General features: G+C 41.6%; 3 protein-coding genes across 12 annotated transcripts in view; 2 read left to right on the top strand and 1 right to left on the bottom strand.

Annotated features, from left to right (window-relative positions):
• Caf1-55 (chromatin assembly factor 1 p55 subunit) overlaps positions 1–22,565 on the top strand; it is a 24,957-nt gene extending 2,392 nt beyond the window's left edge. For 3 of the 8 annotated variants that reach the window (XM_069312092.1, XM_069312093.1, XM_045726255.2), the window contains 10 exons: positions 6,507–6,596; positions 7,063–7,210; positions 9,406–9,551; positions 10,336–10,540; positions 11,094–11,271; positions 13,456–13,650; positions 17,312–17,389; positions 19,490–19,624; positions 20,979–21,077; positions 22,174–22,565. In XM_069312092.1, the coding sequence (XP_069168193.1) occupies positions 6,507–6,596; positions 7,063–7,210; positions 9,406–9,551; positions 10,336–10,540; positions 11,094–11,271; positions 13,456–13,650; positions 17,312–17,389; positions 19,490–19,624; positions 20,979–21,077; positions 22,174–22,254 (1,355 nt within the window). In that variant the 3' untranslated portion in view covers positions 22,255–22,565. Of the gene's footprint in view, positions 1–6,506; positions 6,597–7,062; positions 7,211–9,405; positions 9,552–10,335; positions 10,541–11,093; positions 11,272–13,455; positions 13,651–17,311; positions 17,390–17,465; positions 17,544–19,489; positions 19,625–20,978; positions 21,078–22,173 lie in introns of all 8 variants that reach the window. The other 5 variants (XM_045726257.2, XM_045726254.2, XM_069312095.1 and 2 more) reach the window with 3 other exon arrangements.
• Positions 22,566–23,802: 1,237 nt separating this feature from the next.
• On the bottom strand, positions 23,803–57,190 carry LOC123745580 (protein toll). Of its 2 annotated transcripts, none has more exons than XM_069312084.1 (6): positions 56,908–57,190; positions 36,014–38,369; positions 34,892–35,042; positions 33,840–33,976; positions 26,142–26,408; positions 23,803–25,559 (listed from the first exon to the last, which is right to left on the bottom strand). In XM_069312084.1, the coding sequence occupies exons 2-6, from the start codon at positions 38,291–38,293 to the stop codon at positions 25,359–25,361; spliced, it is 3,036 nt and encodes a 1,011-aa protein (XP_069168185.1). In that variant the 5' UTR covers positions 38,294–38,369; positions 56,908–57,190; the 3' UTR covers positions 23,803–25,358. The 2 variants fall into 2 exon arrangements, with proteins under 2 accessions (XP_069168185.1, XP_045582207.2); XM_045726251.2 differs by lacking the exon at positions 56,908–57,190 and adding an exon at positions 56,813–56,835.
• An 11,096-nt stretch (positions 57,191–68,286) lies between these two features.
• Positions 68,287–72,089, top strand: part of LOC123745579 (ergosterol biosynthetic protein 28 homolog) — a 44,309-nt gene continuing 40,506 nt past the window's right edge. The window contains exons 1-2 of one of the 2 annotated variants that reach the window (XM_045726248.2): positions 68,287–68,785; positions 70,573–70,705. In XM_045726248.2, coding sequence (XP_045582204.1) covers positions 68,774–68,785; positions 70,573–70,705 — 145 coding nt within the window. In that variant the 5' untranslated portion in view covers positions 68,287–68,773. The remainder of the gene's footprint in view (positions 68,786–70,572; positions 70,706–72,089) is intronic. The other variant, XM_045726249.2, reaches the window with a different exon arrangement.

Here is a 72,089-nt window from a genome sequence, read left to right as displayed (position 1 = left end):
TATTTTTGACATTTTTAATATTTTCCTTCATATACAGTATTAAATTTAATTTACTTCTGATAGCCTTAAAATCCTCCTCCTACCAATTTATATGGTGTGGGAGGGGGAATGACTAGATCTTCTAGTCATTTTCATTTGGTCATTGAATTGACTGTACCTTCCCTGCTTGGTGTGTTCTTTTGATAATTAGTTGCTTACTTGGTCACTGAATCACAAGACATTTATTATTAAACTATTAATTTTAAATTAGGGTAAATTTGCTTGCCATGAGCTACCTCCACAATACAAATTCTTCAGTGGCTGTATCATTGGATACAGCCACTGTATCCAATGATACTAAAACCCCCAAATAGGGTGTCCTTTCAAACTGTCCCCTTTGGAGTCATTATGGTGCTAAACAAGAGTGAATGTTCTAGCCAGCTTGGATTTATTGCCAGAAAATACATTACAGAAAATCCGGACTCCCTCACAAATACTGCAGTGATACCCTAAGGATTACCAATTGGCATTCTTGCAAACTTGCAGTTGGTTGGCTCTTGTTTACTACCCCTAACCCTCACCATGTGGCAGCATCCTCTGAATATCTACTTCACAATCTGAATAATTGCTCAATTCTTGTGCTGGATTGAGCAAGTGAGGCCGGAACTCGGTGATTGTTCTCTGAGACGTGTTACTGTGCAGAGAGCTTGTTGTATTAGTGGACGTTTCTCGTGTGTGTTCCAATTTTGTCTAGAATTTTTAACCAAATGAGTTATCAGTTATTTTCTGTTCTAGTTTAGTTCATTCATTTACAGCAATGGACATTCTCCCCTTGAGCTATTTCCACTGCATTTGCATTTTCTCTTATTTGGTTCCTCATGCTCCACACACTTTTGAGTACACCCACTTGAATAAGGTTACTGGAATTTTGCAGGATGCGATTCTTCTTTCATCTCTTTGGCTTGTTTCAGGACTGCTTTCTTACCCAACTCTAGGGATCAGTTACTGTTGCTATATACACCTAAGAGGCTCTCCATTGAGCTTTGCATGTGTTTTAGGGTAAATCTATGCTTCTATATTCAGCACAGCTGGACTAAGACAATATCCTAGAGGTTGTCTTGACAGTTCATTGCACTCGGCCAAGAGTCGTCTCTTTTTCTTGTTTCTTGTCACTCCTCCAATGTGTTCGTTTCCAGAACAACCTCTTGTGTGGAACTCTGTCGAAAGCCTTTTTCATGTCCATATAGATGCAATCAACCCAACCATCTCTTTCCTGTAAAATCTCAGTGGCTTGATCATAGAAACTGAGTAAATTCATTATGCAGGATCTTCCAGATCGAAAATCATACCCTGTTACTATATCGTTTTTCTTCAGGTGTTCTACCCATTTAGTTTTAATTATTTTTCCAATATTTTGACTATTACACTAGTCAATGATACAGGTCTATAATTGAGTGGGGTCTTCCCTGTTGCCACTTCTGTAGATTGGAATTATGTTAGCCTTTTTCCACACATCTGCTGGGTTATGGAGATGCTTTGGTCTGTTTTCTTAATTCTTGGTCAAGAATGCTTTTTTTTTTCTTTTCTAAGTAAACCTTAGTTTGGCATGGGCTCTGCATGTCCATTTGCAGCAACACCATACAGTATTTTGAGTTTGGTCGAGTCTCTGTATCATTATCTATATATATTGTTTTTCCTCTTCAAGCATTCCTGTTCTAAGTTTTTTTATTCAGTGGCTGTGGATTTTTACAGTACATGTTTCTCTACTAGTCAGAATGGTAAACGCAGGTCGGCTGCAGGATTTCCATTGTGCCTAGCACCAGTGGGACTCGGCAGGGACAGTTTGAAAAGATTCGACAGCACATGTCGACGACGTTCTTGGTCCAGACAGTTCTTGCCTTAGGCAGCCTCACATTTCAAAATCCAACTCATAAAGTACCCTGTACTATACAGTAATTATAGATTTTGAATTGCTACCCATAAATATGATCTACAGATTACTGTATATACAAATTTAAGAGCATTATTAAGATTGTTGAATTGCTAGTTTACTCGGTTTAATATAATTTCGGTAGAGAACGCAATTTTGTAGTATAAAACAAAGTGTGTGCTGTGTCTGTTAACTTCATTTTAGATTGACATCAAGTTTACTTGTGCACAAGAATAAGATACACTCGGTTATGAGAACACACACACGTATGTAGTACTAGACCACACACTAGGTGAAGGGACGACGACGTTTCGATCCATCCTTTACCATTATCAAGTCAATTGTGACAATCGACTTGAGAATGGTCCAGAACGGACCGAAACGTCGTTGTCCCGTCACCTTCTAGTGTGTGGTCTGGTCAACATACTTCAGCCACATTATTGTGACTCATTGCCTGCATGTAGTACTACCAAATTATATTGATACTGTAGGGATTTTAAGAAAAGCATGCTAAGAGTGATTGTGACACTTGAGTACCGTACAATGAATGTCGAGTGTAGAACTAACAATAACCATCCTAACCTAATTTCAGCTTAACACCTTTTCCATTGTTTTATCTTCAATAACGTGGCCATCCCAACCTGTACTCGGGGATTTGCATACTGTACCAGGAAGCCTAATGATCCATAGTGAGGTTATTCTTTTTAACCTTGTTAATTTAACCCAAAAGAAATGTTACCCATTGTTATTCCCCTGGTTCAGTTAATTGCAAGCTTTCTGCAGGTTTCGGTAATACAGTAAGAAGAATTTAATTGACATTTTCATATGCCTTACGAATCCATAGCCTGTTAATTTTTACAGGGTGTTTAATGATCCTAGAGAAGTACTGTATGTACTAAGTATATCACTTGCCTTTTCCAAAATTAGTGTTTACCGTATTTCATATTCAGAAGATCAAATGTTTGCAAAATGTAAAATATATTTGGATAAAGGAGCTTTGTAATAAATCATTACACATGCTTCTAAACTTCTTTTTATGCTTCATGACATTAACATACTGCAATGTGAAGACAGTACAAGGTTAATATAATAATTTTACATTATTATATAATAATATAATATGGTCTTCTTGCCAATTAATAATAATTGCAAGAGGACAACTCTTGCAATATGAGTGGTCTTCTGTAAACTGTCTTAGCTTTCATGTGCTGTAGTTGTGCTTAATTCTAGATCTTTGGAGTTTACACAAAGTTGGGGGGGGGTACCTTAAGGTGGCTTCCGGTGCTTCCCGGGGGGGGGGGGGGGGGGGTCAGTCTCGTTAGGTATGTTTAGTGTTGCATCACATGCTTCGTAGAAATTGCTTTAAATGTTTTGATATATTTAAGCAAAATGTTTACAGTTAACAAAATTAGGTTTAGCAAAGTGAATGCAGCTAATGCATCTGCTAATTGTTCTTTCCCTTGCAACAGAATTAGATTTTCTTTTACCTGAATGAGAGTGGTGGTTGCCATATAATTCACCACACTAAAGGTTTGTAGTTCATGCATAATTGTGCATTTTGCAAACCTTGGTGCAAAATCTCTCTTATAGTACAGTATCTAACAGCTGTCTTTTAATACTTATAATTTGAAGATTATTATTGATTGAATTTCATATGATGTTAATATTTTACCTGTGTTAGATTTTTATGCAAGCTTTCATTGGTATTTTTGGTTTCTGAAAAAACATTAACCAAATCTTTCCCAACCTTAATGCACCAAAAAAAACGTGTTAACGTGATGTATTGATGAGAAAATCGGTAGGAGGCATGAGGATTCGAACCCATGCTCTGGGTACTCCTAGAGTACCCAGTGTGTTTGTGCACATCACGAGTTTTCCCCATGGTGTGCAAAAAAAAATAATAATTTGCTTACGCCTTTTGACAAAAAGTATTGTGCAGCAGATTTGAGCTATGGTAGGGCAAGCAAACGCTCTTGAATCCACTGAGGTTTAGATTCGTAGATTAAACATCTTTTATATTTTTAAAATTTAACGAATGTTATTTAAAAATATTGATTCGTGTGTGTGTGTGGATTCCAGCTATCACTTGTATGACAGTTTTGGCTTTTATTTATATATATATATGCAAACAAGCCTGAATGGTCCCCAGGACTATATACAACTGAAAACTCACACCCCAGAAGTGACTCGAACCCATACTCCCACAACTGGTATGTACAGGGACGCCTTAATCCGCTTGACCATCACGACCGGACATAAGGAAGTGATAGCCGAGGCTATTTGAACCACTTCCCCGCCGGCACTCGGATGGTAATCTTGGGCATAGCATTTTATCAAATCACCTCATTCTTTGGGGCACACGTGAGGAACACAAATGCAAACAAGCCTGAATGGTCCCCAGGACTATATACAACTGAAAACTCACACCCCAGAAGTGACTCGAACCCATACTCCCACAACTGGTATGTACAGGGACGCCTTAATCCGCTTGACCATCACGACCGGACATAAGGAAGTGATAGCCGAGGCTATTTGAACCACTTCCCCGCCGGCACTCGGATGGTAATCTTGGGCATAGCATTTTATCAAATCACCTCATTCTTTGGGGCACACGTGAGGAACACAAATGCAAACAAGCCTGAATGGTCCCCAGGACTATATACAACTGAAAACTCACACCCCAGAAGTGACTCGAACCCATACTCCCACAACTGGTATGTACAGGGACGCCTTAATCCGCTTGACCATCACGACCGGACATAAGGAAGTGATAGCCGAGGCTATTTGAACCACTTCCCCGCCGGCACTCGGATGGTAATCTTGGGCATAGCATTTTATCAAATCACCTCATTCTTTGGGGCACACGTGAGGAACACAAATGCAAACAAGCCTGAATGGTCCCCAGGACTATATACAACTGAAAACTCACACCCCAGAAGTGACTCGAACCCATACTCCCACAACTGGTATGTACAGGGCTATCACTTCCTTATGTCCGGTCGTGATGGTCAAGCGGATTAAGGCGTCCCTGTACATACCAGTTGTGGGAGTATGGGTTCGAGTCACTTCTGGGGTGTGAGTTTTCAGTTGTATATAGTCCTGGGGACCATTCAGGCTTGTTTGCATTTGTGTTCCTCACGTGTGCCCCAAAGAATGAGGTGATTTGATAAAATGCTATGCCCAAGATTACCATCCGAGTGCCGGCGGGGAAGTGGTTCAAATAGCCTCGGCTATCACTTCCTTATGTCCGGTCGTGATGGTCAAGCGGATTAAGGCGTCCCTGTGCATACCAGTTGTGGGAGTATGGGTTCGAGTCACTTCTGGGGTGTGAGTTTTCAGTTGTATATAGTCCTGGGGACCATTCAGGCTTGTTTGCATTTGTGTTCCTCACGTGTGCCCCAAAGAATGAGGTGATTTGATAAAATGCTATGCCCAAGATTACCATCCGAGTGCCGGCGGGGAAGTGGTTCAAATAGCCTCGGCTATCACTTCCTTATGTCCGGTCGTGATGGTCAAGCGGATTAAGGCGTCCCTGTACATACCAGTTGTGGGAGTATGGGTTCGAGTCACTTCTGGGGTGTGAGTTTTCAGTTGTATATAGTCCTGGGGACCATTCAGGCTTGTTTGCATTTGTGTTCCTCACGTGTGCCCCAAAGAATGAGGTGATTTGATAAAATGCTATGCCCAAGATTACCATCCGAGTGCCGGCGGGGAAGTGGTTCAAATAGCCTCGGCTATCACTTCCTTATGTCCGGTCGTGATGGTCAAGCGGATTAAGGCGTCCCTGTACATACCAGTTGTGGGAGTATGGGTTCGAGTCACTTCTGGGGTGTGAGTTTTCAGTTATATATATATATATATAATTTAACTTCTGTATTGAGCTTTTTACCATTTTGGGTCAGTTTTGGCAAAGATGTACTGCCAAAACCCAAAATCCAAAGGTGTACTGCCTTGGCTGCCAAAACTTGTTATTGCAACTAGTCTTGAGTGTTGTGTGCATTAATATGATGCATGATAGGCATTACTATGACCCAAGCTCTGCATGCTTATATTTTGTGTGGGGGGTCGTCATAGGTCACGGTTATATTGGTGGGGGTCGAAATGAGGTGGCCTTGATTTATCTGTGCTTTGTGCTGCAGTTTTCCTAGGTTTCTTTACTAATTCAAGACCTTGCTACTAATATTTTAATATTAAGAATGAAAAGAAACATTATCACTGGCTGAGGAAATGTTTGTATTTCTGCAGCATTGCTGGTTGACTAATGTGGCAATTTTATTTAAATAATTTTTATTTTGCAGTAAAGGACAATTTTACTGTATTCCTAAGAATGCTATTTTAAATAATTATAAATTAAGATTGTTATAATTAAAGAATTCATTAAATTTATTAAATTGAAATTGCATGATTTCCAATGTTTAATTTTATAATGAAACATATAAAGTATCACCAAATAGTTTGGTGAAGCAAGGATTTTCATACAATTAAGAATTCTGCTTGAAACTTGGTTGTGGAATGCAGTCATTTTTATTATAGCAGTAGTTTTAGTAATTCACCTAAAATTAGGGGAAACTAAAGAGGATATTCTTTTGTTGTGTAGTAGGGGATGGCGGTGGCCCTGTGCGTGCGGCACCAGACCTCCCGACAACCGTGGCTGTGGCAGAGGTAACACCTGTGCAACGTCTGCAAGGTGGGCCACGGCGTCGTTTTCTTAGATAGGTGCCATTTTCGCCTTCTTATCTAAGTGGCACTGCTGTGCTTTCCTTTTCAAGTGACTCAAAGCTGCCCCCACTGTGGTCAAGGATTACACCTGGTCCAAGGCTGTTGTTGTTCACCAAGTTTGTCTCTTAGCCTGGTTTAATGCTCATTAGGAGGGTCCAGTGTAAAACTATTGGTTCAGTGTTTTATAGTTTTGTCATGTGTGGTAGTTTATATGGTGCATAATACTTTTCATTCTAAGCCATAGTGGGTGAATCAGGCACATTTGTAATGGAAAGGGCAACTGGTGAGCAAGTACAGTACTCTAAATTATATACAAGTTATCATACTATTTTGTAATTAAATTTTCATATAAAATGTCTGTGATGGTTGTAGCTATTAAACTTTGTGTCTTTTAGAAGCAGAATGAAAGTAAAGATTTCCCGGTGCCGTTACAGACACCTTCGACGATGCAGTGGAGGAGCGGGTCATTAACGAGGAGTACAAGATATGGAAGAAGAACACTCCTTTTTTGTACGACCTTGTCATGACTCATGCCTTGGAGTGGCCGTCGCTTACAGCACAGTGGCTCCCTGATGTTACAAGGTGAAATGTGAAATGGTTACCTCTGCAGGCCATGAGTCACAATAACGTGGCTGAAGTATGTTGACCAATGCACACACTACAAAATGAAGGGACGACTATGTTTCGGTCCGTCCTGGACTATTCTCAAGTCGCAATCGACTTGAGAATGGTCCAGGACGGACCGAAACAAGTCGATTGCGACTTAAAAATGGTCTAGGACGGAACGAAACGTCGTCATCCCTTCATTTTCTAGTGTGGATTGGTCAACAGAGTTATCTCTGTGAAATAGACCACACACAACCTATAAAATATGTGGAAAGGTATTTAAAGAACTCTAATAAAGAATGCTGTACCTCCGTGATTTTATCAAAGTGTATTGTAGCTGATGTTTATAACTTATGCTCTGGTTAAATGTACAGTACAGTACTGTATTTATGATAAGTTAAAATGCAAATTTACAACAATAGTTCAAAGTTTGCTGTGGTTTATTACCGAAGAGAAACAATGTATACAGTGGAAAGATTTATAGTGATTAAACATATTTACTTGGAAATGTGTTAGGAATTACACCGTAGTTAAAAACTGTATTTTAGAGTAACGAGTTGAAATAGTCCATGAAAATGTCATGGAGAAATATATGAAGTGCAAAAGCCAGTGAACCCAGGAGTGAAGAGAGAGCATGGAGATGGTTTGTGCATTTTGCATGAACGGATGATTAATCAGGAGTTCATATTCAAATTAATTTGTGTGTAGGAGGGAGGTCAGGATGAAGATGGGCAGACATTGAGAGTGTGAAGAGGTAGTAATTGGATATGAATAAAATGTAGGTTATGCATAGGGAGCCGAGCGGACAGCACGCTGAACTTGTGATCCTGTGGTCCTGGGTTTGATCCCAGGCGCCGACGAGAAACAATGGGCAGAGTTTCTTTCACCCTATGCCCGTTACCCTATTTTGCCTGGCAAAATATTGCCGGAACAACCGTGGATATCTTCAAGAGGAAACTAGATATATTCCTCCAAGGAGTGCCGGACCAACCGGGCTGTGGTGGGTATGTGGGCCTGCGGGCCGCTCCAAGCAACAGCCTAGTGGACCAAACTCTCACAAGTCAAGCCTGGCCTCGGGCCGGGCTTGGGGAGTAGAAGAACTCCCAGAACCCCATCAACCAGGTTACCTAGCAGTAAAATAGGTACCTGGGTGTTAGTCAGCTGTCACAGGCTGCTTCCTGGGGGTGGAGGCCTGGTCGAGGACCGGGCCGCGGGGACACTAAAAAGCCCCGAAATCATCTCGAGATAATCTCAAGATATGGCAAGGGACGATGCTGAATGGAAGGTGTTTGAAAGTGAATCCGCTCTGCAGTATTGAAAGCAATCCACTCTGCACTGCACATGTGTGACAATTCTTGAGGAGCATCATATGCCAAGTTATAAGGAGTGGTGGAATACCATCCATTCCTCTCCAGTTGTTACAACATGGCAAAAGTGAACTAAAATGCCTAATTTAACTGAGGACCCCATATGGATAGAAAAGGGGAGTCCGTCAATTTTTGAGAGCCGCTATGATTTGTAGTAACCCTAAATTTTTGCCGTTGGAAATTGATAGGTCAAAATGTCATGCAATATTAGAGAAGACAGATTGGGAATACTTCCGTCGATGACTGCTGGTGGCGATTCTTATTTATTTTATTATTTATTATACAAATTAATAATATAATGAAAAATTATGTTGAATTTTTTTTTTACTTTTGTGCATAGGAAGGTATGATCATTTCTCCATAGTTGCTGTTTAAGGGTTAACATTGATATTCTTGGTAATGTTCATTTACAAATAAAATTCCCTGACTTTGGGAGCCGGTCAGCCGAGCGGACAGCACGCTGGACTCGTGATCCTGTGGTCCTGGGTTCGATCCCAGGCGCCGGCGAGAAACAATGGGCAGAGTTTCTTTCACCCTATGCCCCGGTTACCTAGCAGTAAAATAGGTACCTGGGTGTTAGTCAGCTGTCATGGACTGCTTCCTGGGGGTGGAGGCCTGGTCGAGGACCGGGCCGCGGGGACACTAAAAAGCCCCGAAATCATTTCAAGATAAGATAACCTATTTTATATTCCTTGGCTTTCTGTATGAGCAACTAACACTTCCTCCTATTATATTGCATCTTGCTTAGTCAATTAATATTTCTTTGGCTATTCATATTACATGACAATTTGTTTTAATTTGCAGGCCAGAAGGAAAGGACTACAGCATTCATCGGCTGATCCTTGGAACGCACACTAGCGACGAACAGAACCACCTACTCATTGCCTCGGTTCAGCTTCCAAATGAAGATGCTCAATTTGATGCATCACATTATGATAATGAAAAAGGAGGTATGTAATACACAGAAATTACAATAGCGTGATGCATCAAATGAACAAATCCACAAGGGCCGTGATGAGGGTTCGAAGCTACGTCACGGGCGTCCTGGGCGTAAGTTCGAACCCTCATCAAAGCCCTTGTGGATTTATTCGAGGTATTTAATCCTCCTCCTTCCATCTCATTTTATTAAGACAGCCTCATTTGACTTCACTCCAGCCAAGCTGGAGAGGCAAGCTGGGGGTAATTGAAAAGATGTGGTGGCAGGCGAGTGAGGGCTTGATCGACAGGAAACAGATTTGTAATTGGAAAGTAATAATGGGGGAATGTAGCAAGCAAATTCATCCATCAAGGTTCAGTCCCGAGTCTGTTGCCGTTTTCAAAACGTACTCTATGTGAATGACCTGTCTGTGTCGGTGAGACTTATACATATCAATACTGTATAATATGGCTTGTACATATCAGTATAATATGACTTGTACATATCAATATAAATCCAACAAGTAATTTACAAAGAATATTGATCATATTCACAAGCTGGGCAATTCTATTTTTGAGCTGTAAAAGTTTGTTGATGTAATCTCTGGATGGTCCCCTGATAAGCAATTCATGCACTGTGCTAAGAAAAAAATGATAAAAAATGGTCTTCGATAATTTCGAGATGCATTGTGTATTTTAGCATCATCACAACGTTTACTGTCCGAGTATGGATGATGCCTTTTAGTGTCGTCCGTATGGTAAAGTGTTATAATTAAATTTGTGATTATCTATTAATATAAGGTCTGGTACTACTTTCAGAATTTGGAGGTTTTGGCTCTGTCAGTGGAAAGATTGAAATAGAGATAAAAATTAACCACGAAGGAGAAGTAAATAGAGCTCGATATATGCCTCAAAATCCGTGTGTGATTGCTACGAAGACCCCATCCAGCGACGTCCTTGTCTTTGACTATACTAAGCACCCTTCAAAACCCGATCCATCAGGAGAGTGTCATCCAGATCTTAGGTGAGCAGTGATGTACAGTTCACAGTAATGCAGGAATTACTGTAGTTATTCTGAGTTACTGTGTTCTGAATTAGTAGGATATTATTAGTGTAGGAAAAGTATAAGATTATCTAAGGACATATGGTATTAGAGTAGTTAATTTTAAACGATAAATTCTTATATAGGGACTGCATTTTGGTAGTGGCCAAATCCAGCATGGGTGGAAATGATGAACTTAAATGAAATACAGGGTATAAGACACAATCGGATCAACTCATAAAAGGGAGACATGTTAAAGATCTAAGAAATATATCTGATAACCTGACATTTACCGAATATATCCAAGCAAATATAGTGTCAGCCAAGAAAATGATACTATAATTTTTCTGCTATTATCACTGCTGTTGTTGACAGATTATCAGAAGAAACTAGTGCAAGTTTGATTTCTTCAGGGGCTGAACGGTAGTTTCCATTACGGGTTCACCATAGCCTGTGCTACTTTGAACTTTTTGTTCAGACTTGCTGAATTTAAAACAAATACAAATGATAATTTCCATATTTTTATTCTTCACAGGCTACGTGGTCACCAGAAAGAAGGTTATGGATTGTCATGGAATCCCAACTTGAATGGCTACCTCCTTAGTGCATCTGATGACCACACTATTTGCTTGTGGGATATTAATGCCACACCAAAAGAGAACAGAGTTATCGATGCAAAGACCATTTTCACAGGCCACACAGCAGTTGTTGAGGTTAGTGGACCACTTGTCATGATCAATTTGGTAAATATGACACACATTCCTTACTGTGTGTGCTTGTCCATTTACATCCACAGAATGAATTACTTTTTTCTGTTGCTCGTGCCATTTGCTGTAGCCAAGCGGGTACAGTGTAAAGTATAGTAACACTGCAATTGTAAACACTAAAAAAAACTCAATGTGCTGCTGCATAAACTACCTAAAAATGCCCTGTTCTGATTATCAGCTAGTAACTAGCTCATCAAGCTATGTTCTTGATAAGCTAGTTACAAAATTTTATGCATATTATATCAACAATGAATGGATTAAAAGCCAAACAAATACCATCTCCAAACTAAACAACTTAAACATGTGGTGAGCTAGTTTCATAATAATGTGCTTATCCTGCACACTGCCCCCATCAAGCGATCAGCCGTGGAACCGTTATAATCACTCATTTACTACCTACAATTAGCAAACTGGGGATATTTGGTCAATAATAGTATTATAACTTTGTTAATATACACGTGTACAGATATATGCATATAAATGTATGTACGCCCTGTGTTTATTGATGCCAATATTTGCGCCTAAATCTTTCATTTGCACATAACACAGAACGCCAGGTAGATATGCAGGCGATGAGTCACAATAACGTGGCTAAAGTATGTTGACCAGACCACACACTAGAAGGTGAAGGGACGACGACTTTTCGGTCCGTCCTGGACCATTCTAAAGTAGATTGTGTCGATTCACCGGGTAGATATGGCGCATCATACACAAACACTAACTGGCGTACTTGCACTTGCTTGCACTACGAATACTTATGCTCATCATACTACAAATAGCATAAAAATCCCCTCCCCCACCATAAACAAGATGATCATAGACATATTTTCATCAGAATCACATTTTGTAATGCCAAATGTGCTAGATCTGGCAACTTTGAAAATAAGTGTTTTCAGCATGCCACAGCTTGGTGTCAAGGTCATCATTGCCCCCACACCCTCGCTTCCTCAATCTGACTTTTTATTAGAATTGAAGATTGTTTCATCTACTGATGGATATTATTCAGAATTTTGCAATTGATAAAACCCACAGTAGCATTATTTCCATATATTATATTGTGGCACAACATTTGTCCCACTTGACAAAACTGTACATTTTCTCTACCACAATCAATATATATAATATATATTTATATATACAGATAGCTTGCACAGTGATCAGAACACACAATTGTACAAGGGGCTGGCTGGCTGAGTGGACAGCGCTCTAGACTCGTGGACCTAGGGACCAGGGTTCGATCCCAGCAGCCGGTGGAAAAACAAATGGGCAGAGTTTCCTTCACCCCTGATGCCCCTGTTACCTAGCAGTAAATAAGTACCTGGGAGTTAGACAGCTGCTGTGGGCTGCTTTCTGGAGGTGTGTGTGTGTGTGTGTGTGTGGAAAATAAAAAATTAGTAGTTAGTAACAGTTAATTGACAGTTGAGAGGCGGGCCAAAAGAGCAGAGCTCAACCCCCACAAGCACAACTAGGTGAATACACTCGATCTTCACTAGCACTACAAATCAATACAAATCAGATAGTGTTGTATTCCAATTGACAACAAGTGTGTACACGTCATGAGTGCAGCATCATATCGGTCGCCACACGTAACACTCTCTCATTAGTCTTGCTTCCCTTGCTGTTAGAGCAGCTTATTTTATGTTATTGTTGGGATGATACTCGAGGTGACTCCTTGCAAATATTCCTCATCACTAAGATTTCCAGGTCCTTCAAGAGTCTTATAATTTTCCATGACATTAGTGGATTTTAGCATGGGCACCTTATACAGTATATTCATTTGCTGGATGGTGATACACTGAAATAGTTTTTTATTTCCTAACTGAGGCACTCGGGATCTTTTCCAAAATATGGCAAATGATTGACAAAGATATCGAGTGTTTAATGTCATCCCCCTTGAATCGGTGGGACTTGAATATAATAGCACACCTTGAATCATCTCCAGGCAGTTGGCATAGAGTGGCCAGTCATGGCTTTGAAGGCTTTAAAGAAAGAAAACTTAAGTAAAGGATAAAAGAGCAATGAGAGGCTGTCTTCTGTAGGTGTATAATTTGCTTTAAGCTTCTCTTTGATTACTTTCATTATTTGCTAAGCAACGTTGATTTTTGACTAATGTAAATTATCTTTTTCCAGGATGTTGCGTGGCATCTCCTTCATGAATCGCTGTTTGGTTCGGTGGCGGACGACCAGAAGCTAATGATCTGGGATACTCGCGCCAACAACACAAATAAACCTTCTCACACCGTTGATGCTCACACCGCTGAAGTCAATTGTCTCTCCTTTAATCCCTATTCAGAATTTATTCTAGCTACTGGCAGTGCTGACAAGGTAATCGATTTGCATTGAACATTAGTTCATTGTATCATATACTTTACACAGTCATGTTGATTTGCTCATAGACTTGGATCATTGGTGCTGTTAATATGTTTAAAAAAAAAAATTTACAAGTTAAATGTAAAAAAAATATTGATTTCAATCTAGGAACACAATTTGTCGTTTATTTGCAAGTATTGTTGTGGGGTGTATCATACTAGGAATTGTGTGAATTTGTAAAATATTGAGAATTGTTTATGCATGGAATTTTAATTTTTAAGCCATTATTATATCTGCTCATATAATATATCTGCTCGAGCAGATATATTACTGTATATCTGCTCGAAAAAAATTTTTTTACTTTAAAGCTCCTAAACTATTGGGATTATCTCGGAGATCTCAATATATACTCTCTAGAAAGGAGACGAGAGAGGTATCAAATATACATTACTGGAGGACCAGGTCTCAAATTTCCACAGTAAAATAACATGCTGAACTACAGTGAATGACATGGAAGGAAATGCAGACTAAGGGCCAGTTAAGAGTGGAGGTGCCATAGGCACAATCAGAGGCTCGCAGTTGTTCAGTATCCTCCCAGCAAATATAAAAAATATTACCAAAACAAAAGTCTTTAAGAAAAAACTGGAGACTTCTGCAAGAAGTGCCAGAGCAACTGGGCTATAGTGAATTTGTAGGTCTGTGGGCTGCTTCAAGATTGTGGAGTAGAACTCTCAGAACCCCATCCAGGTACAATATCGATCTCTTGAGGAGCAGTTCAAACTGTTAGACACCAGGCAAAGGAGTGAGGAATGTTGTATTGTCCAGCTGCTCCCAGTGGTGCTGCCACCTGTTGTTGGTCAGCTGTAACAGGTGGGGGGGGGGGGGGACGACTACTGGCTGGACTGTTTATATCCAGTTTTTGTGAAGTCCTTTTTTACTGGTTTCATGGCTCATTTCTGGGCTAGAGTTCTCTTCATGAGCTTCAGCAGGACTGTGAAGTATTTGCAGCTATTGAAGTTATTCTGTCTGTACCTTGGGTGGTATAGCCACTTCTGGTTTCTTCAATATTTATTCACTTTTCTGTGTTTGCTGCTGTTGGCATACATTGAACATTAGGCTCCCTAATGGCGTGTGTAATGTGTGTGTGATATTTGCAAAGCAGTTAGCAGGCACTGCTTGTGATGTTTCTCTGATATAACACTGATCTTCATTCCCTTTCTCTACTGTTGATTACACAAGGTTCACTTAATACACTGGTGTCCCATTGGCAGTGTTCTTTAATTTTTTTTCTCACACGTGCATTATCTTCACATTTTTACTTTTGGAGCACCTTACCTTGGGTTTATATTTGCCCGTACACTAAATCCTGTGTACACTATCTTGAGCCTGGCTCATTGACTGCTGGAAGAATCCAGTGTTTACAATAGTTGTCAATGCTGGAATTAAATGGTTTACTCTATGAAGCAACTGGTATAGCATATGCCAGATTAAAGGGTGGGAGAATTGTGGCACAGAGATCATAATTGTCAGACTTGAACTGCATTTTTGTCTCGTGAATAACCACAAGCTTGATCATTCTCGCAAAACAGTGCAGTGTTTTGCTGCTGTTAATGCTTAAACTAATTTGAAGATGTGTGGGTTGAACAGGGTAAAAGGTCTGTTTTTTTTACCATCTGACTTGAATATTTTGTTTGGTAGGTATTGCAGGTGTAAGATATTGTTTACATGTGCTATAGACTTATGAACTCTTGTCTGTGATGCTATAGACGAACGAACTTTTTGTCTGTGATGTTATAGACGATGAACTGAACTCTTGTTTGTGATGCAATAGACAATGAACTCGTATGTCTATGATATTGGATATGCATATTTGTCTCTTCACATTCAGTGTCTGCATGATTTGATAGTTTATATTTATATAATGGCTAAATGTTCAGTCAGTAGCGTTTATACTCCCCATTCACTTATCCCAGACTGTTTTGTTTTGGTTAGAATGACACACACTATGTATTCATTGCAATTTGTGTTGAGCATATTATTTTAATACTCATTATTACTATGTGTTTATATTTTCATTATTACAGTATTTATTATTATTATTCAGTGATATATAAATGAAAACATTTGAGATTACAGTAGTTCAGTGTGCAATTTATTTTTGAGTTTTAACTAGAATGTCCACTGTTTATGTTAGCATTTAATATGTTGATTTTGTTGTAAGTTGCCTTCTTGATGCATGACTTAGAAATGATTTTCATATTTGCTTCTTCTAAAAATAGCAACTTATTTTTCTGTACTGTGCCAGATGTTTAATTTTGTATTTTCCGGCCATGATCTGACTGAAGTTTGTGCAATTTGCCGACTTAGTATTTCACTAAATTGATTTGCGATTATTGAATATATTAGAATTTTAACCAATTGATTAAATGTCAAAATACTGTACAGAATTTCTTAAACAAAGTTTGTGATTTATAAAGTAAATTTTGGTCAGGCATAAGAAATTCAAAATTTATAAAAAAAAAATTGCAAATAAGTTCTTGTGCAACCTTTACCAAATTGCTTACCAGATTGTGGTGGAAAATTTATAAAAGTTTGTTTTGGCATTTTTTCAAAGTTTTGTATAGTAGAATTTGATTAGTAAGTTTGAAGTAGCTATTTTCTTAACTTTTGGTAATAGTAAGAGAATTTAAGAAGTTACACACAGAAATCACAATTGCGTGATGCATCAAATGAACCAATCCACAAGGGCCGTGACGAGGATTCGAACCTGCGTCCGAGAGCATCCCAGACGCTGCCTGGGATGCTCGCGGACGCAGGTTCGAATCCTCGTCACGGCCCTTGCGGATTTGTTCATTTAATTTAAGAAGTGCTTGTTTGAGATCGGTACTTTTGTTGTTCGTTACTATTTTTACTAAATTTTGAGGTGGATGCAAGAGTTTAGTTGTGCATAATGGCATTGATGCTTAGAGTAAACATTGATTTGAAACTGAAGCTTTACATAATAAAGGATGAAGCTAGACTATTAGCCTTAATTAGCAGGAGAGCCAAAGGTTTGTTAATTTCCAATCCTGTAAAGAATTAGTCAAGTAGTTTGCAGGTTTTGTCTTCTCAATCCAAAATAAATCCTGCCTGAAAACTGACATGAAGTAAACAGTTTTAGGTGTTCGTGCTGTTGGCTTGTTTATAGAAGCTGAAAATAGTGATGAGTTTAGGAGTATTTGTCTTACAAAGTCTTAAATTCAAAGTGATAGGCAGTGCATAGTTGTTTTATTGTGGCTCTTTCTTAATTCAGTCATGGAAACTAAGCTCAAGGCATATACTTTATTTTTTGCCAAAATGAAGATTTTTTTTATATATATATATAAATTTAAAAATTTGCAGCAGGTACCTTTATTCTGTAGGATATTTAAACTAATGTTTTGCGAGACCGTCTATTAATTTCGACTCTTGATTATGCTTTACCCCCCCCCCCCTGTTAAATAATGACACCTTCAGTATTTTAACATTAGGGTCATTAATATAGATTAGTATATTTTGCTCACATGGTGGTAGTATACTCCAAGTACGTATTGGTGATAGTCAGTCTCCATGTCGACATTATCGTTGTGATTTTCGTTTCTTGAGGATTTAGAAAAAATGTGCGTGTGAACAGTTCAACATCCAGCTTCCCTTACAGACGGTCGCTCTGTGGGATTTACGTAATCTGAGCTTGAAGCTTCACTCGTTTGCCATGCACAAGGACGAAATCTTCCAGGTAAGTAGTGCTTGCATGCTCCATGTGTGTGGTGAGTGCATGTGTCCTCAGTTATAATTTTCCACCCACCTTGCAGACAGTTGCCTTGTGGGACCTGCGCAATCTCAAGCTGAAACTCCACTCATTTGAGTCGCACAAAGATGAGGTTTTCCAGGTGAGCTTGACCGAGTTGGAGCAGCTGTGGGTAATTATTGTTAGGACTTGAGGAGAGGGCAAGGACGGTACTGATGTGTTTGGCATCGGTTTACACTGTAGAGCTGCCAGTTTTTTTATTAATTTAGTTAATAGGTAGATTTGTATTATAGTTATTAATTACCCTGTTTTTTCAATTTCATTGGGTGGGGGAGGCATTGACTTAGAAAAGGTAAATAGTGCCGTACTGTGTATTGTGCAACCTTGATTCGGTGAACTATATGTAGACGAGGCCTGATTTATTGCAACCATAGAGGCCTTCAAGAGGCATTTGTGATGCATTTTTTCCTCAACAAAAATACTTTGCTATGTTTTCTTCTGAATGCATCTTCAAATAATTGTTAAAATATGATCAGTCATATTAGAGGAGTTACCTTTCATACTATAACTTTCCCATGTTCTATAGCCAAATTTCATTTAGGTTGAAATTAAAATTTCCATATCATATAATGGACAACAACGAGGAGAACCTGTGTGTAAAATGATATCACCGTAGCAAGCCTATTTTTTGACAGTAGCAGAGCCCTTACCTTGGTGAACATAAACCACACTAACTCAAAATTAAAATGAACCACATAATTAAATTTGTGATTATATATATGTTCAATGACATTTCCAAAGGCTCGGACTGTTTCTGCTAGTGTTGTCCATCTATGAAAATCGTTAAAGTTACGATCAAAGCCATATTAACCTTCGAAATGTTAATGCCCCCCTGCAGAGATGCTTGACCAATGGTCTAACTATCTTTTTCTACCTTTTTGCTAGTTATGGGGATCAGTGGCCCGATGGCCTGGTCTCTGACCAGGCTGCCTGGTTGGTGGCCTGGTCAACCAGGCTGTTGGATGCAGCTGCTTACAGTCTGATGTACGAATCGGCCCATAAGGTGTTTTATCAGGTTCTTGTGAACATTGTGAGAGGCTGTATTCCTTGTGCAGTGTATGGGCTAAAGTTATTATTCATGCCCTAATATTTTCCATGCGCACTGGATGAATTTCAATGAGTGAAAATTTTAATTTTGGCCTGTCTTACGATGGACAACATCCAGGAGAATCTTCAAGTTGAGAAATTTGATGCTGCTGATATTTCTTGGGATCCAGCCCCTTGAATCTTATTTTTTTAAAGGTAGGAGCATGACCCCAAAATGGTGTTCACTCAGGATTGTGAACCCTGGACTCTTATCAAATCTGCACATCTCCCACTTTGTCAAACACTTGTTCAGCAAAGCAGGTGTGAAAATCTAATCCTTCAAAGTGAGTGTTGCAATCAGGGGATGAGCCGAATCGTGGTTGTAATGGGGTGAAAGAAAGTTAGATACTAAACACTGTAGAGGAGGGTGGGTAATGAAGCACGGCCAGAGTCCAGCAGCCCTCTACGTCGGCACCCCGCTGCTTTATAAGACCAGGTGTACCACCTTCCTGGTGAATTGTCATTATACAATGCTGGTTCTTTACAAACAGATAACTCAGTTTTTCTTGCAGAAAGTTCAATTATTCATAAGTTTTATTTTGAATCCCAAACTAGGTCTCGGATATCTTGACAAGAATGGTGTGTACTAAACGTGTTTTGATGTTATCTGATTTTTGTATATTCTCTTACATAGTGGCATTCAATTATTCAGCATTAAAATGAAAGATTTATATAGATTGTCATAAGCCTGTACTATGTAAGGATGTGACATCCAGTTGTTTTCGTAGGTTTTTGCTTTGGCTGTTGAATATCATTGCCATAATGTGTGTGCTTCATATACTGGTTACTTACTTTTGAAATAAAGTTTCTTAAACCTTTAAGCTATATTTGGTTTAATAAAGTACAGTTGCAATACTGGTACTTTTTTTTTAAATTGAATAGTTAGACGACTAAGATTGTGAAGCAGTCTTAACAGCTTTTTGACCTCTTCTGGTGGCACAGGTTCAGTGGTCACCTCATAACGAGACAATCCTGGCAAGTTCGGGCACCGACCGTCGCCTGCACGTGTGGGACCTCAGCAAGATTGGTGAAGAGCAGAGTGCTGAGGACGCTGAAGATGGTCCCCCGGAACTTCTGGTAATTTTGTTTATTTTTGTTTTTGTTATGGGTAATGATCCACTTTTCTAAAAGAGGTTTAATTACAATTGTCTGATTCCTTGTTTGCTCTTGGATATCAAAGCCTCCAGCTAAACAGGATCTGGCCCTGTTCTCTAACCCTTATAATTAAGGCCAGCTGTACATTAATTCTTTAGTTATTTCCATTAGTAAATTGTGCACTAATCGCACTAGCACCTGCACCTCGTTCCTGCATGTTTTGTGTTCTCGCCGTAAGTCATTCTTCGATACCCCATCTCTTCTAGCTCGCATGTTCCATACACATCTCGTACTTGTTGTGCTGCCCCTACCTACCTTTTTCAGCTCTTATTGTTTCTACTGCTTGAATAATTGATGTCATTCCATGTTTCACTCTGAAGGTGAAGGTTGGAAGAGGTCCATAAATGCTGTCTGTTATCCACATCCATATTATTGCTACCTAATGTAATTTTTCCTAGTAATGACTTTCCCTTGTTTTCCTCCGTATAATATTATGTGCTTCCACAGTACTTGTCCTAAATACTTAATTCCTTGACCTCTTCCAATACTTTAATATGCATTTCTGATTTTCATTCCATCATATCTTGTCTGATTACTCTGTAAGGTTTACATAACAATAAAAACCAGTTACTATCTGCAGCTTCAACCATGCTGAATAGGATGTGTGTTCTATGGAGGAACTGTGAGAGGCAAAGTTTGTATTATATATAAGCAAGTAATGCTTGCATGGAAACGGTTTAGGTGTCAGAAGTAGTGACTTTGTTCTCTCTACCAATCCTTTGCATGTTACCTTGAGGTGGTTTCGGGGCTTAGCGTCCCCGCGGCATGTTCCTCGACCAAGCCTCTTCGAGGCCTTCCTCGATGTTCTCCCCCATTGTTGTCCAAAAAATGGATTGCAATATATTTGAAGAACAGGATATGGGAAAAAAAGAATAATTGCCCATATCTATGCACCTTCTTGAATTCAATACAAGTAACGTATTAAGAATGTTCATTAAATACATAACAGATTTATAATTACCCTCTTAAAGTTGTATATATTACTTTCAGTTCTGCCTCACAGAGTACAGCAAGAGGATATTATTTAGTGAATGATGCAGCCTACAGTAGATAATATTATTTCTCTACTGTAGTCTGCATCATTACTTCTACAGCACTCATTTTTAAGTCTCAAAATCATTCCAGGCAACTCTTACAATTAAATAATAAAATATTAAAATAATGTATGTTAATAAAATAGAGGTCTGGATACATTGTCTCTAAAATAGGTTTTATTTTGTTATAAATTTTTTTTATCAATGTTATATTTAATAATTTTATCCGTTTCGTTTTTCAGTTCATTCACGGAGGCCATACTGCTAAGATCTCCGATTTCTCCTGGAACCCTAATGAGCCTTGGGTGATCTGCTCGGTCAGTGAAGATAACATCATGCAGGTGTGTACATTTAGTAGATAATAGGTTGTGTGTATTTTTATTTGTGTTATTGTGGCAGGCTGAGTATGTTGAGCCAGGCAGTCCAGTGGTGTTGAGTTGAAGCATTTTATATTGTTAGGTTATGGGAGTAGGAAGGAATGTTATTAGGAAGTATGGGAGCCGGTCGGCCGAGCGGACAGCACACTGGACTTGTGATCCTGTGGACCCGGGTTCAATCCCGGGCGCTGGCGAGACACAATGGGCAGAGTTTTTTTCACCCTATGCCCCTGTTACCTAGCAGTAAAATAGGTACCTGGGTGTTAGTCAGCTGTCACGGGCTGCTTCCTGGGGGTGGAGGCCTGGTCGAGGACCGGGCCGCGGGGACACTAAAAACCCCGAAATCATCTCAAGATAACCTCAAGATATAACCTCAGGTTTGAGTAATTTAATACTGTGTCTAAATATACTGGAGATAATTGGCATGCAGTCTTTCACATTTCTTTTATTATATTATATAAGGAATGCAGTCGAGTTTCGTTTCTTATTGTTGGTACTGATGGCTTGTATTGCCATCTAATTAGCATTAAACCAAATGCTTATGTCTCTGGTTTTGTTGCATACACATGAATCACTGTAGGTAAAGCTATATGTATTGGTGTCCCAGTGTTTTGGGGCTTTCTCCTCATTGTTCCCTTCCCTACATCTTATCTCACTGTTACGAGACAAGACCTAAGCCTCGCGAAAAATATGAACAAGACAATGAAAGAAATATACACGGAGAAGAGTTTGAGGTGCACATGCTTATCTTGAGGTTATCTTGAGATGATTTCGGGGCTTTAGTGTCCCCGTGGCCCGGTCCTCGACCAGGCCTCCACCCCCAGGAAGCAGCCCGTGACAGCTGACTAACACCCAGGTACCTATTTACTGCTAGGTAACAGGGGCATAGGGTGAAAGAAACTCTGCCCATTGTTTCTCGCCGGTGCCCGGGATCACAGGATCACAAGTCCAGAGTGCTGTCCGCTCGGCTGACCGGCTTCCTTGTGTATACGCATGCAGTTGTTATATCCAGTGGGCATGTGTAATGTACACTGATTTTTTATATTTTTTTTTATTGCAGGTTTGGCAGATGGCAGAAAATATCTACAATGATGAGGAACCAGAGACCCCAGCTTCAGAACTTGAATCAGGTGCATCTTAAATTTTGTACGGCTCCTTTCAGGCATTGTCATGGTCAGATTTGGCAATATTCATAAAATGAAGTGAGCATTATATGGTTTGCACTGTAACACTTACAGGAAGCGCTCTTATTATTCAAAAAGGGAAATAATATATATAATGAATATTATATACATCAAATTACATAAGTAATTTGTTAATTTTTGTGGATGTTTGGTTATTGCTATAAAGTCATTCCATATAATGCACAAAACTTCATTCAGATTTATACCAATTGTTGCAAGAGTTTCATTAGAATTAATATCATTTTTGTAATAAAACATGTATGTTAAAGCTTATTTATTGACCTAGAGTAGAGTTCTTGATTAGTTCTATTTACAGTGAACGTAATGCAGAACACGTTACATTTTGAGTTATTGGTTTATGACCCGTGAGAACGGTGTCGGGTAGAAGATAGGTCGTGTAGTGGTGTGTCCAGTTTTGTGTTAACGGTGTTGTTCTGCTGAACCGGAAATTATTTGGTATCTCAATGTTACGTGATTGGCCAAATTTATCTTACAGCCACTATCCTTAGTGGCTGTTGACAAGCCAGCACCTTGTCAACAAATTTCTCAATCTTGAAGATTTTTTCCAGCTGGGGTTTGAAATGAAGTACAGTAATATTATCTTGGAATTTATACCAGCATTATCCTCACTTCATTAAGACTTAATTGAAATCCTCAGATTAGACAAAATTGTAATTAATTTTCAGTAAAGATGTTAATAATAGAGGCATTTGCAGCTTTGTTAGGCTGCCAATTCCATGGTTTTATAATTCCATTGGTGAAAAAAAACTAATTTTGTCCTAAAATAATCTGAGACACGAGCTGAATAATCCAACCACTTACGGTGCCTGGTCTTGAAGTTCCTAAACATTATGCATCAATTATTATCCTGTTCCACATAAATGGAGTAGAGAATTTGTAACCTATAGAAAAAATAAAAATGTCATTCATACATTCATTATATCATTTGTATAACATTGCATTAGGGATAAACAAGTCAAAATTATTCTAGTAGTCAACCACAGCCTCATCCCATCATTGAATAAGAATAATGTAAAATAAATACAAATTAATTTACTTCTTACAAAATGAACAACCGAACCTTCTTTTGGCCTATCCTGTGCATAGTTCAGTCAATCCTCACTTCCACACACACTTGCTAGGTCTTCCTAGACTTTCTCTTCTACTTTTAAATTGACTTTAATTTGCATTACTCTTAAGTACTATCGTTCATTCCTTCAACGTGCAGAAACCATTTCAGAACTCCTCAGTATTTCCACGTCATAAACTTTTGCACTACACATCTCGCCTTTTCATTTCTTAATATATTTTCCTAATACAGTACTGTGCTGCACATATCTCTGTTCCTATACTGTACACCACATGCCTGTTCCTATACTCCTATATGCAAATTCTTCTGAATACAATTTTTAAATGTTATACCAACATGAATTTTTTTTTTTTAATATGAAGTAACCTGGGAATTGTTAAATTAATAGAAAAATAATGATTAAATAAAAAATGGCTAAACATTTTCCAACATTTATTTACTACACAACATTTGTACATTTGTAAACATTCACCGTCGTCATATTTTGAAGAAAAATATTAAAGTATTCTTCGAATGTTATTGGAAAGAATGTTGGTTTTTCATAATATCCAGAGTACTGTAACTTCCTCCATTTCCTATAGCCTCTTGCCTGCTTTTATCTTTTAAACTTTAAAATTGCACATTGTGTAGCACTCGATCATTTTTTGGTACTCGATATTGATCCATTTAAGAATACTGACAAACGCACATCTTTGCATCCAGCTCCAATTCTGTGAACATCGCAACCCATTTGGTAATTTCTTTTACCAGTATTCCACACACAAAGGAATCCTCGGAACTAAAGTGGGTTAAATAACATCGTTTGCTAACTTCCTGTATGCTGCTATGCTGCTGCCTGTTCACATGAGCTTCTGGTGTTAAGTGTATGTCTACTCCCAGATCTTTCTCATTATTTCTTGTAATTGGTATAGTTGTAATTTCTCTATATGGTATAGTTAAATACAGGTCTCCAATCTTCCTTACCCATTTTGATTACTTTACACTTTGTAAATATATGATTGTAAATTTTTTTTGCATTGCTGAGTGACTGGGGGACCCAGAATGTAATAACAACAGTTGATTGGGAAGTTTTCATGCTTGTAAACTGTTTAATAAATGTAACCAAAGCCGTCAGAGATTGAGGAAAGATGTACACGTTCGTAAGTGCTTTCGTGAATCTGGCCCCAGATGGCTAAAGTGTTAAGACGCCTAAAGTATGGAGCTTCCAGTAAAGCACAAGAAGAAAACTTAACTCCACAGATTTACCACAAAGCCAGTAAGGTACCAGAGGTGAAATAAATGAGTTAATAAGGACATAGTTCATAAAACTAAAACCTTGAAGCAAGACAGCATTTTTGTTAGCATTCTCTTGAACAATATGAAGTACCAAAATGACATTTTGACTAGGAAGATTTGAGTACTGTCAGCAGGCAAGCTGTAGCAGCCATTCAGTCATACATCATTATCTACTGTTTTTAAATGGCAGTAAACAATGGGCTAAAATATATATATACAGAACTCTTATATAAAGGAAATGTTTCACTGAGGATAATCTATAATAATAATGTGACAATATACTGTCATCAGAAGTCAACACGAAAGATTCGATACATTAATATTATCCTTTACCTTCCATTCACCCGGGCTGTAGGAGTCGAACCCTGGACCCCATGCGTATGAGGCCGTAGCTCTCACGCTTCGGCCTTTGTTTTTTCCCCATTTGTTATTAGCCTTTACTTAGGTAACACTTGAATCCTTGAAGGATTTCAGTTCTACTGCAGACTCCCTGAAAGACACTTCTGCATTCCAACACACATTGTCTCCAGCAATGACTTTGAAATATAAAGTGTCAATATTGATAAGTGTATATTTCACTAAACACTATGAGAATGCAGAAATGACCTAAGTTTTAGATAATAATATACTTCCGTTTAGCTACTCAATGGAGTACTGTATTTTCTGCTACTCATATCTGCACACGATAAAACAAATTCAGGTGTTTTGTTTTGAATTTGAATGAACAAGTTCCAACTTTAAATTTTCTTTTCTTTTATGTTGCTTTGTAATGAATTGTTGAGGATGTGGCATGACGTACCGCAGCTTCTCCCAGAACTTGGGATCACGCCACTGGAGGTATGTCCTTGTTGACAAATAGAGCCTAAGTTCGTCGTCAAGTTCGGAGTCTGGTGGCACCTATGTATTAGATATGTAATTAATTATGTATCAATTAAAAATAATTACATTAATTAAATATGTAATTATTGACTTTACCACTATAACAAAATTTACAACTTTAAGATGCACATTACATTGGTGATCGAACATATAAATAGCATATTTACTATCATATGCAGCATGCATTCACAACTTGTAAAGTGAGATGGGGCAGAACTGCTCAATGGAAACTGATTTGGGCCATAGGGGGTAAAACAGCTTTTCTTATTATCCAATGATGATAATACTGATTTAATATTAATGCAATCAGATTTGAAATCAATGTTATTGATGATGACAATTTATATTTTCACATTACAGTACAGTATATTTCTAATTTGAAACAGAACTGAAAGGATTCACAGCAAATGATGCTTTGAAATTACCAAATAACTCTGGGTATGATTTAAACAGAACAAGACATTCGCTCAAACTAGCTTGAAACTCATTAGTACTGACTGCCACTTCCTGGCATTCCAAAACCGCCTGCCTCTAAAGAGGCAGTTAGTTACTCTCAAAGAACATGATAATATTCTTACTGGATTACTAAAATCTACTTACCTCTCCAAAAACAATAACAATGATCTTGTTAGTTTTATCTTTTAGGGCTTTGGAATGAGCAGTTTTAAACTCCAATTGCCCCCAGACGTTTTCAATAAAATTGGACGACAGTATCACAATGGTTCGGCTGCTGGCCTCAATACTCTGGTCAATTTGGTTCTGGATGTACTCTCCAGGGATCCAGTCACGGTAATGGAGACACACTTTGTACTTAGGATCACCAGATTCAAGACCAGGTACCAACACTGAATTCACAAATTCTTCATCCTGGAAATGTGCACCAAGCATTAAAAAGTAAAATAACATGCTTAATGCAACCGTGTATATATATATATATACTGTATATATATTTATTTTGTATCAATCCATGTACATCTTGTAATCATTAAATACATAATAAAGCACAAAAAAAAGAAGGAAGGGGTGGTAGGAGAAAAGCACACAGAAACTTTATTGGAGGGGACCTAAACATTCCCTTTAATGCATTATGTGTGGTTTCCTCTGAGGCTAAGGGTCCCCCTTCTTCCAGCCAGAGGTGGTATTTCCAATATTTCCATGATTCAGTGCTTAGCTCTTATGAAAATCATGAAGTTATTATTTAGTCAAATTTAATTTATTTTTTGTATTAAGGGCAGTTATTTTCTCTCCCAATTCCATGTATAACTAACCGTCCTGTGAGATAGTAATATTAGATGAACTTATAGCTAGTTTTTTTTATCTACACTATATCTATACCGGTCTGCGGTCGATATTACCGACGGTCGGTTTAGTCTCCGTGGTGTAGTGGTAAGACACTCGCCTGGCGTTCCGCGAGCGCTATGTCATGGGTTCGTATCCTGGCCGGGGAGGATTTACTGGGCGCAATTCCTTAACTGTAGCCTCTGTTTAACGCAACAGTAAAATGTGTACTTGGATGAAAAAACGATTCTTCGCGGCAGGGGATTGTATTCCAGGGACCATAGGATTAAGGACTTGCCCGAAACGCTACGCGTACTAGTGGCTGTACAAGAATGTAACAACTCTTGTATATATCTCAAAAAATCAGCGTCCCCTCACATGGCGACCAGGCCGCCACCGACCTGAGGACCTAGATTCAGGAAGCTCTGTGTATTTCTTCGTAAGTGGGTTTGCTACGAAGGTTCCTAAGTGCGCCCTAAGAAGATGCTTAGGTGCTATTCAATAAGGTATACTTAGGAAGAAAAATTGTTGGTTCACCTGCGTGCCGATAGAGGTCACTACTGTGTTTCGTTTGGCCAATCAGAGAGCAGCAACATTCTTCATATTGAAGATTTAGCGCTGGCTTATCGCAGCTCTACTGCCTCCTATTTACGTCGAATTTTCTTATAAAATTAGTATATTTCGAAGTAAAACAATGTTTTTTCAACTTCTACAGCCAGCACCGACATTGTAGTAAACAAATATGTTACATTTGTTGTTTACCTACGTAATTCTAAGAGATACTGTGTAGCTGTCCTTGTTGCTCGGAAGATGCGCTGACAATTATTGTATATATTTACTGAATTTACCCAAGGGCCACTAACTATCTAGTGACCTCGAAGAGGACAGAAAGCCGGCGGCTTGTTGAAGGGCCCGCCAATTGTCTTAATTACATTTTTTAGCTGGAATTTGGCATTTACGGCTTCAGCGGGTAGGCGGTTCCATGGGTTTATAGCCCTCTTGGTGGAAAAAACATCTGTTTTCAGTCCTACTTGAGAGAACATACTCTCCAACACTATATCTGTGATTGTCCTGTTATCAGTGACTTCATACCAAATGGTATGAGGTATTTTGAGCTCTGTAATTACTTCATACACTCAGGAATATTGGAAGATATTCTTGTGCTGCACCCAGATTTTGCCAGTGGAGGCTAATAGATCAGCATTAAGTATTTTGTTCTCTCCTAATTCCATGTATGACTGGCCATCCTGTGAGGTGAGCTTGTAGCTGGTTTTTGATCTACACTGTGTGGTCCTTTAGACAGAATAGGGAAGCAGCACATTGCTGTGTATACCTAAACATGTTTAAAAATACATTGTTTGAGAGGAGTTTTGTAGAAACTGGTAAGAGTAATTATAATATAATGTTTCCATGATTCAGTGCTTACCTCTTGTGAAAATTGCTTAGAGTTGTTTAGTCAGAGTTGATTTGTTTTTTGTATTGAGGCTGGTATTTTCTAAATTGATTCCATGTACAGTATGTCTAACCATCCTGTGAGATGGGAGTATTAGATAAACTTATAGCTAGTTTTTTATCTACACTGTGTAATATTCCATATAGAATAGGGTAGCAGCACATTGCTGTGTATACCTAATCTTCTTAATAAAAAAAATCAGTAATAAAGATTTTAAATTATAGTTTGTATTATTACAAATACAGTACTGTATTATCCTTATTAAATCATGTTGACCATGGATCATTAAGATCTCATGTTGATATGTAATACAAGTCATATTTCTTTTGAACTGCTAATCCATGCTAATCATTCATTAAATTGTGTATTATGTCTCAATTTTTCACTTCCTTGGATATACTGTACAGTACAAAAAGATAGGATAAAAATAAACCAGTAATATTTCTTTCATTATATTTTTCATTTAAATAACTGCATCAATATTTTTACAGCTGACAGGATTTGTTTTACCATACAGGTGCATTATTTGTTAAAAAGAATTTGGTTTATTGTTACACACAATGGTGCTACATAGCCTTCCCAGCTTGGTGCCTTCTTTTAATACTTACTGATTAAAAAATAAATAATAAATACATTTTATTCAGGAAAAGTACATACAGTTGATTTACAAACATAATGTTGGATTTATAGACAGAGCTAGTACATACAATACCTAAAGCCACTAATACTCATAGCATTTCGGGCAAGGTGTGGGGGAAAAAACACAGACTAAAACTTAGTAATCGGGATTAGGTATAAATTGTGTTGAAAGAAGGAATAAAAAATACAAAAAGGGGGGTTAGCATAGCATAACTCAGCAATTGCACATGTTGGTGAACAGCGTTGTTTAAAAAATAGCAAGACATGGGTTGACATTTAGGAGGTAAGTTAGGTTACATGGAGTTAATTAGGCAGTACTTGGTTTAACTCTTAAACTGGTTGAGAGAGGTACAGCCTTTGACATGATTCGGGAGGTCATTCCACATTCTGGGTCCCTTGATTTGTAGAGCACTTCTAGTTTGGTTACACACAGCCAAATTGAGTAACAGGAAGAGGTCTTGGACACAAATTTGTTCCATGCTAAATGTAGAGGAATCAGCTGAGTATTCCTCAAATAAAATAAGTTGCCTCAGCTTATAAGGTAAATAAAATAAGCATTTCTCAAGTAAGTAGCTGCCTCACCTCACTGCCTTACTGCTACATAGCCTTCCCGGCATGGTGCCTTCTTTTGATAATTACTTGTTCCACACCCAAATTGTATAACAGGAAGAGGTTTTGGACCCCTACTTCCCTCTCTCTTTTTTAATAATCTACAGTATATAGTCATAATTATAGCTTTAAGTATTCAATGAATAAAGTTTGTGACATTTTTACCCTTCTCCTTACCTAACATCATTTGTGCAGCATATTTTTATTTTATGTCTCACCCAGATTTAATTTCAAAATAAAACCAAACTAAATAAATTAGAAATGGGTATGTATAGCTAAGGTACACTCTTACTACTAGGTGAACAGGGGCATTTGGTGATAGTAAATGATCCCATCAGGCAGGGCTCATCACCTCTCATATTTCATGTTCACCAGTGTTTATTTACTTAATAACTACTGGTATAATATCTTGCTATTATAAAACTAATTCTACTATCATCAAACACATATTTACTTCAAGTTTCAAGCAGAGAATGCATATATAACTAACACGAAGGATTCCTCTTCACTAGATTCACCAGCTATAATATTTTGGTCATGTTCCAATATCATAAATCGATCCCAGTGTTATGTAGTAGAGAAAAAATGACTTATATCCAGTTTACGTAAAGCTACGAGTGGTCGAAACCACACTTAAATCCCGGAATGAACTTACGAAGGTTTTTCCACTTAGGGTACCTACTTGAATACGGACCTAGCCGCCACGAAGGCGCTAAGAAGGAATTCGCTCTTAGCTAAGAGGAAAAACCTTCGTAAGTACCTTCCTGAATCCGGCCCCTGGATCGTCCAGAGTCATATATTACATCTTAATTTTCTTTTAAAATGATTCACTTTAATGAAGAAAATTGTAAATTATTATTAATAAAATATTTTGAAACAGTTTTTATTAAGCAAAAGTCTTTGTTTTCTTATTAAATACCTTTTATAGTATAGGCACTAGGTATTTTTTTTCCCACGGACCTAGAATGTACTCCGCCGGGCCATGTGTTCCCATTGTTTACCGTGAGCTCGCGCGGCTAGCTTCAAGTGTGAAGGATATTACTGTACTGTAATTGTGATCTTTTTAATTTACAAAATGCCAAAAGTTACCCAAAGGAAGCGCCTAACGGTTGCACAGAAGCTGGAGTTAATTAAGAAACTTGATAAAGGATATTCTCATGCACGAGCAGCAGCAGAGTTTAACATCGGGAAAAGTACAGTAAGTGACATCAAGAAACAGAAGGATACTCTATTAAAATATGTGAGCACAACAGAGTGTGCTACTTCTGGTGCTGCATGTTCGAGAAAAACAGTAAAGTCTGGTCAGTATCCACAACTGGGTGCTGCAGTGTATAAGTGGTTTATTCAGCACCGCACAATTAGCAAGGCAATAAGATTTGAAGAGCTTAAAGTTGCAGCAAGTAAACTTGCCATTCAATTAGGTATAAAAGATTTCAATGCAAGTGATGGGTGGGTTGGAAGATTTAAGGCTCGGCATAACATTTCAAACACCAAAAAAATTTCTGGTGAGGCATCAAGTGCTGATCCCACTAATGTTGATTCATTCAAGGCTAAATTAAACGAGTACATTGTCAGTAATAATTTAAGCAAATATCAAGTATATAATGCTGACGAGACTGGGTTTATGTGGCGAGCTGTACCAAGTACATCCTTAACCAGTAGGATGCAGGAAAATATTCCTGGACAAAAGATAAGCAAGGAACGGCTCTCAGTCTTGCTCTGTGCTGATGCCTCTCACAGGACAAAATGTGCCGTGGTAGGTAAGTCTAAAAATCCTCGAACCTTAAAAAATATAATGCAGGCATTACCTGTAATATATTACAATTCTAAGAAATCATGGTTTAATCAAACAATATTTACGGACTGGTTTGAAAACCACTTTTGCAAAGAAGTCAGAGAATTCCAGATCAACAAATGTGGAATAAAGGCCAATGAGGTTAAGGCATTGTTGCTGCTAGATAATGCCCCTGCTCATCCCATTAGCAAGTTAATTTCAAGGGATGGCAGAATAAAATGCATGGCACTTCCACCAAACACAACATCCTTGATCCAGCCCATGGACCAAGGTGTTATCCTTGCTGCTAAACGTATGTACCAAACAGCAATGCTTGAAGATGTTTTAGTTGTTTTACCTAGCGAGGAAGATGAATTGACAGGAAAGGATACAAGGGCTCAAAGAACACTAGAAAATCTAAAAAAGTACACAATCAGGGAAGCAATATTCCACTGGGCTAGGCTTTGTAATAAAGTGAAAGAAACCACACTAACAAATTCATGGAAGAAACTGTTAACAGAGAGGCCTAGATGTGAAGCAGCAGTATCTGATAGTGAATTCGAAGGTTTTGAAAATGAAGCCAATGATTTTGAAGGGTTTGAAGAAACGATCCGAACAATGTTGCTCCAAGCTGGTCAGGGTGTACAAGTGAATGATATCAATGAATGGTTAGAAAATGATTACGATCCTGGTTATGAATTGTTAACTGAAGAACAGATTGCGCAAAGTGTTCTCGGAAATGACTGTGATGACTCTGATGATGACTCGGACGATGTTGGTGAGGCTCTGCCTAGAGGTGTCGGATATCAGAAAAGATTGGAACAAGTTGAGGAACTCATTGAATATTCAATAAAAAGTAAACATGAAGTTATTGGAAATTTTTATGTACACCTTACAGCCTTAAAGCAATGTCTCAAAACGTTAGCCAGAGAAAATCAGATTCAGACAAAAATAGATAAATTCATGATTTCAACGGTTCGTGAAAAATCTTCGTCGACAAGCGATGCTGCACCCGTCGATGCTGAATTACCATCGACAAGTCGTGGAACATCCGCCAGCAATGAATGCTCTACAAGCCATGCTGCACCCGCCGATGCTGAATTCCCACCAACAAGTCGTGACAAGTCATCCACTAACGATATAAAATATGATTGAAAGGCATATAAATTAGTGTAAAAAGTGTTGATAAAGTACAGTATTGTAAGTGTTAATGATTAATTAAGCCTAGACAAAAAGATACTGTACAGTGTAAATATACAGTAGAAATAATTGTCAATAGTGAAGTAGAATTAGAACTCATGTGAATTAGTAGTAAGGCTAGCTGTTGTGTGAAGTGAGTGCCTGAAAATAAGTATACATACAGTATGTACCCTGTATACAATATAAACAATATAGAACAAGCGCTGCAGAGGATGACGTAATCATCACAGCTTCGTAATCTTCAGCTTCATTAAAAGTAAGTCAATTTACCAATTTTATTATAGTATTACAAGATATTAATTGTTTTTTTTCAACAAAAGCTACATATTAGTCTCTGCAAATGTATATTCTATCGTCAGCAGAGAAAAGGTGAGCTCAAAATATTTCGTCTTGGCTAGCTCTCAGTGACAAGGCTCGATCGCCATTGTTATGGCATGGCCGCCACAGCCTGTGTCGTAACATTAAAAATACATTACCTGCACTTATCAGGGTAAATCAAAACACATCTCTAAAATATTATTGAGAAAATATTAACTCACTGATTGATACATGAAATATTTTGCAATACAAAGGAATGAATCAATTTTTTCCCACCCATCTGGACTTGATCAGAGCGTTATCTTGAGATTATCTTGAGATGATTTCGGGGCTTTTTAGTGTCCCCGCGGCCCGGTCCTCGACCAGGCCTCCACCCCCAGGAAGCAGCCTGTGACAGCTGACTAACTCCCAGGTACCTATTTACTGCTAGGTAACAGGGGCGTTCAGGGTGAAAGAAACTTTTGCCCATTTGTTTCTGCCTCGTGCGGGAATCGAACCCGCGCCACAGAATTAAGAGTCCTGCGCGCTATCCACCAGGCTACGGGGTCCCCCCTGTGTGTTCACACATCATCCATGCAGCAGCCAGCAACTGGCTTAATCTTCGGTGTGGCACTAAATTGGAATGCAATTACACAATGAACTTTATTTAATTTTAGTTATACAGTATAAACTATAACCTACCTGAATGTTACTTGAAAAATTACCCGACCCGACTTAACTTCGGAAATAACGGAGCTCCGGAAATAACGACTAGGGTACAGCCCCATATAGGCCGTTAAATTGAGTGGATACTGCACTGTGTAATCTTTCATATAGCATTGGGTAGCAGCACATCGCTGTGTATATATAAGCTTGTTAATATAAAAAAAAATTACAAATGCTGTACAGTACAGTATATACCATACAGTGTACAGTATCATAATACAATAGAGTCAAAATAAGATTATAAAAGTAAATAATATTCCATTGTGATAGGTGTATTATAAGCAGCAATTCATATACAGTATATTTGTTTTAAAAGACTTACTTTGTTTGAATAGCTGATAAAAGCATCATACTTCTTGTCAGCGTCTTGTTCCTCTTGTGCGACGGCCCACAGGCACAAGCGATGGGTAAATAACCACACTTTAATATCCTGCTGATATTTATAAACACTTACGGTTCCTGTAAAAATTAAATCGTTAGAAAATCATGCGGTCTGCTGAGTGTGAAATTAAAATAACATATTTTATGATGGTTGAAAGAAATTAAAGCATGTAATATTGTCCCAATACTGTATACATGAACTTAGTCATTGAAGATTCGGACTTAATATTTTATGTGGTACTGAACAATATTTGGAAATACTTATTTATTACAGTATACAATGTTATTTTTGTTTAATACTGTATACAGTACCATGTGTCTGGTAGTAAAATTCATTTATATGCAATTTCTAAACATACATTAAACCCTTTGGCAACACTGGATGTAATTACTACATTATACTGCAGTGTATATCTATATACATTATATATATATATCTATATACTGTATATAACTTGTATCATCTGATTTGTTGAAAATACTGTTAAACAAATATGGTATAACTTGAATAAATGATGAGATTTTGTTTGATGAAATCTGATTTCCAAGAGGAAGGTTTTCAATTTACTGGCAGATGAAATAAGTAATTACCTAAGTGTAGTTACAGAACGATGTAACGGGGGGTGGGGGAAATAGCTCTCTCTTGTCCATTATTCCACCCTCCAGTTAACTAACGAGGCCCGGGGGAAACAGCTCTCTCTAGTCCGTTATCCCATCCTCAGTTAGCTAACTATTCTAGAGCACTCCCAGAGTTCCTAAGGCAGCCTCTCTCGTTCAACACCTTGTAACCTAGGTATTTGACTACCTAGGTGCTAAGAATACAAGGCGCCGTAACTGGATCAGCTACCCGAAACTCTAGAGAGAACTCCAGAACACATTTTCACTGCCACTACGCTCGTGGTGTCCTGTCTTCCAAGCACTCTTTGTCATATAACTCTTTGAAATTGTCCATACTATTCTGTACACGAGATACCAAGGAAGATTAATACTCACCAAGTACAAAAAACAGGAAGAGGAAGATGGTTATAGAGGTGATGCTGGCTATAATCATAGGCTGCTGGATAATGGGGCACAGGTCTTCTTTTTTCACTTGAATTAAAGGCTCGTCTATGTTGAGGCAGATTATGTTATGGGAGTCAGTCACCTGTATACATCAATCAGTGTTACTGTCATAGTTGAATCATTTTTTTGTTCAGAAACTGAATTATACACTTTCTATTTTTTGTTCAGATTCATTATTATTTATTTTGTAAAACACAATAATACTTAAATAATACATACTTTTTATTCATTTTATTTACATAAATTCCCACATATTGGCCTCTCTTACTTAAATTTCTACTTGTCCCCCTTACTTTAATCTTTGAGTACCTTAGATATTAAGTCACTGCACATCCTCTCAAGTGTACTTTATACTGTATATATAAAACTCTGAACTGCAATGCCAATCCTGACCTTAAACGCTTCCAAGAAGGTTGTAACAGAACCCATGAGCACCACACTAGAAACAAATATCTATTTGATATTCCAAGAGCGCGACTTAACCAAACTAGAAATGCTCAGCAAATCAAGGAATTTGCAGAGCATTTCCCTTGATTCCATAAATGTGGAAGGACCTTCCCAATCATGTTAAAAACTGCCCTTCTCTCAACCACAAGTATAAGAGGAAAACTAAATAGTGGCAACTAAATGTTAACCCATGTGTTGCTATTATAGAACATTAATGAATGAACTTGTAAAATTGCTAATATATTTGCCGTGTAAAAATTAAAAAGAATTCCGTGCCTTCTGTTTATTTAGTGAAAATTACTATCTGCTGTCTGTTCAAATTTCTGCTGTAACAGTCACCATGTAATTAATGTCATTTATTTTATTTTTCTAATTCGGTTAATTTTAGCTTGTATCTCAATTAGTTTTAAGTCTTAGTTTTTATGTTTAGTTTTACCACATCATGGCCAAAATGCTGTGTATTAGTGGCTTTAGGTTTAGCATACACTCGGCCTACCTAGATATCTAACATTCTTCTTGTATTCCATTTTGTATGTATGTACTTTTTCCTAAATATTATTATTATTATTATTATTATTATTATTATTATTATTATAAATGTCTTACCTTTCTGTTGGGCTCCCGAAGGAAATTGTGTAAGTCGTCAAGATCACAGTTGCACCTCCAGGGATTGTCTCCCAGACTAAGAATAACAGATGAAGAGTTAAAAAGCTCTAATATTGACTTTGGAAGAGATGTGAAGTTATTACCACGGATGTCGAGAACTTGCAAATGTTGAGGTAAAACTGAATCATTAATAAATGATAGCTTATTATTTGGTATTGTCAGATTCACAAGACTTGAATATTCCGGGTCTTGAAGACCACTCAAGTCTGTAATAGAGTTGTTTCTCAAATTTAAAGTTATTGAGAGGTTTCCTTCAGGCAAGTAGTTATCCTTTAGTTTTGGTATGGCTTTGAGACCTTGATATGAGCAGTTAATGATGAACATTGTATCATGGGGTCGTGTAAAGCAAGTACACATGGCAGGACAGCTCTTAAGTCTGCACACTAGACTCTCAGTGTTAACCGCCTTAACAGGAAACTCTATGTTCTGCTTCTCTGGATATGAACATTTTACTTTATCTTGATCTATAACATTAAGCTGGAACATGTTTTCAGTCTCTTCAGCTCTTCCTTGTAACAGTCTTGCAAGCTGGTAGATATCACAGTTGCAAATCAATGGGTTGCCTTGAAAATACACATTAACAGTCTTTTGGGAATGAATATATTCCATTTCTTGTAGGGATATACCTTTGATTTTGTTATAGCTAAGATCAACAATCACATCATTTGACATGAATGAAAGATCATTGCTCTCCAAATATTCAATATTATTTCCTTTTAAATTTAGTTTTGCTAGCTCTTTTAACTCTGTACTAAATGCCTGTGGTACAGCATTTATGCTGTTGCTGCTTAGGCTCAAATCATGTAGTTTTATTTGTTCAGAAAGAGGAAAATGCTCTTCAACTGTGATCTCTTGAGAAGCTATTGATGTACTATTTCTGATTGAAGAAAAAGATATATTGTTGTTGCTCAGATCTAAAACTTGAAGGGTTGAAGTTGGATGTGGGAATGAAGAGCTGTGGAGGACATTGATCTTGTTGTGGCTCACATGGAGATTGTTGAGGTTTTCACAGTTCTTAAAAATATTATCAGGTAGTTCACTTAGGCTATTGTTTTTCAGAACTAATGTGTTCAGTTTCCTCAAGTTATCAAAGGAGCCATGTGGAAGATATTCCAGCAGGTTTGACTGCAGGTCCAGTGTCTCAAGACTTGTCAGGTCTGCAAACACATTAGGAAACAAACTTTTTAAACTGTTTCTGTTTAATTTCAGTTTGACCATGTTATTTAGTCCTTGAAATGTGTTCTCTGGGATGTTGGCAATTTGGTTATTGCCGAATTCCAGTGTATCAATTTTTTTTGAATTCTTGAATAGCTCTGAAGGCAATGCAGGAATCTTATTGTATTCGGCATTGAGAATTTCCAAACTTGGACAGTTATGAAAAATATCCACAGGGAGAGATTCAAGTGAGTTTGTATTTAGCAAAATCTTTCTAAGGTTTGGAAGATTGGAAAACACTTTTGAATCTAGGTGTAATATATTGTTATGTGAAAGTTCAAGAGACTGCAGATTTGGAATTGTTGATAATAATTCTGGACGAATTTCAGTCAAGTTATTCTTCCATAAGCTCAAATTTGTCAATTTGGGAAGATTTGCAAACAAATTATCTGGCAAACTAGTAAACTCATTTGTATGCAAATAAACTTCTGTGAGGTTTGGTGTACTTGCAAATAAAGATTGTGGGAGAGTTTCCAATTTATTGATAGAAAACCTAAAATGTTTCAACTCTGGAGTTGCTTTTAATAGATTTTGTGGTATGGAAGAAAATTGATTGCCATCAAACAACAAATTCTTAAGATTGCCGAGACCTTGAAGGTGCCACTCCTGTAAGTCATATTGATCTCTCTGACCAACATCAACAAATAAGAGAGAAGTCACATTCTCTGGATGTATACCAATTTGTTGAAAGAACTCGCTGAAAGACACATTAAACAAAGGACACCGTTCAAAACGTACATACTTCACAGAAGAAAACTGACAGTCCTCAATTAGTGATATATTGATATTTTCCGCTTTATGATGGCACTTGAGAGTTAAAGCACTCTGTGGGTAATCTTTGAGGTCACTTAATGTGACTGTGAATTTCTGCGCGTGAAATGAATCTGGGCAGGTAATCTGATTAGAGCTTCGGTTCCTCTCGCATTTGCTGCATGCAATGTTGGCATAACTTGTGCGCGTCCACAGGTATAAGAGGTGGAGGCCCAGTATCATCCATGATGCCATGATGATGATGATGGATCATTTGAACAATCTTTCTGTTCTGGGATGTTGTTGAACAGTTGCTATTGATGGTGATCACCTAGAAAGAAAGAAAACGACATTGTATAATATATTCTTAGATGCCTTGTTCATTCCTAAAAATATATTCTTGAGAAACACTATGACTTGAAAATCTTTAAAAGTGGTTGAAACGTCTGCTTAGAAGTTCTACGGTAGTTTATCCAAAAGTGCTGTAAGCTAATTGTCACTTAAACTCCATGAGAAACAAATGTCAATACATAAAAGTGACAAACTAAGAAACAAAAGCAGGTTTAGTTTTTATAAACAAAGGTATACACAGCAATGTGCTGCTATCCTAGGTTGTAAAGCCATTGGCACATCGCGTTCATGGGAAAAGTATTAGGGTTAAGGCTCAAGATGAGCTAAGGCAGGCAGAGCTCTAAGCTTGATAATACGAAGAGGAATTATTAGGGGAAAAGCGCCAAGCCAATTCGACTATATAGCACTTGGAAGGGATCAGGATAAGGATTTGGGATGGGACGGTGGGAAAGGAATAGTGCCCAACCACTTGGACAGTCGGGGATTAAACGTCGACCTGCATGAAGCGAGACCGTCCAGCCCAAGTGGATAGGACTTTACGAGCTTTAGGAAGAGCGAGCTCTAAGCCTACTACATGAGGTGTTATGAGCTGCACCCTCCTGTGAGACGGGAGGACCACCTCACACGCGCCGAATGAATTTCCCACAATGTGTGTGACGTCGAGTTTCTGAGAGTCGCCGGTTCCGGCCCCTTGCAATATGACGTCAGTTCAAGGTTGAAGAAGAATGCTTGTGCATGTTGCTGCATCAGTGTTGGCGCTCAAGAGCTGCACTTCAACTACAAATAATATAATACAAAACAACGAGTATTTTGGAGGAAAGCGTCCGGTTATGCGTGAGAACCCGATGGCTTATGGCAGAACTGGACACATCATTTCCCATGCAATTTACACAGTGGAGGATCTTAGTCTACGGGGCCAGTGTCGGTTGTTAATCACCTAGATAATTGGGTACTGGTATGTGACCAGTGTTTAATATAGGACGTATCCATACCCCTTAGGGGTATCCAGAGCCTTCGGGGGGTATCCATTTCCCTGTGGGGGTATCTATTTCTCTGGGGGTTCCCAGAGCCCTTTGGGGGTATCCAATTCCCTCTGGGGGCATCCAGAGCTCTCGGGGGGTATCCATCCTCCTGTGGGGGGCATCCAGAGCTCTCGGGGGGCATCCATCCTCCTGTGGGGGGTATCCAGAGCCCTCAGGGCAGGGGGGGGGGGTACGACAACCAAATAATGGGGTATGGGACTCAGTCTCTTAAACAGATTGAAAACAAAGTTGTTGTTAGATTAGAATTAACTCTGACCGTCAGTAAGTGTAGCTTGATGCCATGTTTTGAGTGCACCAAACACGTTAAGAATCTCACTAGTCATAGTTATTTGGAATATATATATATATATGTTTTGTCGTTTATTTTACCTAGAAAGAAATGATAACATCCTTATTCTTTACAGCTGTTCTGTTCCAACTCTTCATATGTAAAGTGTAACCAAGTTACTGATATATTTTTGAAGTTCAAGTTGAAGTTCAAGTATGGTTTATTGAGACAATACATCTCAAAGGGATAGATTAGTTTAGGCTATTTCTACCCCCTCCCTATATTTTTGAAGTTCAAGTTGAAGTTCAAGTATGGTTTATTGAGACAATACATCTCAAAGGGATAGATTAGTTTAGGCTATTTCTACCCCCCTTCCTATATTTTTGAAGTTCAAGTTGAAGTTCAAGTATGGTTTATTGAGACAATACATCTCAAAGGGATAGATTAGTTTAGGCTATTTCTACCCCCCTCCCTATATTTTTGAAGTTCAAGTTGAAGTTCAAGTATGGTTTATTGAGACAATACATCTCAAAGGGATAGATTAGTTTAGGCTATTTCTACCCCCATCCCTATATTTTTGAAGTCGTGTTGGCATGATAATGTAGACATATTGGGTAATAATCTATAATCGTTAAAATCGCTAATAATCTATACTCGTTGGGTCTATAATCGTTAAAAGGTTAAGATTCTTGTAAGACCAGTGTATATAGTAGGTTACTGGTACACGAGTTAATAATGGTTCAAGGGCGGATTAATAGGTCGTCACGACTATGTTGTGCTGGCCATGATAAAATTATGAGAAGTATTATGACAAGAAGACAGCAAAATGACCGCTGGACAACAAGATGGAACACACCAACAAATTGCTTCAAGAATATGATACCAACATCGAACCATATATAAGATGTCACCCTAACCCCAATGGACTTTGAAGCTGCCATAGACAGCACGCACGCACGCACGCACGCACGCACACACACACACACACACACACACACACACACACACACACACACACACACACACACAATCCCATCCCTAATCCTTATCCTGACCCATTCCCAGTGCTATATAGTCGTAATGGCTTGGCGCTTTCCCCCTGATAGTTCCCCCTTCACCAGGCAGATTAAAATGAAGATGTGTCGCCAATCTCTAATGACCTAGTGATATGTTGTACGTCAAGAACATGATACCACAACCCGTAGAGGCCCGATAATGCAGGAGACAGCAGGCCTCCATCCACCCAACACCTGCGTGCATACGTGTGTGTGTAGCCTACGCTTGAAACAACACCAGTGATATGATAACCCCCGGGTGGAGACAGGGGCGAGGGAGCAATACTGCCGGTCATCATTACGGAGGAAGACAGCGCCAGCCGTGGGCGAGGCGGTGACGGCCAGTACTACCAAGGTCAATACGACCTTCCTGTATACTCGCCTAGTTGTGCTTGCGGGGGTTGAGCTCTGGCTCTTTGGTCCCGCCTCTCAACTGTCAATCATCTGGTGTACAGGTTCCTGAGCCTATTGGGCTCTATCATATCTACACTTATGATTTCAAAGCGTTATATGACAAAGTGTGCTGGGAAGACGGGACACCACGAGCGTAGCTCTCATCCTGTAACTACACTTAGGTAATTACTTGAAACTGTGTATGGAGTCAGCCTCCACCACATCACTTCCTAATGCATTCCATGTGTATGGCTCAGACGGGGTTCCCAAGCCTAACAATCGTCCTAATTTATGATTGTGTTTTGTTTAAATACATTTTTTTGAAAATTAAAAGTTTTTTAACGTAAATTTGTACAGGTGGTAAATTATGAACATAAATAACATCAGGAAACATCACTTTCCTGTTCCCAGTGAATGGGTCAGTCCCTGTTTGTTGTTTTTGTTGCAACCCAAACAAATATGGCGTCGTGTTTTTAAACAAAAAACACCATTTAAGTGAATTGCTGTACTTTATATCCATACTCAGCCTCTGTATCATAGAGTATATGAACTTTTCACCACTGATAATTCCCATACATTACCCGCCTCGCAGATTGTACTCGAGTATCCACGTTACACTCGGTAACAAATCCTTTTGTTCCAGAGGCAGTAAAATATGACGTTCCTCTGTGACCTTTGCCTCTGTCAGCTGTAGATAAGTCAGCAGCCTCCTTAAGCCTTAAAGATGTCTACCCAAGCTGTCAGAATATACATACTCAGACACAGCAACGTCTGATAGGGGAATAATGGACATGTTCCATCCTTTGGAGACTTGAATAGTTGGAAAGTAACATTTACTTCCCCCAGGGAACATATAATTGACTTCCTGGTTGATGGGGTTCTGGGAGTTCTTCTACTCCCCAAGCCCGGCCCGAGGCCAGGCTTGACTTGTAAGAGTTTGGTCCACTAGGCTGTTGCTTGGAGCGGCCCGCAGGCCTCATCTCTCTTCCTGTCTCTCCTCGGGGTGTAGTATATTGTTGATTAAGATTTAGCTACTCAGAACGAAATGTCTATGTAACACGGGTTATAGTGAGCCCGTAATTGAGTTCGGTTATTCGCGTTAACCTTGTTACTCTGATATTTGGGTCGAAGTATTAAATGGAGGTGGGGTTTCCTCCTTTTTCCCTGTTTCTTTTTTGCTTCTGTTTTAGTGCACGGGTTTTAGTCGGATGTAGTAGAAATACCAGGTGGACACCACACCAGGCAGAGAGGCCAGGTGTGGTGACAACACCAGGTATATACACCAGACAACACCACACACCAGGTGTGTGGCGGCAAGCCTGCAGAGTGCGTGTCTTCACCACAGGTTGTCAAGGGCCTGCGGGCTGTAGCAGCAGACCCAGACACACCTGAGCCACACCAGGTGTGCTTTGTTTACTCCCTATAAGCCTACAGACCTGTCTCACCCCTCCACACACCTGCCTCACCCCTCCACACACCTGCCATACCCCTCCACACACCGAGCCTCGAGGTACAGTGAAGAAACAAGTGATCCCGGCAACACACCGAAGCCAAGCCAGTGTTGAAGAGAATCCACAACTGGCTTTTAGGAAGGGAGAGTGGATAAACGTTGCTATACCCGGGTGGGTCGGGGGTAGCTGCATGGAATAGAGGTGGAGGGGGGCCGGGTATGCAGGATAGTCGGGTATGAGGATAGTTGAGCCTCCGAGGGCGTCAGGACGGGTTTGGGCGGTTACTTTGCTGTGACATCCAGTCCAGTATCAATGATGTAGCAACCCATTCTCCAGTCTGGAGACAGTCCGGGGTTCGAGCGAGACTAAACTCGTATCGTCGCCATTGTCTAGACCTTCTACAGGACCGTTGGGCACGGTAGATCATCTACAGGACCGTTGGGGGTACGGTAATTTCGGGGCTTAGCGTCCCTGCGGCCCGGTCCTCGACCAGGCCTCCTTTTTGTTACACCCCTCCCAGGAAGCAGCCCATAGCAGCTGTCTAATTCCCAGGTACCTATTTACTGCTAGGTGAACAGGGGGGGCATCAGGGTGAAAGAAACTCTGCCCATTTGTTTCCGCCTCCGCCGGGGATCGAACCCGGAATTTAGGACTACGGCTGAAGCCAGCGGTCTCCTTGATGGCTTGTGGATACTTGATGGGGTCCTCAGCCTCCTGTGGCTTGATGATGCTGCTTCAGTATCTCTCACTGCAATGTCTCTCACTGCAATATCTCTCACTGTTATACACTGAGCAATTCCCCGGCAGTGAAGACAGTGTTGCCAGAGCTGCCGTGCCCCGAGTAGGCTAATTTTAAATAATTAGGCCTTACCATGCACGCTATTCTTGCAACCTTAACAGGCGGTAACTACCATGCCTAATTGGTCGTAACTCCTTAAGACACGACTGTAATATACTCAGGTCTACCGCCACGCACTGTATAGCTGAAGAGGACGCTGCAAAGGTTTGATAAAAACTCAACTTTAGTGTTTCCCAACATCTAATACTTCTCATTGATAGAATGAGAACCCATTTCGCATCCTTCTGGCGCGTGGGAAGACACGATACGAGGGAGATTATCCCATGCATAGCCCTCGCGGAGGCCTTCAACAGTCAGGGAGATCAACACAGCCAGTCAAACACCTTTTCTAATCGTGTCATCATGAAAAGAAGCGCTGAATACCGGTTTGGTCCGTCGGAATCTGCTTCAGTGCTTCCTAACCTGTTAGTGTACACCCCCCCCCTGTTGGTGTACACCCCCCCCCCTGTAGGTGTACACCCCCCCCTGTAGGTGTACACCCCCCCCTGTTGGTGTACACCCCCCCCCTGTTGGTGTACACCCCCCCCTGTTAGTGTACACCCCCCCCTGTTGGTGTACACCCCCCCCCTGTTGGTGTACACCCCCCCCTGTTGGTGTACACCCCCCCCCTGTTGGTGTACACCACCCTCCCTGTTGGTGTACACCCCCCTGTTGGTGTACACCCCCCCCTGTTGGTGTACACCCCCCCCCTGTAGGTGTACACCCCCCCCCCTGTTGGTGTACACCCCCCCCCCTGTAGGTGTACACCCCCCCCCTGTTGGTGTACACCCCCCCCTGTAGGTGTACACCCCCCCCCCTGTTGGTGTACACCCCCCCCTGTAGGTGTACACCCCCCCCTGTTGGTGTACACCCCCCCTGTAGGTGTACACCCCCCCCTGTTGGTGTACACCCCCCCCTGTTGGTGTACACCCCCCCCCTGTTGGTGTACACCCCCCCCCTGTTGGTGTACACCCCCCCCTGTTGGTGTACACCCCCCCCTGTTGGTGTACACCCCCGCCTGTTGGTGTACACCCCACCCCTGTTGGTGTACACCCCCCCCCTGTTGGTGTACACCCCCCCCCCTGTTGGTGTACACCCCCCCCCTGTTGGTGTACACCCCCCCCCTGTTGGTGTACACCCCCCCCTGTTGGTGTACACCCCCCCCCCTGTTGGTGTACACCCCCCCCCTGTTGGTGTACACCCCCCCCCTGTTGGTGTACACCCCCCCTGTTAGTGTACACCCCCCCCTGTTGGTGTACACCCCCCCCTGTTGGTGTACACCACCCCCCCTGTTGGTGTACACCCCCCCTGTTAGTGTACACCCCCCCCTGTTGGTGTACACCCCCCCCCCCCCTGTTGGTGTACACCCCCCTCCTGTTGGTGTACACCCCCCTCCTCCCCTCACCTGTACACTCTCATTACAATTACTATCACCTCTTCCATCGCCACATGTACTTCAGTCTCCAACACGTGCAAGAATTCTACCACAGCTATTCAATCTATTTGCATGAAGTCTATTTTGTCGCAGTTTCCGGTATATTACTGCCCCTCAGGCTGCTCTAAGACAGTGTAAGTAATCTCTTCGTAATCATTTTTATCAGTTCTATCTCATCATTTTTTATCTCATCAGTTCTATCATGCATTCGGTGCCCAATATGGGAAGGACTCCACATGAGCCCAACTCTGACTCATTGATTATTTCATTATATCTGTGTGTAACTTCAGACACAAACACGTCACTGTTGTTCCTTAGGGAGTTGAGGGCAGTCAAGGAGGTGACAGGGTTTAGGTGACAAGGCGTCACCTAAAGCTAAGGTGTCGATTTTGTGGATATTTATACTCGTTCGAGTGCAAGGATTATGACAAACAATTCTGTTTGAAGAGTGGAGGCCCAGGTATCTACACGTGGTCCATACTCGTGGGGATATGAGCCACCTCCCACTGTCACAACACCTGCACTTCCAGCTGCACCATGGGAGAGGAGCAAGGGAAAGGGAGCCATCAGTGAACATAATATGGGAGAGGAAGCGCGCTCAGAGCCACCATTTGGTCACCATTTGGTCCGGGAGACATCTCCCGTCACGTAGGGTGCAGTCGCACCTCCACAGATCTCCAGTATCAGCTCTTGATACTGGTAATGGCTCAAAAGGGCCACCACTTACGGGCTATTCATGCCCGTGCCACCTTTTGGTTGGTTTAATCTTCATCAATCAATCAGCGCTCAGAGCATCAATTTGGGTTAAGGCCGTGTACTGTCCTACCCGTCCCAGCACGGGTTACTGTTTAATCACCCACACACGCAGAAAAATGGAACAGTAATCTGAAAAGGGATTTAAAAGGTGCCATAAACTTGAGATTATTAATCCCCAGCCTTTCATTATCTTAAAACAAATAATACTAATGCCTGCAAGAAGGTTAATTTATATTGCTGATCTTTAGCCGGCACAAACGCTTACGTTGAATAGAATTAATCAAGCTGGTAACAGTATGGTAATGATCGCCCTCTCCCCCCCCCACATGGCCGCCTGCGACCATGTTAACGCATCAGATGCGTCTTGGTTTCTACCACAGACGTGGCCACTTGTGTACAAGACTAACCAGCACACACCCATCTGACCCCGACCTCCAAGGCCACAGTGGTGCAGCGAGGCCTCTGCTCCTCTACTCTCCCTTCCCCCTCCATTCCCCTCTCCCTCATCACTCCCTCTTCCTCCTTTTTCCCATTTTTCTCTCTTCCTTCCTCTCTTCCGCATCCTCCAGCTTCAAACACACATTTTCATTTATTTACCAAACAATCTAGGGACTCAGTCAGCCACACTTCACTGATTACATGGGGAGGGGGGGAGGGGAGAGCGGGGTCACTATTAGGCACGACTCCCTCTTAATAGAATCAAAGTGGGACCTACCCCCTACCAACCTATGTCCGTCCCCAACCCCAGACCATTTACCCTGCAAAGTTGGTTGAGGCTACCTGCAAGTTTCTGGTTTCCACCAACCCCACACACAGGTGGCAACGGCGAGGGGCCAGGCCATCACCATCAGGCCCCTCCACCAGCAGGCGACAACTCAACGATTGCAATAAATTTGCAAAGTTGAAATTCTGTGCATGCGGCGAGGGGGGGGGGGGTGAAGGGGGGGGCGAGGTGATGAAGCACAGATAAGCGGAGAGCTGACGCCATGATGGACTGCATCTGTCCCTTCCTGTGACATTTGTGTTTCCTCTTGAGCCAGACCGCGTCCTCCCTCCTCCCACTCTCTTGAAGGCCACCGAGGGGGGGGGGGGGGACAAGTGCCACTTGCTGGGGTCACCCACTCAGCCAGGCACCTGTCATACACTCAGCCAGACACTTTCACCCACTCAGCAAGACACTCTCACCCACTCAGCCAGACACTCTCACCCACTCAGCCAGACACCTGTCACCCACTCAGCCAGGCATTTTCTTGGACTGTCAGAAAGCCTTTGACACAGTACCCCATAAAAGGCTGTTACAAAAGTTGGAGCAACAGGCAGGAGTAAAAGATAAGATGCTGCAGTGGATAAGGGAGTATCTAAGTAACAGGAAACAGCGAGTAACTGTGACGGGGGGGGGGGGGGGGGAGGCATCAGGGTGGCGAGATGTCACCAGCGGAGTCCCACAGGGACTTGGACCCAACCTGTTTCTAAAAAATGTAAACGATCTTCCAGAGGGACCTTGTATACCACTTATGTCAGACCAATCCAGGAATATGCAGCTCCAGCCTGGAGCCCATACCAAGTTAAACACAAGACAAAGTTAGTGAAGATTCAGAGGTATGCCACCAGACTAGTCCCGGAACTGAGAGGTATGAGCTACGAGGGAAGGCTAAGGGAGCCTTACCTCACGTCTCTGGAAAAGAAAAGAGCAAGAGGAGACATGATAACCACCTACAAAATTCTTAGGGGAATTGACATGGTGGATAAAGACAAACTCTACAGCACGGATGGAACAAGAACAAGTTGACACAGGTGGAAACTTAGTACCCAAATGAACCACAGAGACATTAGAAAGAACTTTTCGTGTCAGAGTAATTAGTAAATGGAATGCAATAGGCAGTGATGTGGTGGAGGCTGACTCCATACACAGTTTCAAGTGTAGATATGATAGAGCCCAGTAGGCTCAGGAATCTGTACACCAGGTGATTGACAGTTGAGAGGCGGGACCAAAGGGCCAAAGCCCAACCCCAGGAAGCACAACTAAGTGAGCACAACCAGGTGAGTACACAGCCACCACCACCACACACAGGTGGAAACTGAGTGCCCAAATGAGCTACAGAGATATTAGAAAGAACTTTTTTAGTGTCAAAGTGGTTGACAAATGGAATGCATTAGGAAGCGATGTGGTGGAGGCTGACTCCATACACAGTTTCAAATGTAGATATGATAGAGCCCAGTAGACTCAGGAACCTGTACACCAGGTGATTGACAGTTGAGAGGCGGGACCAAAGAGACAAAGCCCAACCCCCGGAAGCACAACTAAGCGAGCACAAGCAGGAGAGTACACACCCACCACCACCGCACAAGGCCGGGCGCCAGAGGGACAACAATGGCGCGCAGTCTTGCTATAGTGACCGCTGACTGTCGCGGTAAATAGTCTAAAGAAACCCGCCTTTGTTCCCACTCCACTCTGTTTCGCAGAGCGACCTTCACCTGTTCACGGACACCAAACACCGCCATTCAACCGCCATACGCAAGTCCCCTCGCACTAAATATATCTCTATTGACACACTAGGAATTCAGGTGTACACGAGAAATACCGTTTTTGTGTCAATTCAAGTATTTACAACATCATTGTGACACACTGAACTCTTCAAACTTCCCGCGCTCTTAATATTGTGCCACAACATTTTAATGTTTTATAACACGTGTCCCTCAGCATATAATGTAACCAGGGACAGCATTACGTAATACTGGAGAGAAGAACAGCCTGGAGCGCAGGGAGGATGGTGAGTGGAGGAGCTCAGTAGTGGTCAGTGCTAATGTAAACAACTCGCCTCCACTCCTCAACACTCCATGCCACTCCTCCGCATTCCCACACCTCCACAACCAACAATATATATATATATAAATATATATATATATATATATATATATATATATATATATATATATATATATATATATATACATATATATATATATATATATATATATATATATATATATATATATATATATATATATATATATATAATATCCCGGGAGCGATTCCAAGAAGCAATGAAGCAGCTTGGTGACCAAGGTTGGAAGATGGAAGTTCAGAGGTCAGACTACAAGATATAAAGTCATTGGAGATGAGGTTAACAAGCACCTGGAGGAACTACAGCGACAAAATAACTAGTACCAGACTAACTGTCACCACAGCCGTTGAAGGCTGCACAGGTACTTCCTCACCCACTGACTACCTGGAACATACCTGGAGAGGGTTTCAGGAGTTCTTCTACTCCCCGGGCCTGAGGCCAGGGAGCCGGTCGGCCGAGCGGACAGCACACTGGACTTGTGATCCTGTGGTCCCGGGTTCGATCCCAGGCGCCGGCGAGAAACAATGGTCAGAGTTTCTTTCACCCTATGCCCCTGTTACCTAGCAGTAAAATAGGTACCTGGGTGTTAGTCAGCTGTCACGGGCTGCTTCCTGGGGGTGGAGGCCTGGTCGAGGACCGGGCCGCAGGGACACTAAAGCCCCGAAATCATCTCAAGATAACCTCAAGAAGAGCTTCGACTTGTGATAACTTGGTCCAACAGGCTGTTGCTTGGAGCAGCCTGCAGATCCACATATCCACTACAGCCTGGTTGGTCCGGCACTTCTTGCAAGAACTTATTAAAGTGCATATAAAACTATATGCTGAACTCATTTTCTTTGAAACAGTCTGAAGGATTTGGTTTTCTGTAAATATAATTCTAGGGGATGCTCAAATAGTTTTTGAAGTTCATATTTCACATGTTTGAGAATAATACACCATATTAACATAACCAAAACGTAATGAAACCTAACCATAGATAGGAAGTAGATAATAACATTTGTAACACAAAATCAAATAAAAACAATCACTACGCCTCTGACTTCAGGAAGTTATAAAGTAAACTATAATCAGACCAAGTGATTGGTGCGTGAGACGCGTGTGTGACCATGTTATGGAGGAGACAATGATGGGACGAGGCAGAAGGGCAGCTGAAGGTCGAGTTGCGTGCTTGTGTGGTTCGCTGGTAAGCCTGCGTCTTGTCCACCCCCATATATACCACCCATTGTTAACTGCCACCTATACCACCCACTCTTCCTCCCCCACAATGGCCGCCACTTCCGGCACCCTCCCACACACACATCAACAACAGGTGCGTGGACTCCCTCAATGCATCAACGACGGTAATTCCTCCCTGTGTTGAAATAGCTTTCCAGGAATTCTCACGGAACTACCCCAGGAACTCCCCTGGAACTGATCTGGAACTTTAAGGAACTCCTCTGGAACTGATCTGGAACTTTAAGGAACTCCTCTGGAACTGATCTGGAACTTTAAGGAACTCCCCTGGAACTGATCTGGAACTTTAAGGAACTCCCCTGGAACTGATCTGGAACTTTAAGGAACTCCCCTGGAACTGATCTGGAACTTTAAGGAACTCCCCTGGAACTGATCTGGAACTTTAAGGAACTCCCCTGGAACTGATCTGGAACTTTAAGGAACTCCCCTGGAACTGATCTGGAACTTTAAGGAACTCCCCTGGAACTGATCTGGAACTTTAAGGAACTCCTCTGGAACTAGGAGAGCTAGGAGACGGGCACTAGCAGACTCGAAACACGAACCCTCACGAGTGAGAGACTATCCACTGTACTATGCGCAGCCCTAATAAGAAAAGATCCCAGAAGCAACTAACCGCTGCCCAGCTGAGATTTTAGACTTTCCCTAACTACTGAACCACGGTGGAATTGGTGGTCCACGCCTGTCAACCACACTACCGTTATCTTGAGATGATTTCGGGGCTTTTTAGTGTCCCCGCGGCCCGGTCTTCGACCAGGCCTCCACCCCCCAAGAAGCATCCCGTGACAGCTGACTAACTCCCAGGTACCTATTTACTGCTAGGTAACAGGGGTATCAGGATGAAAGAAACTGCCCATTGTTTCTCGCCGGCGCCCGGGATCGAACCCGGGACCACAGGATCACGCGTACAGTGTTCTGTCCGCTCAGCCACCGGCTGGAGCGAAAGATACGGAAGGAAATGCAGAATAGAACCAGTGAAGAGTGTTGACCAGACCACACACTAGAAGGTGAAGGGACGACGACGTTTCGGTCCGTCCTGGACCATTCTCAAGTCGAGTAGAGGTGCCAGAGGCACAATTAGAGAACACTGAACTTCAGAGGTCCACAACTGTTCAACACCCTCCCAGCAAGCATTAAAAACATTGCTGGAACAAAGGGTGGACGTCTTCAAGAGGCACTTGTACAGGTTCTTGCAAGAAGTGCCGGACTACTCACCCCCGTGACCACCACTCACACCCAAATAATGAATTTCCTTCTCGCCATTTTGCTCCGAGCCTCACCTTAGTAGCGTCATGGTGGGTCTCCGCACCCTCCCCCTGCCCTCAGCACCACTCTGCGTCTGCCTGCGGGCCTGTCTGCGTATCTGAGACCCGTGTCTCTGCCTGTCTGCGTGTATCTGTGTCTGTGTGTCCCAGACTTACAGGGGTCTCTGACCTCTCAGCCACCATCAATCATTAACCACAACTGCACCACAAACAAACAGCCACACTGGCGGGTGTTTATCGAAAGTTAGAACAACGCCGGACTGTTCTACAATAGTTCGCTAGAACACATTGTGGTATAGAGATCTCTCTCTCTCCATCTTGCCCTAGTTCCTTCCTTTATCTCTCTCTCTCTCTCTCTCTCTCTCTCTCTCTCTCTCTCTCTCTCTCTCTCTCTCTCTCTCTCTCTCTCTCTCTCTCTCTCTCTCTCTCTCGTTATTGATTACAGTCCAACTACACCAGTCAGGTGTGTAAGGCAGGTGTACAACTACACCAATCAGGTGTATAATGTAAACATTAGAGGCACTCAAAAATAGAGTGCACTTGTGCACTATTTCCACCAAACCCTCAAGAGGAACTGGACTTAACCAAGCATCAAGTCTAAGTTGACGCAGGGCCAAACTTGAAGCTCAGTACGGCGCTCATTCAGGCTGTGAGAACAAAATATAACTTGGAATATACCATATATGTACTTATTAATATGCCAAATATTGACTATAAGCAATAAGTCATATATATACTGTCTTATGCGAGAACGGGTTGCTGAGGGACAGCGGCGGCGTAAGTGTGTATGTCTTGCGTTTACTTCTTCAGTATGGTTAGTTAGTGTATACTCTAACAGCCTTGTTACAGACTTGTTCAGGCGTCTTATAGGCAAGTGGAGGCCAGGCGGGCACAATGGTTTCTAGGTTATGAACACGGCAGGCTCCTGACTCATCGGAGTAGACAGTAGCAGTGACTCATCAAAGTACACAGCAATAGTGACTCATCAGAGTAGACAGTACCAGTGACTCATCAAAGTACACAGCAATAGTGACTCATCAAAGTAGACAGTACCAGTGACTCATCAAAGTAGACAGTACCAGTGACTCATCACAGCCAGGCGGCCACCCAAGAAACCTTCCACCAGCACATGGAGCATCAACCCCCCACCCCACACCCCCACCCTCGGTCACTTTCTCCTACAAGAGGCAGCAGGAGTCCCCCATTAACCTGGGAGCGCACAGCCACCTTCACTTGGAGTTCCCAAGTACCTTAACCTTGGCCAATATCACCTTTCCCTCTGGAAGATCCGGCTCGGATCTGCTACGAGGTGCTGTACTGCTGGTCCGAATGCTTTACAAGGGCCGTGACGAGGATTCGAAACTACGTCTGAGAGCATCCCAGACGCTGCCTTTAATCACCTCCTGACTGGTTAACCATACGTTTAAGGATGGGACAATTAACCGGATGCATTAAGAAGCAAGTGAAGGTGGAGCCGGGTATGGTGGCTGGACAAAGCGACTGCTATGGTTGCTTGCACAAGATCCTGGACCTTCCTCGTTTAGCATATTAAACGCGCTGAAATTGCTTTCAAGGTCAATATTTATATATATAGGACTTGAATTTCAACATTGTATTGTATATTGGGATATACAACATTGTATATTACAACATTGTATTGTATATTGGGATAATTTAGCACTGTTAATCTTGGATGTTAGGCTATAACGCAATTGTTTACAAACTAATTTTTATCCACTGCATCCATAGACGATTTATTTTTGGTTTACCTATAGCCCCTCCCCCCTATCCCCCCAAAAGTATATAAATATGGGGGGTTGCAAGTGTGATCTTAGCGTGTAACATCAAAATAACGCAGTTCAAAATGCCATCAATCATAGGAAAATCACATTCAATATTCCGTCCCGCCAACAGTATTTGGTGGAGGCGGCGCCAGCTGACGTTATTGTTCTGCCTCTGATCTAATACCAAGACGAGGCTTTGTGTTATATTGGCCATGTTAAGCCCTGTTGTGTTGCTGGCCATGTTGAGCACTGCTGTGTTGCTGGCCATGTTGAGCACTGCTGTGTGGCTGGCCATGTTGAGTCCTGCTGTGTGGCTGGCCATGTTGAGTCCTGTTGTGTTGCTGGCCATGTTGAGCACTGCTATGTTGCTGGCCATGTTGAGCACTGCTGTGTTGCTGGCCATGTTGAGCACTGCTATGTTGCTGGCCATGTTGAGCACTGCTATGTTGCTGGCCATGTTGAGTCCTGCTGTGTGGCTGGCCATGTTGAGCACTGCTGTGTGGCTGGCCATGTTGAGCACTGCTATGTTGCTGGCCATGTTGAGCACTGCTGTGTGGCTGGCCATGTTGAGCACTGCTATGTGGCTGGCCATGTTGAGCACTGCTGTGTTGCTGGCCATGTTGAGCCCTGCTATGTTGCTGGCCATGTTGAGTCCTGCTATGTTGCTGGCCATGTTGAGTCCTGCTATGTTGCTGGCCATGTTGAGTCCTGCTATGTTGCTGGCCATGTTGAGCACTGCTGTGTGGCTGGCCATGTTGAGCACTGCTGTGTGGCTGGCCATGTTGAGCACTGCTGTGTGGCTGGCCATGTTGAGCACTGCTGTGTTGCTGGCCATGTTGAGCACTGCTGTGTTGCTAGCCATATTGAGCACTGCTATGTTGCTGGCCATGTCTACCGGTTATCAATCTTACCGGTAACATTTTATCTAATACCGATCATAATACTATCCTTCTATATTACATATCGCTGTTACTGATTACAATTACTACAATAATGTTGAAATGTCTCTCCAAACTGGCCGAATAATTTATCAGGAGTGAGCTAAGTTTCAGTACATGTGTGACCGTGTAGCCTCGTGCATGCCTATTGGTATGAATAGTCGACGATAGTAGTCATTATTTCTCCTATATTAAGGGGCAGATGGTGGAAATTCTTACATTACGGGAGACATTGTTCGTTACTAAGATGTTCTTAGAAGATCTGCGATTGAATGTCTGCAAGGTAGGCTATCCCAGCACTCTGGCTCTATTAAGCAATGTCAATTATATAAAATATGTATAAATGTAGTATTTTCCCTTGTGAATTGATGTAAATATAACCTTTATATTGTATATTATTTAATAAAGAAAAACATTAAACAATGCCTCACTGGATTCATATATCGAGGCCGCCGACTACAGTACACACTTGTACCTTAAAAACAAAATATAACTTGACATATACCACATATGTACTTATTAATCAGCCAAATAGTGACTACAAGCAATAAGTTATATATGTACTGTCTTGTGCGGGAGCGGGTTGCAACCCACACACACCGAGGAGTAGTGTGAGTATGTAGTAAGGGGACTAGAGACATGATCATGCCGTGCAAGATACTAAAATGGATAAAAAGTGATGATCTGGAAGCGTCATTTCTAGACAACGTACAAATAGAGCGAGGAAGCACAAGTGAGAGGTGGAGACACACATAAGTGAGAAAGGCAAGAGACTGTGAATTACGAGGCAGTGGTAGGCTGTAAGTGTAGAGATGTCCGCTTGTAGTAGTAATGTATTCTCTACTTCATCCATACTCTATAAACAAACCTATCCCAACCTATCTCAGGCTATCCCACCCCAACGTATCTCAACCTGTGACCAAGTGATCACATGTGTAATATTACAGTTTTAGCATGAACTTTACAGTGAAATCTCGTACACGTAATCTCCTCCTGGCCTGCGTTACTTTCACTGCATCGACGGTGTTGGCGGTGGAGGGGAGACCACTGTGAACCCTCTCTGACCTCATGTTTACAACCACTTGATCCGGGTGACCAAATGCCATGATAATATCCGTTTCCTATGCATCGGACTCAATAGATTTGGTGGTAAGGTTATTATAAGGAGAAAGCGCTAAGGCATTATGACTATATAACACTGGGAAGGGGTCAGGATAAGGATTTGGGATGGGACAGAGGGGGTAGGGGGAACGGAATGCTGCCCAACCGCTTGTGGACGGTCGGGGATTGAACACCGACCTGCATGAAGCGAGACCGTCGCTCTACCGTCCACTCCTGTGTACACACACACGTGGTCCTGTGTACTGGACACTACACCCCCACAGAGAAGGGTGAACCAGGGACGTGTAACAACAATTTGTCAGTGTAAACAGGATACGCATGACGAGTTGTGTTATATTATTCACCACCAGGACCCGTTGGCTGACTCACCTCCCACCACTGCCATGATAACACTACACTGACGCCTCCTCCACTACACCCACAGCCCTCAACACTACACTGACGCCTCCTCCACTACACCCACAGTCTTCAACACTACACTGACGCCTCCTCCACTACACCCACAGCCCTCAACACTACACTGACGCCTCCTCCACTACACTGACGCCTCCTCCACTACACCCACAGCCCTCAACACTACACTGACGCCTCCTCCACTACACCCACAGCCCTCAACACTACACTGACGCCTCCTCCACTACACCCACAGCCCTCAACACTACACTGACGCCTCCTCCACTACACCCACAGCCCTCAACACTACACTGACGCCTCCTCCACTACACCCACAGCCTTCAACACAACACTGACGCCTCAGAAAATAACTACGAGGGACCTGGTTCGATGCCTGTACAAGATCAACCAGCCTCTGGAGGGTTATTAAGACCACCACAACAGCTTATACTGACCACTCAGCAAGTATACTTTACCCCTCAGCATACCCCATCATTCAACTATGTATATACAACAAGCGGGTAACCCTCTCGCTGTATATATTTCCAGAAGGACTAAACATGCTTAAAGCTAACAGATAACATATATATACCTCAGATCGTCACAGATAACAGGAAAATAATATATTCTCAGAAATGTACACCACACCATTTCAAAACACAAGCTTCATGTTCCTACAACACCACATTCTGAATGTCGAGTGAAGAACTGAGTGAATGTAGAATGAAGAACAGAGTGTAATGTCGAGTGAAGAACTGAATTGCTGCAAGAATTGTCAGTGAATGCTTGGCCAACGAGGCATTGAATACATATCTTTTGTAATATGTATGTATGCCAGAGGTTCCCAATAGGCTACAGCTTATACTTTTGTAATATATATGTATTCCAGAGGTGGCCATAGACTAGAGGCTATTTTTTTTATCTTTATTTAATAAAATAAATTATAAATCATATATACATAAATTTTACGAGGCAATACTACATTACATATACAGAAGTATAATTCTCATTTAACAAGTATTTCCTATTATCACAGAGCATGAATTTAAACCCGTCACTTATATTTATTTTTCTTTAAATGATTTACAATTTTAGAGATTATATTTACATTATTTTACAGGGTAAATTATTAGTTATATATTTTTTTACGGCCTATTGGCTTACTTGACTACAGTAAGGCTGGATAATTTACCCTAATAACCAATAGCTTTTTGTTTTGTAGGCAAATTAGTTTACCTAATGAGTACGAAATGTTAATTATAGTATAGTTTTATGTAATGAGGCATCACCTCATGATGAGTAAATGAGCATTGGAGACAAGCACTCACCTCATGATGAAGCAGAATGAGATACAGGCACTCATCTCATGATGAATCAGTATGAGATACAGGCACTCATCTCATGATGAATCAGTATGAGATACAGGCACTCATCTCATGATGAATCAGTATGAGATACAGGCACTCATCTCATGATGAATCAGTATGAGATACAGGCACTCATCTCATGATGAATCAGTATGAGATACAGGCACTCACCTCATCATGAATCAGCATGAGATACAGGCACTCACCTCATGATGAATCAGTATGATACAGGCACTCACCTCATGATGAATGAAGACATGAGACACTCACCTCATGATGAATCAGTATGATACAGGCACTCACCTCATGATGAATGAAGACATGAGACACTCACCTCATGATGAATGAAGCAGCATGGAAGACATAGCAGGGAATCCCTTACACACACTCCTGGTCGTAGTGGATATCAAGGCTAGCCAGTCCTCACACACTCACAACCCCTCATGGGTCCAATTACAACAATTTCTCCCTAAACTGGTCAACTGACAATCACAACAACTCCTCACGTGAATGGTTATTGACGTCAAAGTAAAAAGATAATATGTTATATCAACACGACACTGGTATGGAAGCGTCCGCTCCCACTGGCTTTACAAGCAGCACTCAACCGCACTGGCTGGCATGGACCTGCCTCCTATGTTCAGTTGCCTAGTTCACTATTATCTACCAATATCCACCTCCCTCCACCGCCACCAGTTGCCTAGTTCACTATTATCTACCAATATCCACCTCCCTCCACCGCCACCAGTTGCCTAGTTCACTATTATCTACCAATATCCAGGTCCCTTCACTGCTACCAGTTGTCTAGTTCACTATTATCTATCGATATCCAGCCCCCCTCCACCGCTACCAGTTGTCTAGTTCACTATTATCTACCAATATCCAGCTCCCACCACCGCTACCAGTTGTCTAGTTCACTATTATCTACCAATATCCACCTCCCTCCACCGCCACCAGTTCTCTAGTTCACTATTATCTACCAATATCCAGCTCCCACCACCGCTACCAGTTGCCTAGTTCACTATTATCTACCAATATCCAGCTCCCACCACCGCTACCAGTTGCCTAGTTCACTATTATCTACCAATATCCAGCCCCCCTCCACCGCTACCAGTTGTCTAGTTCACTATTATCTACCAATATCCAGCTCCCACCACCGCTACCAGTTGCCTAGTTCACTATTATCTACCAATATCCAGCTCCCCAACCGCCACCAGTTGTCTAGCTCACTATTATCTACCAGCATCCAGTCCCCTACCACCAATAATAATTTTACAAATCCTGTTTAGATAGCACCTATTGTGGCGATCTTTCAATTGTCAGAATTCGTATTTAGCTTTTAGATAGTCGTATACCGACTAGTCGGGAATTCTTTTAAAATAAATGAAGCAAAAACACAAACTTAAATATTCCTAGACCTAGTATAGCATATATATGTTAGGCCTCATATGTCGTGTATTAGGCCTAGGGAGGTTAGGATAGGTTGTTCGGTTTGAGAAACTCAATAGTTCAGATTTCTACGTTCTAAGTTTGTTGTAGGTGGGTATATACACTATATATAGTGTATATATACTATATATAGTGTATATATCGTCCTCATCATTACTATAATTACTTCCACAACAGGAGTATGGGAAGGGAATTATCGGGAGAGAGCGCCAAGCCATTACGACTATATAGCACTTGGAAGGGGTCAGGATAAGGATTTGAGAAGAGGAGGATGGGCTGAATATGAAAGGCAGCCTAGCGGATGGCCATCCTGCCTCGTGGCTCGGACAAACTACTGAAATACGCATTTAACAACTGTTGTGGCAGCTGCATGAACTTATCTCTTTATTTCTTCCTGTTATGACAACAGCTTGTGTCTATTTTGGAACCCATCCTACAAAAATGGTAGTACTTAAAGCAAGTATTGGTGATACGTACTAAAAGTGACTTTTGTTTACCCACAGAAGACTCACTTTTGTGCTACTGATATAGCACACAGAGTATGTCAAAAGCTCCACCAGTAACTGTACTGTTATCATTGTCTATCTATAGCTATGTATGCAACTATAAGCCTATTCTCCTCGATCTTAAACCTACTTTAGTACACGTTAGGCGTTGACTTCGCTCTGATGCTCTCTGCAAAATTAATGGGATAAATTGGTTATTTTTGTGTGTGTGTCTATTTTTGTACCTTCAACCCATGGTTGTTATAAATATCATTGATTTTGGGTGATAGATTGTTATTATATCGTATAATCTATGTGCTTATCATGCCTCGCATTCCGTCAACTCGTCCTCCTACTAGAGCGTTGCATTTTTTACGTTTACTTCACATAAGGCCAAAAAAATCGTCGTACTAGAAAATGGAAGCGGCTGGCGAAATTGACGTACTGTCCCGTTTTCTGTTTTTGGTCCTCTGGTAGGTTGATAAATGGGTACTTTAGTACGACATTTTCTTGATGTTGGGAAAACCTTCGTAGGATAGGCTGGATATAAGCCTAGCTTGTATAAATACACTCTGCCTGCCTGTCCCCGACACCATTAATTATGAGGGGGAGGGAGGGGGTGATATTATTCAGGACCCAGATTCACGAAGCAGTTACGCAAGTAATTACGAACGTGTACATCTTTCCTCAATCTTTGACGGCTTTGTTTACATTTATTAAACAGTTTACAAGCATGAAAACTTGCCAATCAACTGTTGTTATTGTTATAAACAGCCTCCTGGTGCTTCGGAGCTCATTAACTGTTTTATAATTGTAAACAAAGCCGCCAAAGATTGAGAAAAGATGTACAAGCTCGTAAGTGCTTGTGTAACTGCTTCGTGAATCTGGCCCCAGGTTCCTTGCTAATCGATATCCTCGCTTGGGCAGCTATTTTGTTTTTCTTTCTTAAATAACATGCAATATAAAGATCATTGTGTGACTATTGCCCCTCCACAGGATACAATCCAACATAGTTCTCTAACACCTGTATACTGTCGGGTAGACAGGGATACTTGAGGTACAGATACGTGCTTCACTATCTCGCTTTGCATTGTAATTCTTACAATTTCAATTGTAATTGTATTTGTCACTATCTCGTCTTGGATTGTAAGTCAGGTGATTAACAGAGAAATTTGAGATGGTGTGGTAGTGGGTGTGGTGTGAGCATAGTATGAGGGGTGTGGTAGTGGGTGTGGTGTGAGCATAGTATGAGGGGTGTGGTAGTGGGTGTGGTGTGAGCATAGTATGAGGGGTGTGGTAGTGGGTGTGGTGTGAGCATAGTATGAAGGGTGTGGTGGTGGGTGTGGTGTGAGCATAGTATGAGGAGTGTGGTAGTGGGTGTGGTGTGAGCACAGTATGAGGGGTGTGGTGTGAGCACAGTATGAAGGGTGTGGTAGTGGGTGTGGTGTGAGCACAGTATGAGGGGTGTGGTAGTGGGTGTGGTGTGAGCACAGTATGAAGGGTGTGGTAGTGGGTGTGGTGTGAGCACAGTATGAGGGGTGTGGTAGTGGGTGTGGTGTGAGCATAGTATGAGGGGTGTGGTAGTGGGTGTGGTGTGAGCATAGTATGAGGGGTGTGGTAGTGGGTGTGGTGTGAGCATAGTATGAGGGGTGTGGTAGTGGGTGTGGTGTGAGCATAGTATGAGGGGTGTGGTAGTGGGTGTGGTGTGAGCACAGTATGAAGGGTGTGGTAGTGGGTGTGGTGTGAGCACAGTATGAAGGGTGTGGTAGTGGGTGTGGTGTGAGCATAGTATGAGGGGTGTGGTAGTGGGTGTGGTGTGAGCATAGTATGAGGGGTGTGGTAGTGGGTGTGGTGTGAGCATAGTATGAGGGGTGTGGTAGTGGGTGTGGTGTGAGCATAGTATGAGGGGTGTGGTAGTGGGTGTGGTGTGAGCATAGTATGAGGAGTGTGGTAGTGGGTGTGGTGTGAGCATAGTATGAGGAGTGTGGTAGTGGGTGTGGTGTGAGCATAGTATGAGGAGTGTGGTAGTGGGTGTGGTGTGAGCACAGTATGAAGGGTGTGGTGGTGGGTGTGGTGTGAGCACAGTATGAGGAGTGTGGTAGTGGGTGTGGTGTGAGCACAGTATGAAGGGTGTGGTGGTGGGTGTGGTGTGAGCACAGTATGAAGGGTGTGGTAGTGGGTGTGGTGTGAGCACAGTATGAAGGGTGTGGTGGTGGGTGTGGTGTGAGCACAGTATGAGGAGTGTGGTAGTGGGTGTGGTGTGAGCACAGTATGAAGGGTGTGGTAGTGGGTGTGGTGTGAGCACAGTATGAGGAGTGTGGTAGTGGGTGTGGTGTGAGCACAGTATGAAGGGTGTGGTAGTGGGTGTGGTGTGAGCACAGTATGAGGAGTGTGGTAGTGGGTGTGGTGTGAGCACAGTATGAAGGGTGTGGTAGTGGGTGTGGTGTGAGCACAGTATGAGGAGTGTGGTAGTGGGTGTGGTGTGAGCACAGTATGAAGGGTGTGGTAGTGGGTGTGGTGTGAGCACAGTATGAGGAGTGTGGTAGTGGGTGTGGTGTGAGCACAGTATGAGGAGTGTGGTAGTGGGTGTGGTGTGAGCACAGTATGAGGGGTGTGGTAGTGGGTGTGGTGTGAGCACAGTATGAGGAGTGTGGTAGTGGGTGTGGTGTGAGCACAGTATGAGGAGTGTGGTAGTGGGTGTGGTGTGAGCACAGTATGAGGAGTGTGGTAGTGGGTGTGGTGTGAGCACAGTATGAGGAGTGTGGTAGTGGGTGTGGTGTGAGCACAGTATGAGGAGTGTGGTAGTGGGTGTGGTGTGAGCACAGTATGAGGAGTGTGGTAGTGGGTGTGGTGTGAGCACAGTATGAGGAGTGTGGTAGTGGGTGTGGTGTGAGCACAGTATGAGGAGTGTGGTAGTGGGTGTGGTGTGAGCACAGTATGAGGAGTGTGGTAGTGGGTGTGGTGTGAGCACAGTATGAGGAGTGTGGTAGTGGGTGTGGTGTGAGCACAGTATGAGGAGTGTGGTAGTGGGTGTGGTGTGAGCACAGTATGAGGAGTGTGGTAGTGGGTGTGGTGTGAGCACAGTATGAGGAGTGTGGTAGTGGGTGTGGTGTGAGCACAGTATGAGGAGTGTGGTAGTGGGTATGGTGTGAGCACAGTATGAGGAGTGTGGTAGTGGGTATGGTGTGAGCACAGTATGAGGAGTGTGGTAGTGGGTGTGGTGTGAGCACAGTATGAGGAGTGTGGTAGTGGGTGTGGTGTGAGCACAGTATGAGGGGTGTGGTGGTGGGTGTGGTGTGAGCACAGTATGAGGAGTGTGGTAGTGGGTGTGGTGTGAGCATAGTATGAAGGGTGTGGTAGTGGGTGTGGTGTGAGCACAGTATGAGGAGTGTGGTAGTGGGTGTGGTGTGAGCACAGTATGAGGGGTGTGGTAGTGGGTGTGGTGTGAGCATAGTATGAGGGGTGTGGTAGTGGGTGTGGTGTGAGCACAGTATGAAGGGTGTGGTAGTGGGTGTGGTGTGAGCACAGTATGAAGGGTGTGGTAGTGGGTGTGGTGTGAGCACAGTATGAAGGGTGTGGTAGTGGGTGTGGTGTGAGCACAGTATGAAGGGTGTGGTAGTGGGTGTGGTGTGAGCACAGTATGAAGGGTGTGGTAGTGGGTGTGGTGTGAGCATAGTATGAGGAGTGTGGTAGTGGGTGTGGTGTGAGCATAGTATGAGGAGTGTGGTAGTGGGTGTGGTGTGAGCACAGTATGAAGGGTGTGGTAGTGGGTGTGGTGTAGACGTTCACACACCCCACACACAGGTTCCAATACCCTGTGTGAAGGGTTTATGTCACTTATTTATCACATGGTACTGACCTCTTAGTGATTTATTGTTTCTCGTATTTCAAAAAAACTATATTTTATGCTCTCGGTTTTACTATTAAATGTGTTAAATTGCTAATAATTTTCAGTTGTTTCGTCCACAAGGATAATATATATATATATATATATATATATATATATATATATATATATATATATATATATATATATATATATATATATATATACAAAAAAATGTCAGTAGGCTCTTGTGTATTACATAATCCCCAGGTCACATCTTTCTTCCCCGATAAGAACTGCCATTTCTCGAGGTGAAGGGCCTGAAGGAGGCATATATATATATATATATATATAGGCTGTGAAGGTGCCAGAGGGGAACCAGTTGACTGAGACACGTGGTGAGAGGAGCACTGCGGCAGCCGGCTCCTGGAATTACCGCCACACACACCAGACACCGTGACAGTGAGTATAGTGATGGTCTCTGATCCACGTGTTGTGTGACCAGGTGTGTGTGTGTGTGTGTGGAAGACAGGTGTTTGAGGAACGGGTGTTGTCACGTGATCCAACACCGGCTGCTATAGGCCTTGCCAACTGTCAGCAAAGCAAGTAACTTACTTCTTCCTCAACGTGTCTGTTGATCCACTGCTTACAAGTTTAAGTCTCATCAAAACACTGACTTCAACAGAGTGTTCACAAGCTGTGAAATATTATTATTGTTCCTTATTATGAACGTTTTACTTGCAGTCTTTCCGGTAGCAAATTGTCAATGATCGATTAGTGGTCTGGAACGTTTTCTGTTCTTCCCTAAAGTCAGTTCTCCTTTACTCCTCTGCTTCTCGCGAGGGGAAACTTGCATTAGAAACCCAAAGTCTAACCAATTTATACTCTCTTCACATTGTGGATTAAATCATTTTTAAATCATTAAATCAGCATATCATTTTAATTTCCAATTGATATCTTTTGAAGTTTTCAGCATATCATTTTAATTTCCAATTGATATCTTTTGAAGTTTTCAGTAGGCGTGTATATTAATTATGTCAAGTTTCGACTTACTGCTGTTATTGCATGCTTCAGTCACGTCTTTTTCATTTAATTGCAAAAAAACTGACTCTTTTTTCAACCTTGTAACTTGGGTTGTAAAATGTGTGTTATTGACGTTCCGAAAAATATACCTATTAATCCCCAAGATCTGTACTTATCACATTGTACTTTCCTGTGTAAATAAATATATAAATAGTTAAATAAATAATGGCTGATTACAGATTGCCATGGCAGTCTAGTATACAAGAGAGGGTTGGAGGTGGGAGAGGTAGTCTACACGGGAAGATGAGAGGTAGGAAGGACTACCAGAGATGAGAATGAGTGCATGAGAAGGAAAAAAATGGGGGGTAAAGATATGGTAATCTTGAGTAAGCGCAATACTAGAGGCCCCCCGTTGTATAGAGTGACAGTTAGGCCTACTGAAAGCTAGTCATGATCATTTCATTCCCTTTATACACTGCACATGCACAACCTGTTCTCAGATTAGGCAAAATTGTAATTAATTTTGTCAATAAAGATGTTAATAATAATAATACTGAAAGCTACCTGCCAGCTTCTGTACATCACATAGCAAATCATTTAAACGTCCATGACTGATTAACACTACACAAATACTTTACATTATGTACAATATACATTTGTTCATAATTTTATGTTTTTGGGAGGAGGGGCGTTATTAAAATTTAAAAAAATTAAGGTAAATTTTCTTTTTTTTTTCCAGATGGAAACCAACAGAGACCGTAGGCTTTCATAATGGTGAGAATAACAAGTACATGGAGGATCTTACTACTGTAGAAACTTGCTTAACTTGATCAACTCAAGTTTCTGAGTCCGTGGCGGAAAGAATGCGAGAAAGCACTCAAAAGATACCAATGTATAGAAAACACACGTTGAGAATATGTTATTGATATAAAAATACTGTTTATGAAAATATATGTTATTAAGACAAGTGAGTAGAGAGAGTTTTGTATAACAAATACATTCTTGGGAGTTACTGGCGAAGGAGCAGTTCACGACCAAACTAAGATGAACGTGACGACGCTGTTGTGGACCTTGGTGCTGGTAGTGCTGACTGTGCTCAAGGTCGCCATCACCATCGTAGTCACTACCATCAAGACCATTCTAGTCAAAAACGACTGGTTATGGACCCAAGGTTGGAACATGGTAGCGTCCTTCGGCCAGAGGGTCGTGGGCTTGGTGGTGGAGGGCGCGAACTTGGGTCTGGGCAACATGATGGCCACTCTTCTCCATGACCTTACCGCCTTCGTCTCCGGTGTGTTCGGCGTGGTGGTGGCGGTACTCTCCAAGCTCATGACTCTCACATTCTGGTTCGTCAAGTACCTAGTCAATCGCTGCAAGGACATGCCCAACACCCATCTCAAGAATAATATCACTGAGGAGAAGGCCATTACTCTTCACGACCTCAGCTAGTCGACGACCATCACGACTATGGCGGGTCCACGAGATTAGCATGCGAAATGGATGTAATTCGTCAACGACTGAAGCTTTTCATGGCATTAAGCAGTCGAAGATATCATATGGCGATGGATTTGAACAGTTTGCCATTGTCAATTTGTCCACAACCTCTGCAAATCGACTTTACGAAGACGTCCTTAAGAATACGACCACCAAAGCCCTCCCTCATCTGCACCTCCAGTAACGGACATTCCCAGCTACCTTAAGATTTTACATGTCATTAATCTCTGTTCACCCGACTACCTCATATGAATATCGTCAGGCACCACGATCATTCCCCTTCCTTGGCACCCGTTCTGTTTTTCAAATTTAAACAAGAGATTCAATGGTTTCGTTCAGTGTAACAATATTTTAAGTCAACTTTTGATGGACATCGTGCAGTGTTGTATGTTTCTTCTGTATACAACTGTTGTGAATCTGGTTATCTTTATATGATGTATACAGTGAAATTAATGTCTTGGCAAGTCTTATAATATTTGAAAGATACACCATTTGTCCAGATAGCGGGTTGAAGTGTAAATATTGGTCGGTGAAAGTCAATTAACATCACGCATTTGGGAATCGGGAGTCATTACTTCACTTCAGCTTTTTATATAATATAGTATCTAGGTTTGTATTTATATTAATTATCGCCAACAAATTTGCTAGTTGTCTAGTAATGAATCCAATATATCACACTATATAAACAGCGAACTATGATACGAATTAGTTTAACAAAGCATTTGATAAAGAAATGCTAGGCATCACATGACATAGCAAGGCTTAGCGTCTTGTCCAGGAAAGATCTGAATTTATAATGTCAAAAGAAACTACATAAAAATTAATGTCGCAAAAGTTTTCTTTCGAAAGAGTAGTATTACGTGATTTTCACAAGGTACCAATTAAAGGTTAGGCTAACAGGTATGGCCAAATTGTAAGTTGAATGTACACTAGCATATATTTATTATGAAGCTCATTAAACACATTTATTATATTGTTCATGAAACCATGCATGACTTCCTGCCCAACTTGTCAAGAAATAATGTATTTATAGGTGTTTGTGCTTCCCCTTTAGTGCCTTCACTGTCTATTAGGCGAGGAGCAAGCGTCGACCACTGCTCTCTCCCATATTAACCAATTCCCTCTTAACAACAATATAAATTTAGCATCGCTAGCAAACGTCTGCCCAAAGACGGGAAATCGGAACTATCACGCCGCCATTTTGAACAAATCGCTCGGTTAATTTAAGTCACTTTACGTGGATTTTGCGTGAATATACTGAGCTTCTAATGTGAGCTGAAAGCTGTTTATGGCTGTGAGTGGGCACCACAGCAAACAATTGTGATTTTAGACCTAAAGTTGCGTACTGATAGGCTGTGGGGGATTACAATACTCATATAGTATAATCATATTAGGCTGTGATACTTATCTTAGAATTGTTCGCTATTTGGTAATACAGATAATACTCATTCGTTCTTCACCAACAGGGTAAAGCAAATACTGGATTGCATCACATTCTGTATCCGTCTTATTTTCTGCTTAAGAAAACCCCAAGAAGAGAAATATTTAATGTACAATTTGTTAGTTTAGTTGCGTGTGATTTGCCTGTCATGGGCAATGTTAATTTTTCGAAGCCTCTTCTTTTTTAATTCCTTGTTAAATATCAGCTGTAAATTTAATTAGCTGTTAAATATCAGTCACTATAATATATATATATGTATATATATATATATATATATATATATATATATATATATATATATATATATATATATATATATATATATAAGACAATGTCAGACCACGGAGGAAAAATGAAACAGGAATTTCCTTAAGTACTTTCGTATATTAAATACATCTTCAGAAGGAATGAGGTATTTAATATACGAAAGTACTTAAGGATATTCCTGTTTCATTTTTCCTCCGTGGTCTGACATTGTCACATTCTTAATCACGTGTTTATTTTCGTGATATACACACACACACATATATATATATATATATATATATATATATATATATATATATATATATATATATATATATATATATATATATATATATATATATGTTGTAGCTATGTGTAACTTGGTATATATATTCTGACGAATATTTTGTTTTAATAAACTTATCATTGATTAACGATGATACAAATGTATGTTTTATTTTATCACTGCTGAGAAATGCCTGTTCATTTTAATCCATTGTAGTATCAGCGATCTCAACGGTTTATTAAGCCAATAATACACACACACAAGCCACAGATGATATGTGGTTTTGAATTTTGGATTGAACAGAATGCCATGAACCTAAATCCAAACAAAGCGCAGCTCTCCATGAACCTGTATTCAAACATAGCGCAGCGCCCTATAAACCCAAAAGGCCTACAGTTAATATAGAAAATTAAATTGAAAAGACCTATTACGTAACTTTTTACCTAATAATGTTTGTCACAGGTTATATTTAGTTAAATTTATGATAAATTACACTACAACTCATTAACTAATACCAGTACCAGGCCACTTAGACGAAGCAATACCTCCTTATACCAGTATCAGGTCACTTAAACGGAGGCTATACCTCCTAATACCAGTACCAGGTCACTTAGACGAGGCTATACCACCTCATACCAGTACCAGGCCACTTAGACGGGGCTATACCACCTTATACCAGTACAAGGCCACTGAAAGGTATTCATGAAACCTGGAAGTGGGCGTTGGGATATCACCTCACAAACGCCCCTCTCTCTCTCTCTCTCTCTCTCTATAGCGTTGGGATATCACCTCACAAACGCCCCTCTCTCTCTTTTTATAGCGTTGGGATATCACCTCACAAACGCCCCTCTCTCTCTCTCTTTATAGCGTTGGGATATCACCTCACAAACGCCCCTCTCTCTCTCTTTATAGCGTTGGGATATCACCTCACAAACGCCCCTCTCTCTCTCTCTCATTATAGCGTTGGGATATCACCTCACAAACACCCCTCTCTCTCTCTATAACATTGGGATATCACCTCACAAACGCCCCCCTCTCTCTCTCTATAGCGTTGTGGTGTCGCCTCACAAACGTCCCTCTCTCTCTCTTTAGCATTGTAGTGTCACCTCACAAACGCCCCTCTCTCTATAGCGTTGTGGTGTCACCTCACAAACGCCCCTCTCTCTATAGCGTTGTGGTGTCACCTCACAAACGCCCCTCTCTCTATAGCGTTGTGGTGTCACCTCACAAACGCCCCTCTCTCTCTCCAGCACCCTCTCTATAAATAGTTATACTGTAGTTTTATAATATAATTTAATTTCAGTTAATAAATATATGCCGCCTCTTATGATAGCCTAGTAATGGCGTTTTATTGTCTTTAAAATTTGTAAAATTTGTTTTCTTAGAATTTATTACAATATTACTGTTTAATGAATCAAGTTTTGTTGGGTAATTGTCTAAATAAATGGCAGGAACTATTTAAAACAAGCAGACTGATGTATTTTATATATTTCTCAGTGCACTTGTGGTAAATTGAACACGTCTGCGTTAGTAGGCTTTCATAAGAGACTTGAAATACCTAACACCGTCATATATCTTATTAAATTGTTAATAAGAACTTATTGCCTTGATCGCTTCTTCAGTATAATATTAATAACGTTTCCATTGAAATGTCTCCAGGAAACCCAAGTCGATTGGTGTCCTTATCTCCAGAGGTTCCGTTCATATTGATTTTTCCCTCTCCAAGTAATGTAGCGTGGCTTCCACACTGCACACAACACCTCCTTCATATCACGCCCAAGGAACATGTACTTCTTGAGGAGCACAGGAGTGATATATGGCAGTAGAGGAGGGCCAAGGAGGAGTGTGGTGAGGTGGTGAGGGCGGCGGCGTGAGGCGCGTGTGTGGTGATGATGATGGCTGGTGTAGCAGACGATATACTCGCCAGTGCCAGCAGCGACGTCAGGCGGGATGGTGCACCAAGTAAGACGTCGTCGCCACCTTCACCTACCTCTCGCCCACCTTCCCCCTCCCTCTGGCACTCCTACAGCTTGTTGTCTGGCCGGCGGCGCCCTACAGCATGGCACGCGGACCTGTGTGTGTCCCCTCACCACACACACGCCACCCTCGCCAAGCATTTAGTGTACCGTGGCTTGAAAATGTTAAATTGGATTGTGTGTGTGTATACGTCAATCATGAATCACGTGAATCCTCTTGATAAAGGCAGTGTTTGCTGTGTCTTATATGTGAAGTGATATATGATTTAACCGCGTGTTCCATCCTCGTCTCCGGCCAGACATCAAGTGAGTGGGCTCAGGCTAGTTATCCGTCCCTCTCTCCGCTCCTCCTTCTCCTCCATAACCCGCGAATGGCTTAGTTATCTAATATTAGCATGATATCTGGGTGAGCATCACGGTAAACTCATCCCGTGAGAGTATAATGCTTAATAGCATCTTGAGGCTGAGATGGCCCCGGGCCGCCAGCCAGTCAGCTGTGTTGTGTTGACATTCTGGGGTTTGTTGACGTTTGGTGTCACGTCACCTGTGATGGTGCCACACCTGTGATGGTGCCACACCTGTGATGGTGATAAACGTTGCCTGTGATGGTGATAAACGTTGCTTGTGATGGTGCCACGCATCACCTGTAATGGTGCCACACATCACCTGTAATGGTGCCACACGTTGCCTGTGATGGTGTCACACGTTGCCTGTGATGGCACCACACGTCACCAGTGATGGCAGCACACGTCACCAGTGATGGCAGCACACGTCACCAGTGACGGCAGCACACGTCACCAGTGATGGCACCACACGTCACCAGTGATGGCACCACACGTCACCAGTGATGGCACCAGGCACAGGTGCTAGAGGTGATGGTGAACCATGTGGCTTACCAACACCTCTAGGTGTGGGTAGTCTCGAGGGCCTAACCAACACCCTCGCACCCAATATCTTACACACGCTCCTGCTGATGTATGCAAATAATGTTATGGTCCACTTTGGCATGTTGGAGGAACACCCACTCGCTTTGTCTCTCGTTACCTCCCTCCCCCTCTCTCTCTCTCACCACCTCCCTCCCTCTCTCTCTCCCTCTCTCTCACCACCTCTCTCCCTCTCTCTCACCACCTCCCTCCCTCTCTCTCTCCCTCTCTCTCACCACCTCTCTCCCTCTCTCTCACCACCTCCCTCCCTCTCTCTCACCACCTCCCTCCCTCTCTCTCTCCCTCTCTCTCACCACCTCCCTCCTTCTCTCTCTCCCTCTCTCTCTCTCTCCCTCTCTCTCACCACCTCTCTCCCTCTCACTCTTTCTCACCACCTTCCTCCCTCTCACTCTCTCACCACCTTCCTCCCTCTCACTCTCTCTCGCCACCTTCCTCCCTCTCACTCTCTCACCACCTTCCTCCCTCTCACTCTCTCTCACACCACCTTCCTCCCTCTCACTCTCTCTCACCACCTTCCTCCCTTTCACTCTCTTTCACCACCTTCCTCCCTCTCACTCTCTCTCACACCACCTTCCTCCCTCTCACTCTCTCTCTCACCTACAGCCTGCTCCTCCTGGTGTTACAGTGTGTCCTCTGCTGTAACAGCTTGCCCAACCCCTACAACCTGCCCAATCACTTGGGCTGGACGGTAGAGCGACGGTCTCGCTTCATGCAAGTCAGCGTTCAATCCCCGAGCGTCCAAGCGGTTGGGCACCATTCCGTTACCATCCCTGGCCGTAGCAAGGAGTGCCCCGGTGTAACGAGTGCCACCGTCCGCTGTGTGTTACAGGTCATCTACGGGCTGAGAGGATGGATCGCCTTCGTGGCTTTTATAGACCTGGGTATGGCGGTACAGTGCTTCCTGGACGCCGACTCCTTCCTCGGCTCCCAGCTCTACACGGCAGGGGACATTGCGCAGCATGGTGAGTACACCTCGTCACCCACGCCCGCACACGCCCACACGCCCACACGCCCACGCACGCCCACACACACACACACGCCCACACAACCCCACGCCCACACACACACGCACGCCCACACACACACACTCACGCCCACACAAACACACACACCTTCCATTAATGTCCATTAAGTGCCACATGGCCCCCGCCTCTATGTTACTCATCAACGCGGTGAGTCACCGGCACTCACCTCACAGACTCCATTATTCACTACCCTATGTCATTCATCATTCATCACAGTATAAGAAACAAGTGCATGTATACACCCCCCACCCCACCCGGGAAGGGGGTTGTTGGTGACAGAGGGGGGTGGGGTTTGTTGTGGTGGTAGGGGGTGATGGTGGTAGGGGGTGATTGTGGTAGGGGGTGGTGGTAGTGGGGAACAAGCAAGGAGTGTGGGAAGCACTTATCTTCTAAGTGGCAGGATGGATGATAGATAAGGGAAGGGGGAGCTGCACCTCTTACTATCCACTTTAAGGGTTTACAACCCTTCTTGGTTTACAATCGAGGAACTTAAATTAGTTTACATGTTTTTAATTGTTTTAATATACATCATTCCTCTCTGGCCTAAACAAATATGTAACGACACACAACTTATTAAAAACATATTTATTTTCTGCACTTCAAAAACAAATTTATTTCGAGAACTACAATTTCATATTTTTAAATATAATCATATTTGAAAATAATTTCACTAATCAATTTAAAAAATATATAAATAAATCATCAAATATTACATATAATATAAAACTGATATAAGGAAAAAATTGCATAGCACACAAGCAATGGAAGAAGCCTCATAGTACGAGACTAAACTCCTGTTAATTCACGCTAAGTAACTCCTATGTACTCCTAGGCTCTCTAACCTTAGCATGAAACAATCTAACGACCCTACAGCTATCATGTCACTAAGTTGTTTCACAAGTCAACAATATTCCCCCCTCTAAAAACAAAGAAAAATTATTGACCTAGTTGTTCTGTATCAAAATATCTCTAATTTACATCCATATTCGTGTTATATTGAGTATATATTCGTATATCATCCACTCATCCACTTGTATGAGTATACAACATACTCTATGCTCATGTCAGCCCTCATTCTTCGCTTTTCAAGAGAATATAACTTTACCTTTTCATAAGGGAGAAAACTCCATACATATGTAGATATGACAGCTTTCAACCCTTGCTATACAGTGGTCGATTATAGGGCTGAGAGGTGGGACTCAGGAGCTGTAGCTCTCCCTGCCCCTGTCTTCCCGGCAGATGCAACTAGGTGAGAACATCTGTTCTCACCTAGTTGCATTAGTTCCGTTACAGAACATCTGTACTGCCCCACTCACCTCAA

Source organism: Procambarus clarkii, chromosome 71 (assembly GCF_040958095.1).
Source record: "Procambarus clarkii isolate CNS0578487 chromosome 71, FALCON_Pclarkii_2.0, whole genome shotgun sequence".
In the NCBI taxonomy this organism is placed as follows: domain Eukaryota; kingdom Metazoa; phylum Arthropoda; class Malacostraca; order Decapoda; family Cambaridae; genus Procambarus; species Procambarus clarkii.
The sequence above is the reverse complement of the archived record's forward strand: the minus strand, read 5'-3'. Positions and strand labels throughout refer to the sequence as shown.

Excerpts from the sequence above, each read along its gene's own strand:
- LOC123745580 (XM_069312084.1), bottom strand. The coding sequence starts at position 38,293 with ATGGCATCATGGATGATACTGGGCCTCCACCTCTTATACCTGTGGACG. Across the intron at positions 35,043-36,013 it reads TTCGGGAGCCCAACAGAAAG|GTGACTGACTCCCATAACAT; the intron begins GTAAGACATTTA and ends TGATGTATACAG. Across the intron at positions 26,409-33,839 it reads TTATCAGCTATTCAAACAAA|GATGAAGAATTTGTGAATTC; the intron begins GTAAGTCTTTTA and ends GCACATTTCCAG.